The following is a 72,089-nucleotide window of genomic DNA, read 5'->3' on the forward strand; positions in this document are numbered from 1 at the left end:
TTCCTCTCTCTCCAATGGCCTTGAAGGCTTTCGAGAGAATTAAAGCTGATATTGGCAAAGCTGCACTCTCATCCTTTGACGAGGATGTCCCATTCCAAGTGGAAACTGATGCCTCAGATTGTGCCTTGGCAGGAACCCTTAATCAAATGGGCAGACCTGTGGCATTCTTCTCCCGCACGTTACGTGAACCTGAACTTAAACATCCTGTCATTGAAAAAGAAGCCCAGGCTATTATTGAAGCTGTTCGCTATTGGAGACACTTTCTAGCCTGCAGAAAATTTACTCTTGTCACTGATCAGAAATCTGTAGCCTACATGTTCAGTACTAAACACAAAAGTAAAATCAAGAACGATAACATGGCACGCTGGCAAATAGAACTCTCATCTTATAATTATGAGATCCAGTACAGACCGGGCAGGTTAAATGATCCCTCTGACACATTGTCATGATCTGCTGCTGGTGCTCAGGTGGAGGGGCTAAAAGAAATCCATAGCAGACTGTGCCACCCAGGAGTCACGAGATTCTTCCACTACATAAGGGCTAACAACCTTCCTTACTCTCTAGAAGAAGTCAGGAAACTGACTAAAAGCTGTCATGTTTGCGCAGAATGCAAACCGCAATGCTTCAAAGCTCCACAGGCCACTCTCATCAAGGCAACCCGACCTTTTGAGAAGATTAGCTTAGATTTTAAAGGGGCGTTACCTTCCAACAACAAAAATGTATATTTCCTTACTGGAATTGATGAATATTCCAGGTTTCCCATTGTGATACCCTGCCCTGACGTCTCATCAGTGTTTGTCATTAAATCACTTGACAGAATTTTTCAGCATTTTTGGTTTTCCCAATTACATTCATACCGTTAGAGGTTCAGCATTAATGAGCACTGAACTATGGCGAGCCCTGCTACAAAAAGGAATTGCCACCAGCCGTACCATGAGCTACAACCCGCAGGGCAATGGGCAGGTTGAAAGGGCTAATGCAACAGTCTGGAAGACTGTTAATCTTGCTTTAAAACACATGGTTACCCTGTAACCCAGTGGCAGGAGGTGCTGCTTGAGGCATTACATTCTATTCGGTCTTTATTGTGTACTGCAACAAATCAAACACCTCATGAATGTATGTTTGCCTTTCCTAGGAAATCAGGAACTATGATGGACTGGCCAGCCTGTTTATCTGAGCCTGGAACCGTGCTGCTGAAGAGCCACACTCGGGCGCGTAAAACAAACCAACTAGTCCAACCAGTTCAGCTACTACATTCTAACCCCAACTACACTCATGTTAGATTCCCAGATGGGAGTACTGACAACTGTACTCCTAAGAGATCTGGGCTTAACTGGTTTGCCCCTTCCTCGCATCTGCACTCAGAGTGAGCCTGAGAGGTTGGACTCACCCCCCACTCCCCAGCCTGTGACCCCTAGTCAGCTTTCAGATAGCCATGCTGAGGCTCCACTGCCTCACGCTGGCGATTCTGGAGCGGGTCCAGAAGTCAGTCCTTCCCACACTACAGACCCAGGACCTATACCAGTTCCCAAAGTTGTAAAGGAGCCACCTGTTTTGAGATGAAGCACCAGAATTCGTAAACAACCTGATAGGCTGACATATTCATAAAACATCTCATTATATTTGAATTGCTTGCTAGATACTGGTGTATTTTGGCTGTTAGAGCATCTCAAGGCCAAACATGGTATCCATGTATTGCTTGCTTCAGTCTTTCCTAGCAGCTGTCCTTTTGATTTTAACCCTTCTTCTGCCAGGCGGAGACTGTGGTGAATGACTGCCAAGCTGCCTGTCTCCCCCCCTCTGGCCTTGCTGTACTAACATTGGCTGTACATTATCTCTACTGTTAAGGACACTCCCCTTGGATATAACTGTATATGCACCCATTGTCTTTCATTATTGTACCATGAGTTTCTGCTAATAAAAGCCATGATTATTGTTTGACCATATCGTCTTTGTCTACTTTATCAACTGGCACCTCAATTTGGTCAAAGGCCTTTTGAAATTCTAACATAGTCCAGCCATATGGATGAACCAAGCTATTGGCTTGTGAAATTGCTCTTTGGCCATTCCTTGTCATTAAGTTTTAATTTCAAACCTGCTCTCGACTTTTCTTGTGGCTAATTATCATAGAAAAAAGGTTGTTCAGAATTTTTGCCATTATATTCCTACAGGGCTGGATGGGATATATCCAGGCTGCTACAGGAAGGGAAGGAAGAGATTGCTAGGTCATTGGCAATGATCTTTGTGTCAGCCTCGGCTACAGGGGTGGTACCGGAGGCTTGGAGGTTGGTAAATGTAGTCCCCTAGTTGAAGAAATATAACAGGGAAGGAGGTTCCTAGGAATTATAGCCCATTGTGTCTTACATCAGAGGTGGGCAGTTTATTGGAGAGCATTCTTCAGGACAGAATTGATAACAATTTGGAGAAGCATAGTCTTATTATGGATATCCATCATGGATCTGTGAGGGAAAAACTCATGAACCTAATTGAGTTTTTTGAGATGGTGAAAAAAACAAATTGAGGAATGTAGAACACCGAATGTAGTATTTTTGGATTTTAATAGGCACTTGACAAGGTCTCATATGGTAGGGTCATCCAGAAAGTCAAGAAGCATGGGATCTATTAAAAATACATAACGAAAATTTCAGGCTTGAGCCCTTTATCAATGTTTCAAAAAATATTGGCAAGCCCGAAATATTGGTCATGTATTTTTACCTTTGTATATAAAAGATACTGTTTGACCTGCTGAGTTGTGTTTTTAATGCATTATCGTCGATTGCAAGAGAAACTGAGTGCAAGGATTCAAGCGACTTGCTCTCATTATGCAGGAACTTGGTGAGATTGTATGTAGAATATTCTGTGCAGGCCTTGTCTTCCTATCCAAGGAAGAATGGGCATGAAATAGAGGAAGAGCTGCAAATGATCACCATTTTTTAGTTCCTGTGATAGTGTGTTTGTTAAATGTCGAGAGATCCTCCGAGTTTAGAAGAATGAGAGGTAATCTGATTGAAACATACAAAATTCTTATGAGGTTTGACAGAGACAATTTGGGGATGATATTTCCTTGGTTGGCTTGACAAACAATCAGGGTCGTGGTCTCAGTGGAAGAGATAAAACAAAATATGCTGGCCAAACTCTACAGGTTCGGCAGTATCTGTGGAAGGAGAAACAAAGTTAATGTTTCAGGTCAAAGACTCTGCATCTGAATTCTGATGAGATTCTTCAATCTGTCATGGTTAATGTTGATTATATTTCCAAAGATGCTACACATTGTTTGGAGAATTTTGTGATTTTTATTTTAGATCTACAGAATTTTTGTTGATTTTCAAAGTAAGAAATTAACCATTCAAGACAGAGATACGAAGAAATTATTTCACCCAGAGGAGAGTGGGTCTTGGTAATTCTTTATCTAAGGAAGGCTGTGAAAGTATATTCAGTGTACTGTGAATAGATTTTTCAAGATCAATGAAACAAAGGATTCAGGTTTATTGTGGGAAAATTATGCCCTTTTGAATGATATAATGGATCTAATGGTTTACTTCTGTTTCTTATGTTCCATAAATTGAATCAAAATCTGGAAGAAACCATGAATTGATACAGTTTCAGAGTTGTGCAACTTGGGAGAGTTTTTGGATCCTGCACTGAAAAATGTGTTCCCACTTGGCCTGAGAGATGAAAAATACGTTGTTGAAGCAGTTAAGCACAAAAAAAGCCCCTACTTTTGTTTTGGCTGGTTTAGTTGCAATTTCAATTCAAAAAAGAAGCCAACAAAACAAGGGAGTTTAGTCCTGTATCAACCAAAATAGTATCAGTAAACAACAGTCAAAGGACACCTCCCAGAAGTGAGGACAGCAACCTCTGATCACAAGTTTTGCGAGTCACTGTTATGGATGTGCTTCCAGTCATTCCCCGTTGAACAGTTCTTTTAAATACTATTCACTTCATTACAATGTAGAATAAAACACAACTCTGCAGACAAAATTAGAAAAGTTTTTTTTTAATTTAAAATCTAATTAAATTTATTAAAATCTAATCTAAAAATGGGGCAGTGTGGTGAGCGTAGCACAGTGTTGTTATAGTGCCAGTGACCTGGGTTCCGGCACTGTCTGTAAGGAGACTGTACGTTCACCACTTGTCTGGGTGAGTTTCCTCCGGGCGCTCCGGTTTCCTCCCACCCTTCAAAACATATGGGTATTGTAGGTCAATTGGATGTAATTGGGTGGCCGGAGTCGTGGGATGTAAGGGCCTGGTACTGTGCTAAGATTTTCTCCTGAGAAATTTCCACAGTATTTAAAATGATGCTCATGACACAGAATTAACTTTGTAAATATTTATAACAAGGCATAACTGTAAAATGAGTCAAAAGGTTTTAAGGTCACAGTCCTTGTTGACTGAAATCCAGCAAGTTTTTTTTTAATTTAAACTTAATTTTACTGGCTTCCAGTCAATAGGAATTGAGGGAATATGGTAGTAGACTGCTCCTTTGCAAGGAAGAGTTCATAGGGCAGATTCTTTATTTACTCCACAAGCTCATCCAATATTGAATTACCAATATAGAGTGAAAATCTTTGCTTCGTATGCAATCCAGGCATGTCAACCCTTACAGAGGTAGAGAAAGAATGCAACAATCAAACAAAAGTGGATGGTATAGTGTTAAATAGAAAAGTTCAGTTAAGCAATGCATCTGATATGAATGAGAGGTCCAATCAAGATAAAAGCAGCGGAAAAAAATGCAGATGCAAGTTTTCAAATTCACTATCATTTATCTAAAAGAGAAGGAGCAAAGAAAGTATGACCTGGATAGGGACATGTCCTTTAATACATTGCCTATTTTCTAGTGGAAGGTAGAGTTAATGTAAGGAAGATTGGATTGCATTCACAATTCTCTCCAGTTTCTTGCTGTCTTAGGCAGAGTCATTCCCATAACAAGTTGTGGGGCATTTTACACTGCATCCTCTAAGATTGCTCAAGGTTCTCTGAAGATGCAGAGATAAAGCTGGTCAGTGAGAGGATGGACATGAGACACATGAAAGACTGTAGATGCTGAAATGTGGAGCAAAATAGGGGAGCTCAATGGGTCAAGCAGCATCAGTGGGGGAAAAAAAATTGTCGACATTTCGAGTCAGAATCCTCCATCAAGACTAGTGAATGGCAGAGAGGGTAGACCATCGCAGACAAGGGTGCAAACTAAGTTTTACCACCATTGTATAATTGCAGACATTATCACATGACTAAGGATGTTTAAAATGGGAATATTGAACAGTAATTCAATAGGATTGCAGTTAACCACATGATGCATGTCATACACAGCTGAATTATTCTTATGAAGGCATTTGGCCAAGTATCTTTAAATGGAAAGATGCAACAAAACAACAGGATCTTTGGCCCATTGATCCCTTGCCAACATCGACCATTGCTTTACACCAATCCCACAATAATTTAATTGTCTTTCATTGTCCCCATATTCTAATAAACTCTTCCTGGATTTTATCATCACTTGCACACCAGAATCAATCTACACTGGCTCATTAACCTGCCAACATGGATGTGTTCAGACATATGAGGTAACCTGAGCACTTGGACGAAACCCATGCAGTCAACAAGGAGAAATCTTCAGACTGACAGTGGGATTGAACCCATGCCTCGGGTGCTGTGAAACAGTGGCTTGACTCGCTGTGCCACTGTGCTTGAGTGGGTGAACCTCCAGACTCAAGGGCAGTTTCTTTCCTACCATTATCAGAATCTTGAATGGATCTTATACTGGCTAAAGATGGTTTCTCCAATTTCCATGAACCCTCTCTCTGATTTATCTCTTTCTCTCACCCCTCTCTCTTCCTTCCTCCAACTCCCCAACCCCTTCCTTCCTTTTCTTATCATAGAACTATCTTTCTAAACCCTCTCCTCTCTCCCCATCACTTTTCATTTTCTTTTTCTTCTGTTCTCCCACCTGTATTCACCTTATACCTCTTACCTGTTTTCCTGTGCTCCTTTTCCTTCCCCTTCACCCCTACCAGCCCCCACCTTTTTATTCAGACACCTGCTTAATTTTCAATAATCCTGATGAAGGACAAAAGCCCAAAACATTTACTGCGTTTTACTTCCTAGGGATGCTTCATGGCCTGCTGAGTTTCGCCAACTGCATATAGATGACCTAATAGAGGTATACCCGATGATAATAGAAGTATACAAGATGGTCACAGGCTTTTCCCAGGGCTAAAATGGCTAACATGAAGTGGCATCATTTTAAGGTACATCTGAGTCAGCACTGGGGGATGTAAGAGGTACATTTTTCACACAGAGAGTGGTGGGTGCATGGAATGCAATCTGGGAATGGTGGAGGTGGGAGGAACAACTGAACCTTTGATGTGATTGCTACATAGAACTGAGAAAAATGGAAAGTTATGCAGTAGAAACATTCTAGATAGTTGTTAAGAGTCAGGTTTTAGGCTGGCACAACATTGTGGGCTGAAGGGCCAGTACTTTACCACAGATTTCTATGTTCTATCTTTTACAACTATAGTTTCCTCTACTCCTGTCACAGTTTTTTTTTCTATTTTCCACCATACCTTGGACCAATCAACTTCTGCACACTGTTTGTCCTATTAATTTGTTATTTATTCATTTGCTTATCTGTTAGGGCCTGTTTTATCAGTTTGATTCCCTGAATAGCAAGCAAAATAAGGTTCTTTCACTACATCGTGGTACGCATGACAGTAAAAACAATTCACTTCATGCTGCTCCTTTTCTATGCGGCTAAGCATTGATAAAGGGTTAAATGAAATGTCTCCAAGTGTACTTACTGACAGCAGAGCCAAGCAGTACTGCAAAGCATAGGAATGGCTAACTGAACCAATCCAACAAATTCAAGCCAATTTTTGTTAAAAGTGCTTTCCTTGTGCACATCAATGTGCTTTCAAAATCGATTGATGTCAAACATGTTGCTATTTGTACAACAGCTGATCGTACTGTCAAAGAACTCCGATGAATCTTTGCTATGTATGGAATTCCAGTAGAATTTGTACTCAACAATGGGCCATTTCATTTCAAACTGACTTGTGACTTTTATGCAATTTACATTGTCCAACACTTATTAATTCCCGTTTTATTCAGATATCTTTTGTGAGCAATCTTGGGTGCCTCGTTTAAGAAAAGATGTGCTGACTTTGGAGAGGGTTCAAAGGAGGTTCACTAGGATGATTCTGGAAATGAGGAGCATTTGACCTGTATTCTTTGGAATTTAGGAGAATGGGGTGGGGATCCTCGTGGAAACTGTTTGAATATTTAAAGATAAGGACAGAATAGCAGAATAGACGTATAAAGGTTGTTTCCCATGGTGGAAGTGTCCAGGACAAGAGGGCTCAACTTCAAGACTGAAGGAGATCGAGGAGTCACATGATGGAGTAGTGGCCGGTAGGAGAATACCAGCCTCTCCAGAAAAGAAGGAAAAAAGTAAAGAAAAAGGAAAGCCACAGACACACAAACCACAACAAATAAAAAATAAAGGTGTGAAGGAAATGGCACCAAAGAAAGAAAATCCAAAAACAACAGGAAGAAAAGAAGAAGGAAAGACGCTGGAAGAGAAAGGTGAAGGCCTTACCTGTACAAAAAAGCAGGGACCCACCGTGGAAAGAGGAGTCCACTCCCTGAGGTCAGTGAAAACCCCAAAGGGTCGCGACCCACCAAACGCAGGACTACAAGGGTGGCTCACGGAGCCAAACAGAGGTGCGCAACCGCGTATGCATGATGTGCACGACAAAGACAACACCGACGGGAGGGGTGGACCAGCTGTGGAGTGGAACTCTACAGCTTCAACAGCTGAGAAAGACCCAACAGCAGGGCTCCCAGCAGGAAGATACAGAAAATAATGGGAACGGGAGGGAGGAGAATGATAAAAGGAAATCAGAGTCACAGCAGATGACCAGCCCAGAGGAAGAGGACCAACATCAAGTCACCATTAAAAAAAATACCCAGCAAACTGAGATAAACAGCACAACAAGAAAGTCAGAAGAGACACAGATACAAGGAAGAGAGGTAGAGGACACAGGTCCTAGTGTTAGAAATTAAAGTACCTTTAAAGAAATTGCTCGAGACAAAAATTGAGAACAAAGAACATTTATTACTACAACAATGCAAAGTTGGGTGCTTCCCCTTACCCTGGGAATACACACACATACTGGGGCTCACCCAACTTTTATACAGTCAATTTCAGTATCAGAATGCCCTCCCCCTTACATTCTTCTGCCCCCTGGATGGGTTTGGCATAGGTAATCCTTCCTGCCTACGTGCAGTTTCAGTACACTTGGAGGACCAGGGGGTATCCTGTGGTTGCCCCATCATGTCATTGTCCTTATTCACACCTTCCTGATTCTCTGGGCTACAGTCTCTTGATATGCAGAGTTGACTCATTCTATCTAGGGTTGGCTAATTTCATATGTATAAATCTGTGTATGGTTAGCTAATTAGAAATGTATGACTTGGTACTTCTGTCCAGGGCTAGGAGACCCTTATCTGATCCAGACTACCTCAACTTCCTACATTCTATTGTACCTTACCATTCCTTATCTTAGTCCTATGGTCTTGTCACAAAGACTAGAAGATTCTTATGTTAATCGTGCTGACTCTGCTTTCCTGCATCCTAAGCCCCAAGCTTATCCTGTTTGAACTGGTTACAGCCATTTTACTGATGAACTTTAGTTTCTTCCATGTTCATAATTTTAGATCAATTTTCCCATCTCTCACACTAGAGTGGACACAGGAGAAGAGGAGGGAGAACATAGAAGATAAAGGGAATGGACTGTACATAGATAGAAAATTTTTTGAAGAAAAATATATGGAAGCAGTAAAAGAATGGCAGACTTGAGAATTTAATGAAATAAAAAGAAGAATAAAAGGTACAGAAGAAAAAGTGAGTAGATTAGAGATGGTCATGACAGAAATTGGGAAATGAGTAGACAAGGTGGAAGAATGAGAAACAGCCATAGAAATGGAAGTGGACAACTTAAAAAGGAAATTGGAAGAATCTGATTAAAAAAAGTTAAAGAAACACAGGAGATGTTAGCTCAGAAAATGGATATAATGGAAAACTATAATAGGAGAAACAATATAAAGATAGTGGGCCTTAAGGAAGATGAAGAAGGCAAAGATATGAAAGAATTTATAAAAGAATGGATCCCCAGGGTGTTAGGAATGCCAGAAATACAGGAAGGAATGGAAATAGAAAGGGCACACAGAACATTAGGCCCAAAACTACAGCCACAACAAAAACCAAGATCCATTCTAGTAAAATTCCTGAGATCTATGACAAGAGAAAATATATTGGAGAAGGCAATGAAAAAAATGAGAGAAAACAAAAAGCCACTGGAATACAAAGGGCAAAAAAAAAATTTCTACCCAGGCATAAGTTTTGAGCTCCTGAAGAAGAGGAAGGTGTTTAATGCAGCAAAATCGATCCTATGGAAGAAAGGATATAAATTTATGTTAAGATATCCAGCGGTACTTAAAATAGTTATCCCGGGGCAACAAAGCAGACTGTTCTCGGATCCGGAAAAGGCATGAGAATTTGCAGAACGCCTGCAGAACAGACAGAGAGATGAAGAGATGTAACAAGAACAAGAATGACGACAAACTTCATATAAAGAAGAAAAATAATGTATAAGTAAGAACTAAGAAGGAGAAGAAAGGAAAGAAAGGAAATAAGGGGGGAATTAAGAGGGTGAGCTTTGTTATATGTGAAGATAAAAGTCTTTTCTGGAGGGGGCTGGATGGGAGAGAATAACAGTCACTGCGAAATCAGTTGACGCTTGGGAGCGGGTTCGCAATTCAAATGGAGAGGGGAGTTGTGGTTGCCCGGCAAGGGACAAGGGGCAACTCAGAGAGGGGGGGGGGCATTTGGTGTTAAGGGAATTTGAGATGTGGGAATAGTGGAAATATTTTATGTTTTAGAAGTGTTGTCATACAGTGCGTTCAAAAAAAGAAAACAGAAATGGATAAGGAGGAAAGGTGGTGATGAGGAAGCGGAAATATGATGTAAGCAAAGTATGAAATGGCCATGTTGAACTATATGACTATAAATATTAACGGAATACATAACCAAATCAAAAGGAAGAGGCTGTTAAATTTACTGAAGAAAGAAAAAATTGATGCAACATTTGTGCAGGAAACACACCTAACGGAAGTGGAACATAATAAATTAAGGAGAGACTGGGTCGGGCACGTAACGGCAGCATCATATAATTCAAAAGCCAGAGGAGTAGCTATATTAATCAATAAAAATGTACCAATCAAAATAGAGGAGGAAATAATAGATCCAGCAAGGAGGTATGTAATGATAAAGTGTCAGATATATTCAGAATTTTGGAATTTGGTCAATGTATATGCACCTAATGAAGAGGATCAAAAATTTATGCAATCTTTTTGAAGATTGCAGATACGCAGGGGAATATACTGATAGGAGGGGACTTTAACCTTAATTTGGAGTCAAAGATGGATAAAACTGAAAAAAAGACTAGCAAAAAGAACAAAGTAACCAAATTTATGGTTAAATCAATGCAGGAAATGCAACTTTTGGAAATATGGAGGAGACAACACCCAAAGGAGAAGGAATACACATATTATTCGGGTAGACATAAAACATACTCAAGGATAGACCTGTTCCTGTTGTCAGCCCACATCCAAGGGAGAGTTAGAAAAACAGAATATAAAGCTAGATTGTTATCGGATCACTCACCCCTGTTATTAGCAATAGAGCTGGAGGACATCCCACCGAGAACGTATAGATGGAGGTTAAACTCCATGCTACTTAAAAGACAGGATTTTAGAGAATTCATTGAGCGACAAATTAAAATGTACTTTGAAATAAATACAGAATCAATGAATGATAAATTTATACTATGGGATGCACTGAAAGCATTCATCAGAGGGCAGATAATAAGTTATGTAACTAAGATGAAGAAGGACTACAATCGGGAAATAGAACAGCTGGAAAGGGAAATAGCAAGTACAGAAAAAGAATTAGCAATAAGGGAAGATACAATAAAAAGAAGAGAATTGGTGGACAAAAAATAAAATATGAAACACTACAAACATGCAAGGTGGAGAAGAACATAATGAAGACAAAACAGAAGTATTATGAGCTAGGGAAAAAAAACGCACAAAATACTAGCTTGGCAGCTTAAGACAGAACAAACTAAAAGAACGATATTGGCATCAAGGAAAAAGGGCAAACAAATTACATATAGCCCAACGGAGATCAATGAAAACTTCAAGGAATTCTATGAGCAACTATATCAAACTGAGAACTAAGGGAAAGAAGACAAAATAGATGAGTTTCTAGCTAAAACTGAACTACTGAAATTGCAAGAAGAGGAGCCAAATAAATTAATAAATTGAAATAGAGGAAATACAGAATATATTAAAAAAACTGGACTCCCAACAGAATTCTATAAAACATTTAAAGATTTATTAATTCCTCCTCTCCTGGAAGTAATGAACCAAATTGAAGAAACACAAAACATGCCAGATTCATGCAAAACAGCAATAATTAAAGATGGGGAAAGATCCACCAACACCAGCATCATATAGACCAATATCTCTACTTAACACAGATTATAAGATAATAGATAAACTATTAGAAAACAGATTGGCCGACTTTTTATCAAAAATAGTAAAACTAGATCAAACTGGATTTATTAAGAAAAGAGGAACAATGGACAATATCTGTAAGTTCATTAACTTAATCCATGCAGTACAAGGAAATAAGACGCCAACAGTGGCAGTTGCCTTAGACACAGAGAAAGCCTTTGACAGAGTAGAATGGAATTATTTATTCAAAGTACTACAGAGGTTCAACCTACCAGAGAAATATATTAATTGGATTAAAGCATTATATAAGAGACCATTGGCGAAGGTGACAGTAAATGGATATATATCAAGCCAATTTAAATTAAGCATAACTCACCGTACAATGTTTGCATACCACCAACTGAAAACCTACTTGAAGGTCAATTTCGGAAGCAGACTGAGGTTACCAGAAGGAAGCAATTTTGAATATGTGATTACAGACACAATTAAAAGATTTATTACAAACATGGACATTAAACTGCAAGAGAAAGAGAACGAGGAAACAAGCTGTAAACCCAAACAAAAATGGGAACAAGATCTAAACATAAAGATAAAGAATGAAACATGGGAAAAGCTATGCTCTGGAACTATGAGAAATACAATAAACATGAGGTTACGCATGATACAATATAATTGGCTATACAGGCAATACACCATGCCCCAAAAGTTAAATAAATGGGACCCAACAGTATCAGACAGATGTTTTTGTTGTAAGAAGGAAACGGGAACAACAGTACATGCAATTTGGGCATGTGAGAAAGTGGAAAAGTTTTGGGAAGATCTAAACCAGGTATTAAATAAAATCACAAAAAGCAACATACCAAAAAATCCAGAGATCTTTCTTGTAAGTAATATAAGAAGTAAAGAACTTGGACTTGATTTGGATGGAGCACAAAAAAGATTTATTATGATAGGCTTAGCTGTAGCAAAAAAATGTATTATGTCAACCTGGAAATGAGAAGATAGCCTGAGAATACAGCAATGGCACATAGAAATGAATAAATGTATTCCATTGGAAAATATAACATATAATTTAAGAAATAACATCACAGTATTCGAACAAATTTTGGAACTGTACGTGGAACACAACAGAGAAGTCCTACTGTGGACCTCCACCCCCTAAAATGACAGAAGGTGAAGAAGACGAAATGAACTGACCCAGTATGTAAAAGTAGAAGACACAAATTTCTTGTTTATTTTCATTGTGTGATGACATTGTTTAATGGATTTAATGTATCGTATAGGTTGAACGTTGAGTGGGTGGGGAGGGGGGGTGAAGGAGGGAGGGAAGGGAGGGGGGGAAAGGGGAGAAAATGACACTGTGTATATTCAAGAGGGAAATGTTTGTGTGTATTTTGGTTAGTATGGTTCATAGTGTGAAAATAAACATTTTTTAAAAAAAGATTGAAGGAGATCAGCTTAGAACAAAGTTGTGTAGGAATTTCTTCAGCCAGGGGTAAATCTGTGGAATTTGTTGCCACAGGTGGATGTAGAGTCCAAGTCACTGGGTGCATTTAAGACAGAGATTTATGGAGTTTTGATTAGCCAGGGTATCAAAAGTTCTGGGGAGAAGGCCAGGCAGTAGGGCTAAGTAGAGAAACAGATCAGCTCATGATTAAATGGCAGGGCAGACTAGATGGGCTGAATAGACTATTACTGCTGCTACGTTTTATGGTCTTATCTATATGTATGTTAAAAGAAGTCTAGAAGGGTCAAGTGCTCCAAGATTACTCAAAACCCGTTTAAATATTGTGAGACGCCACGCTTCTTCGATGGTTTTACTCTGGCAGACCAGATCATGCATTGTTGCCTTTGCGTGTGATCGAGCTTGATGCCAGGGCAGCAACTGGTGTGGATTAAGAGGAAGAGAAAAATGAATTTGAATGGGTGATAGAGCTGTCACCAAAGCCATAAGCAAGCATAAGGCTTAGAACTGGGACAACATGAAGTATTCCAAGTCTGTGGTTCAAAAAGATGTCTAATTTGCCTCACAAATCATGTCAAGTGAGTGTGTAAAGCAGATGATTTAGTAGAATACAAACCTGAAGGCATTGAAGTATACAATAGTACAATGTTGAATCTATTCCTGACATGAATATGGAGTCAACTACTGTACAAGGATCACAGAACAGCAGTGAGTGGTCAAAAGTTTGTAGCATTCTCGCTTTCAGGAACGAGGTTGATATCACAGGCAAGTATCGAAATGAGAAGGTCAAATGGACAAAGGTATCTATAACAGTAAAAAAAAATAACCATATAACCATGTAACAATTACAGTACGGAAACAGGCCATTACAGCCCCTCTAGTCCGCACTGATTTAAGTGAACTCCACTAGTCCCACCTACCTGCTCCCTCTCCATAACCCACCAGTCCCCTCACAGCCAACCCTCTCTTAAATGACAAAATTGATCTTGCTGCAACCATGTCTTCCAGAAGGTCATTCCACTCAGCTACCACTCTCTGAGTGAAGAAGCTTCCTCTTATGTTACTTCTAAAGTTTTGCCCCTTAACCCTTAACTTATGACCCCTCATTTCAATCTTTCCTACCCTCAAGGGGAAGAGCTACTTTATCTACTTTATCTATCCCCCTCATATTTTTAAATACCTCTATAAAAATCTCCCTGAACCTTCTACGCTCCAATGAATAAAGACCCAGTCTACTCAGTCTTTCTTTGTATTCTAAATATTGCAATTCAGGCAACATTTTAGTAAATCTTCTCTGCACCCTCTCTACCTTATTGATATCCTTCCTATAATTTGGGGACCAGAACTGAACACAATATTCCAAATTTGGCCTCACCAATGCCTTGAGCAGTCTTCAAAAGTGAAGGGTAGTGTGTGTTTGAAGTCATGTAAGAAAATATTCAGAAGGCAGTGATCACCAGTATACCTGGTGTTTCTATTATATGAAAAAAATCTTGATTTTTTTTATATCTGATCAGAACCGGATTGCAAAAGGATGCAGGAGGCGTCCCAATTGTGTCAGAAGTGTGAATCTGGAGCTAGGGTTGCTAACGGTGTGGACTATGTGGGGTTGTACGGGCTTTCGGTGCTCTAGAGATGAAGGCATGGACATTCAATGATCCCGGGGCATCCCTCTCTTCCTTGTCTTTCCTTAGCTGTAAGGGGCGCAAGAGGTTTCCTGTAAAATAACATTTTCTGTTCTATTACATGACAATAAAATAACCTTGAACCTTTATGATGTAGCGAGGTTGGTTGGTGATGGGTGGAAACAGAAGAAAGAAAAAGAAAAAGAAATCTTTCAACACCAGTTACAAAGATCCCTGTGAACTTTCAAAATAACAACATTTAGGATCATAACAACATCTGGAAGAAATGAACAAGCAAGTAATTGTGAAATAATACAGGTGGGGACAAATGGCCCTGAGATTCTCCTTGCTACTGGTGATGTGTTTCCTTTGTGCTCTCATAGGATGTGGAGAGCTCTGACAGGGGCAGCTTTCACTCTTCACTTGTCATTGTCCTTTGGAATTCCATTTCCAATTGCACTTTAGATCAACTGCAGTGATGTGATTCTGAAGTCACATACAGGCTAGACCAGGTCAGGGTGACAGATTTCCTGTCCTGGGAGTTTGTTAGAACAAATAGAACACAGAACAGTTTGGCAATGTGTCCATGCTGAACATGAAACCTAAAATCTATCTGAAACCCTGCACTTTAAATAAAGTATCCATCCCTCCACTTCATATTGTTATCATTAATGCTAGTCTTTAATTTAAACAATTCATTAACTCTATAATAATTCATGCTTCCTGATCAATAGACCTGGCCTCCAATTTTAAGTCTGGTAAAGTAACCACAATGCCACCTATGCTTTGACAGTGAGAAGAGGTCTAGTAGATTGGAGGCCAATCCACAGGACTATAAAAGAGGATCACTGGAATTTCCCTACCCCACCCCCACTCTCTCCCCCCATCAATGATGGGACCTATCAGCTTTGTTGTCTTAAGACGGCACGTGAAATCATTGCGGTCCTTTTCCACCCCACACACGGCATCTTTCAGCTGTTCCTATCAGGAAAGAGATAGGGGAGTATCAGAGCCAGAACCACCAAGCTGAGGAACAGCTTCTTCCCTCAGGCAGTGAGAATGCTGAACAATCAAAGGAACTGCTCACACTAACCATCCAAGATTGTCATATTCCCGAAACAATATATTTTATTTATTTGTATATTTTGCGACAGAGTATATAGATATGTTTTTGGGAGATAAATTGGGAAAGGTTTGTTAGGTCACATACAAACACTTTAAAACAGATCTTATTTGAAATACTGGAGCTCTGCTAATGCTAGACATATCGGCCCCACAGCCTTTGCAAGAGCTTTGCAGAGTACCCCAGTGACTTCACTAATGGATTGTTGTTTACAAAAAGGCAACTGGTGAAAGAGCTGGGTGGAGCTGCAGATTGTCTGGAGCTGTTCTAAGAGGGTCATGTGATTCTACAAGCAGAGAGAGACAAACAGGCTTTCTCTCAGAGAGAGACAGCTATCACTTCTACAGTGTCACAGCCAGTAACAGCAGTGGTGACTGGAATAGGACAAGCTGGAAAGCTTGTGGAAAACCTCATTTGGAAGACAGGTTCTTATTTCAGCCTGGGTCAAAGCCCTTGTGGTTCATGCAAGAGGAGAGGACTGACTAATATTTCACTTAGAATTAAGAGAAACAAAAAAAGAACTCTGTGGTAACCTGAAATAAAGAGCATCATCTGGAGAACCCTGAGGGATCAAGTTATATGAGCAAGACACTGGAGTGGCTGATTAAAAAGGAATCAGCTGTGGATGTCATCGTACAACAAATCTCTCTCTGAAAACTGACAAGAACCTTCCTAACCATTTACCTTTCAAGCACCAAAGCCTGGTGAACTTTATAAATGTTAAATTCTGTGCACAGTCTAAGAATTGCCTGCAACCAGTGAACTTGGAGGAATGAGAAGTGAGATTGGACTGAGAACCAAATAACTTTTCTGAACTTACACACATATTACATACACATGCGCTTAGAATTAGTAGGGGGTTAAATTAAGTTAGTTAAGTTAATAGCGATAAGTTAACGGGTGATTCTATTTTCATGTTTAAAGATAATTAAAAACAACCTTTGTTTAAGTACCCATTTGTATTGGTGAATATCTATTGCTACTGGGTTTTGGGGTCCTCTGGGCTTGTAACAATATGGATCCTTTTCCTGCATATGTATTGTTTGTCTGTATGTATGTCATCTCTGGTTCTGTGTCTCCATGTTTTGCACTGAAGAAAGGAGAATGATATTTTGTTGGGTTGTACTTGTTCAATCAGGTGATAATAAACTTGATGACTTAAGGGAGAGGATTAGCTGTAGCTTTTGAGCTCCAAAGTGGCACTACTGACATCAAATCAAAATGTCAAGATCTGTCTGCTCTGAGTACTTCCTGCTGGCACACACAGCAAGTGTAAACACACTAACCAACATGATTGAGCTCACAGCTGCCTGTGCTTCATTTTGAAGCTTTAATGACCTTGTCAAAATGCAAATGTTCACCATCTAATTTCTCACCAACATTGTCTCATTCAAGAACACAGAATGTTTTGTGTTCATGCAATCTGCTATTTATCTCAGCCCCAATAGTATCAGGGATTTTAGCCTTATTCATTATGTTCTGACACATTCGATCCGGAGTCCATGGACAGGTGTAGGAAACTATCGTTTCCAAAAGAAGATTCAATTCAACCATCTGTTTGATGAATTGCAAAGGACTGTCCATGACACCGATAATGCCAAACAATGTTCTATTGCACATTGGAATAGAGTGTAAATCTAAGATTTACTATGACCTATCTGTTGATGTAGTTGATGGTGCAAGATAATTTCCTCAAAGCGAATTCTGTAAAAACCCCAGTATCTGGGAGCTACAGGGATGGCTAGATGCAGATATACAAATTTTCCGGTTGCTTGAGACTCACTCTTACAATGCCCAGCATTAAAAATAACAGTATAAAAACACAAAGGACAGTGCAAAATGTAAAATAACTTAGAAAAAAAAATTCGTTGTTATAGTCCTTAATTACCTAAAGTTCACTTTAATTAGGTAATTCCTGTTTCTTACAAAATTTACATTTAAATTCAAACCACGGTTACTGGCATTGAGAGGGGATCTCATAAAGACATGTAAAATTCAGGCAGGACTGGACAGAATTGATGTGTGTGATAGTACAGATCTATCACCAATGTACATAGTGTATATAGTTACTGTATCTAGACTGTGCTTACAGCGATTGGCTGAGAGTTAAGCCACGCCTGGGCCTTAAAGGGTCTTAAATGGTTGTGTCCCTAGCCAGGTCGGATCATTCCGGACTGGTCGGCCACCTGTGAAGAGCTCCTGTCTTTTGCTAATAAAAGCCTTGGTTTGGATCAACAAGTTTTTGGTTCTTTCGACGAGCTCTACAATTTTATTAGCAAAAATAATTTTTTTTTGAAAGGGATGGAGCGTTTAACTCGGCCAGAAAAACTTGATATTGACCCACAGTCAGCTACAGCCTTCAAAGCATTTAAGTTCTGGCTGCTGAACTTTGAAAACTTCCTGAGATTCGTTGAGGGGCCCCAATGTTGCTGGGATTAGACTTTCAGTGTCAGTTTCGAATGGTGTCCCTACACTTTGGGGAACCCCACGCCCCCCTCTCGGTCTGCCATCGCCCCACCCCCGAAGCACCCGAGCAACCCGCCCCCATGCCCCGGGGCCAATCCTGCGGCCTTTCCACACTCCGGATTGCCCCGCCAGCACTCTTCGCAAACCTCATCCCTGGCTGGAAGCCTGTGGCCACCAAAGGTCGGCAATATAGTTATGAAAACAGGCAATTCATTAGGAGTGAGGTGCGTAGATTGCTGGATGAGGGGATCATCGAACCCAGTTCAAGCCCCTGGAGAGCCCAGGTGGTGGTTGTCAAGAACGGGGAAAAACTACGGATGGTGGTCGACTATAGCCAGACCATTAACCGCTTCACGCTGCTGGATGCGTACCCCCTGCCACGCATCATGGATGTGGTGAACCAGATCGCCTAATACCGCATATTCTCCACCATTGACCTATGTTCGGCCTACCACCAGCTCCCGATCCGCTGCGAGGACCGACCATTCACGGCCTTTAAAGCGAATGGGCGGCTATATCAATTTCTTAGGGTACCATTCGGGGTCACGAATGGTGTCGCGGTCTTCCAGCGGGAAATGGACCAGATGGAGGACCAGAACGGGCTAACCACTACCTTCTCATATCTGGACAATATCACCATCTGCGGCCACGACACGCAGGACCACGACGGCAACCTAGACAAATTTCTTCAAACTGCCCTTACAATTTGGACAAGTGTGTCTTCCGGACCACACGACTCGCTATTCTAGGTTGCGTGGTGGAGATCCTGACTGCATGCATCCCCTAATGGACACCCCCCACCCCCATACCCAGAAAGCTCTCAAACGCAGCCTGGGCCTTTTCTCGTATTACGCCCAATGGGTTCAACACTACGCCGACAAGGTGCGTCCTCTTATCAAGACCACCTCCTTTCCCCTCTCGACCGAAGCCAGAGCAGCTTTCGATCGAATCAAATCTGACATCGCTGCTGCGACGCTGCACGCGATCGATGAGTCTGTCCCGTTTCAAGTCGAGAGCGATGCATCCGACTTCGCCCTGGCAGCCACCTTAAACCAGGCCGGTCGGCCTGTAGCCTTTTTCTCCAGAACCCTCCAGGTCCGGAGAGTAGACACTCCTCGATCGAGAAGGAGGCCCAGGCCATAGTTGAAGCGGTGCGTCGTTGGAGACATTACCTCGCTGGGAGGCGCTTTACACTGTTGACTGATCAACGCGCGGTCTCCTTCATGTTCAGCAACACCCAGCGTGGTAAGATAAAAAAATCGCCAGATGGAGAATTGAATTCTCCACCAACGACCCGCCTGACGCGCTCTCCAGGGGGACATGCGCCAGCATACAGATGGACAGGCTACAGAAACTCCATGAGGTGCTCTGTCTTCCAGGGGTCACTAGGTTTGTCCACTTTGTGAAGGCGTGCAACCTACCCTACACAGTTGAGGAGATCCGCTCCATGACCCGAGCCTGTTCGGTGTGAGTTGAATGCAAGCCCCACTTCTTCCGTCCGGAGAACTCCCACGTTATCAAAGCCACTCGCCCCTTTGAGCGTCTTAGCGTAGACTTTAAGGGGCCCCTACCGTCGACCAACCGTAATACCTACATCCTTACGGCCATCGACGAGTACTTCCGCTTCCCGTTCGCTGTGCCCTGCCCAGACACCATTGCCACCTCAGTGATACAGGCCCTTCACAGTATTTTTGCCATCTTCGGATACCCCAATTCCATCCACAGTGATAGGGGGTCCTCATTCATGAGCACAGAGCTGCAACAGTACCTTCTGGAGTGTGGTATCGCTTCAAGCAGGACCATGTGCTATAACCCACGCGGTAATGGCCAGGTCGAGAGGGAGAATGCCACCATATGGAGAGCAGATACACTGGCTCTCTGGTCTAAAGGTCTCCCCACCTCTCACTGGCAGGAGATTCTCACTAGTGCCTTACACTCCAACCGCTCCCTCCTATGTACTGCAACAAATGCCAACCGCCACGAAAGGATGTTCCTTTTCCCGAGGAAATCCGAATCAGGAACCACTGTACCGGCATGGCTCACTGTCACTGGCCCCGTCCTTTTGCGACGCCATGTCCAGCACTCAAAGAACGACCCCTTGGTCGACCGAGTGACTCTACTCCACGCGAACCCACATTACGCCTACGTTGAGTTCCCAGACGGGCGGGAGGACACTGTTTCGGTGCAGGACCTAGCTCAGGACGCGGTAGACCCAGCAAACCCCCCAACCCAACCTTTCCCAACTCCCCAGGCCCCGTGCCACAACAGAAGGACAAACAGCACCCCAACGACAACACGACTGGGGAATTGAGCGACGGAGCAGTCGCACCCGACGAGCCCGCTGGCGACACCACGCCAGCGACCCCAATCCCAGCACCACGCCAGTCACGCCGGATGGTCAGACCCCCTGACTGCTACAGTCCTTTACCTACCCCTTCCTTTCATTCTCTCCCTCATTTTTTTTTCCAGGGTCAGTTCTCCAAGAAGTGGTGAATGTGATAGTACAGATCTATCACCAATGTACATAGTGTATATAGTTATTGTATCTAGACTGTGCTTACAGCGATTAGGTGAGAGCTAAGCCACACCTATTGTCTGGGCCTTAAAGGGTTGTGTCCCTAGTGTTAGGTCTGCTTTGTTCGAGAATGAGTAAGTCAGACACCAGACTGAGTCGAAATCAAGGTTCTTTATTACCGGATTGTAACACTTGCAACTAACAGTGTTAGTTGGAGAAAGCGCATTCTCCCGATATCAGCAAGTGGTGTTTTTTTTATACCTCAGGACACGCACTTAGTAAATTATCATACCATTACATTGTCCAATGAATAAGCTGTTGCTACCCTTCTCTGTTAGTCTGCTGCACATCATCTTGTTATTGCCACACTTATCTTGAGCGTACAAGGTCACACCTGCATCCTGTTACTCCTTAGTACTGGGTGACTCCTTCTACGGTCCCAACTCATGATGTTTTTACCTTACAATCCCTCCTTTGTCCACTTTAGAGGACAATCTTGCCCTGATTATGCTACCACCGCGTTACATTAGTTCGCCTATTATTGCCAAGCTCTATACGGGCTCTGTCACGGGGTTTTTTGGCTGGTGGGCGAGGGCTCCCCCCAACCCTTTTTAGCGTATACCCCCATCCGTTTCCCCAATCCCATTGCCCGTTTACAAGTTTCCTCCCCATTTGCCCCCAAGCAAATAACTGGCTATCCCTTCTAAGCATTTGTAATTAGTTAAGATAAAAGTTAACATTTGTGCTACAATCTATTTTATAATATTTGTTCTACAATCTATTTTATAATCCCTCCTCCCTGTCGCATTCTCCATCTGACTCCGGATCGATCTCAGCATTTTTTGACGCCTCCTGTGACGTGAGATAGTCCCGCTCCGTAGCTTGTAGAGCTTGATATTTTGGAGGCAGCTCATTGCGGTTGGCAAAGGCTCTCTCAATGGTCCTCGTGACCAGCGTTTGAATGCATGGAATACAACAACAGCCACAAGTGATAAAAATGGATACAGAAATGAACAATCCTAGGAAAAGTTGTCCCAACATTGTGCCCCATTTCCCAACACTCCATTTAACCAGGACAAAACAGGGTTAGTGACTCCAGATTGGGCTTTTAATTCCTTCGCCAATGCCTTAAGTTTTGTCAGCCCCTTAGTGAGTGACCCATCTGGCCCTGCGTTATTAGAGATAGAAGTGCAGCATAGATCTCCAAACATGGCACACACTTCGCCTTTTTCCGCCAGGACCATATCAATCGCTATCCTATTCTGAAGCGTCATAAGGGAAGTTTCTGACAGTTGTTGGTGTACTGCCTCAACAACGTCCCTGGTCAAATTTGTAAGGCGCTGGACATTATAGTGAATTAGGTTGATCCTATTTACGTTTTTATTTGCTGTGATGGGAAAGATTGCACTAAATATAGGAAAGTTTTCAAACCCAGCTGCAAGCTCATCAGCTAGTTTAAATTCGTCCGGTATATTCCGGGCTTGGCCAATTGCATCAATCCACACCCAGTCAGGGTTCCTTCCTTCTGGCCCCAGGAGTCCAACACTCCTTCTTCTTCTCCACCTCCAACCCCCTGTGTGGTGTAGATCTAGGGCATCCTCGTCCCCCTCCTGCCTTTCCACAATCAGGACTGGCGCATTAAGCGTTACTAAAGCACACCGACCATTCCATTTAGAGGGGAGTCAGTTATACAGCACTCTACCTCCACAAATCCACCAAATATCTGCCCTAGCCTGGGTCAATCGGGTAGCATTTCTGCTGCCCGTGAGATCAACATGAGTCTTGCACGAGTCACTGGGTAGCCAACCCATGTAGAAAGCGTGTGCCGCTGTGTTGTTATTGGCGAAGCAAGTAACATTACTTAAGCCCGTGGATCTAAAGATAGGGGGGGTCACATTAGCCGGAGCTATGGGAAACACCTGTTCCCATGTCAGACACCTATTCAGTGGGTTAGACTCTGACATTAGGTTCAAGGCGCAGTCCATAGCATCTGTCTCCTCAAAAATCGATCTGCTCATCCGTAACGTTGGCCTTCCTCGGGCACAGATCCAGCAGTTTCCATACCTTGCCTGATCCGCATATTTACCCATCTGTTCTATCCAGGAATTTGTCTCATCTATACCTGTCTCAATTGCTATCTTCTCTCCCCTGGACAGCTTCTTACTATCAAATTTTCGCACTACCTCCTCTGTAGAAGTGGGTTTGGGTATGTCCTTTGTGTAGGTTTGTAAGTCAAACCTCACTACTCCTCAAGGGTCTTTTCCACTTACAGACACTCCAATCATTAGGTAGAGGAGATCTTCGACTCCAGGTTCTCTCCCTGTGCCCCCCTCGCATGTCTTAGAGCTCCATCCCTTCATATTCCACGGGTTGTTCTTTTACTGCCAAAATCAAAGGATTTTTGCCTTTCATAGTATGGGTGACGGCACCACATATCAGGGAGACCTTAGTGAAAAAATTATAAAGGGGTCTGCTGAACCCTTTGTTAAGGGGATTTCTTATCCATCTAGTGTCAGGTCCTGTCCACCACCAAACCTCACCCCAGGACGGTCATACATGTAGGCCCCACTCCGGATATCCTCTCTGAAAGTTACACATGTAAACATCATATCCTCTCCAGGACGCCTCATTCCTACCACACGCTATTACACTGCATAGATCGAACTGGAAGGTGCTATTCTTGTCTTTATCTATCTTCAGAATAACTTTGGCCCCGCATGGATCCGAACTACTCTGTTGGCTTGTCTGGCAACCCATCAGCAGGAATGCCCATAGGGCCCTTGGCATTGTCCACATGAGTCTCATCATATTTTCCAATACTCGCTACTTGTTGTTTTGCCTTGGAGCAAAAGGCAAAATGATGCCAATTATTATCCCCTGGTTTGTCAATTCTTACCGACCTATCTGTCACGGTGGTAACAGTGTATGGTCCAGTCCATCTAATTTCAGTCCAATGTACCTTCCCTGGTTTACGGATATACACCAGGTCTCCCTCTTTCACTGGAACTCCTTCAGTGTCCGGGTTCTCCTTATTTGCATTCGCCACCTGTTGTGAAACTAAAGCAACCATATTACCCAGCATCTGCATATAATGGTCCAGTTCCACTTCCCTTTCTTCCCAATTCTTTACCCAGGCTGGATCAGTCTTTGGACCGGGCATGGGTCGACCCGTTAGAATCTCGTGTGGTGACATGAAGGTATCTTTGGCCTTCTCTTGTTGCATAGACATCAGTACTAATGGCAATGCCTCGACCCAATTCAACCTGGTCCCACCAAAAACCTTTCCTAATTTGGATTTTATCGTCCTGTTTGCCCTTTCTACTAGCCCCTGGCTCTCAGGCCTATAGACACTACTGAAACGGTGTTTGATCCCTAAGTATTCTTCAACCTGTCGGATCAGCTCATTCTTAAAGTGGGACCCATTATCAGAGCATATTCTGCCTGTGACCCCGTAGCGGGGTATCAACTCTCGCGTCAGCCAGCCTATTACACTATCCGCATCCTCCCTCTTCGTTGGGACAGCCACCACCCACCGTGAGAACCTATCTACCGCCACTAAGAGATATCGGTATCCTTTCTTTGTCCTAAGGTCAGTACCCATATCTGTATAGTCAATATGGATCTCTTTCCATGGGGCTGTCGGTACTGGAAATCGTAAAAGCGGGTGGGGTAAGGTGATCCTTTGGTTATGCCCATTGCAGATAGTACATTCAGCTCTAAAGTTGTCAATGTGCTCGCGTAAGTGGGGATTCCACCAATGTTGTTTAAGCGTATTATAAGTTTTGGTGGCGCTAATGTGAGTCGGCCCATGTGCTTCTTCAAATAATAATGGAAATAATTGGCGGGGGAAACTATTGTACCTATTGGGGAGCGCCAGACATGCACTGTCCGATTGTCATAGATGATCTCCTGTCGTGTGGCACCGCGTTTCATCCATTCCTCTTTCTCACTTGGGCTAGCTTTTTCCTGTATTTCTATCAGGTGTTCAATATTTGGTGGGGGTCCCTCTCCCTCCTTCTCTTTTTGGTCACTCAACTTACTACTATTTTCTCTTCTCTCTAATTCCTCTTTTTTGCCATGGGACCTCAGAATCATCTCCTGTATAGGTTCTTGATATCCAGTAACCTGTTTGGCTGCTCTGTCAGCCGCCATGTTTCCTTTCCCTTCCATTGTGTTTTGTAGGGAATGGCCTGCCACCTTAATTAGGCTTAGAGCCTGGGGAAGCATGACTGCCCTGACAAGCCTCCGCAAAACCAGATCATGTCGAACGTTTTGTCCGGCTGCAGTCCGAAAGTCCCTTCTTATCCAGCCTGGTGCTTCAATATGGACTGCACTCCAAACATACGCAGAGTCAGTATAAATGTTAACCAATTTACCTTCACTCAGCTCCAATCCTCTTATGAGCCCTATCACTTCTGCCAATTGTCCTGATGCCGGTTGGGGGATGATAGAGGGCTCTACTAGATAGGGTGCATCATCCACCCATCCTACCACTGCATATCCCGCCACATTACCTTCTGAACTTCTATGGCAACTTCCATCTGTAAATAACTCCCAATCCACCTCCTCCATGGGTTCCTCAAATAGCTTCTCCCTCAGCTTGGAATCTATCTTGACTCTTGCTACACAGTCATGCGTCTCCATAAATCCCGAGTTCAGTCCTCTAGCCATGTTGGAATAGTTGTCCCTTGGCGACCTAAAGGTGATGTGAGGACCCTTAAGGGCGTCCTCCATCTTAATAGATCCGTTGACCGAGAAGCTGAAGGCACTAGACATTAAAAGGGCTGAGACATTGTGGTCTGTATTAATAACCAGGGGATGACAGAGGACAATATGTGCATTTTTTTTGTATCGTTCTAGCTACTGCTGCGAGATATTGGCGACATGGGGCCTTTCCTCTTTCTACATTGTCTAGTCTGCAACTATAGTAACTCAATACCTTCCTTCGTCCTCTATCCTTCTGATACAGAACTGAGCTAACAATGCCCCCAGTTTCAGCCACGTCCAAGTGGAATTCTTTACTATAATCCGGATTAGTCAGGCTGATCGTTTTCCCCAGTTCCTGTTTAACACGCAGGAAAACCCCCTCGCATTCTACATTCCACCTGACTGGTTCCTTAAGCCTTCGGTGACCTATTTCCGTGACCATTTCCCTCAAACCCTGGGTCAAACTCACATATCCTGGGACATAAGTTCGACTGTATCCACAGAGCCCTAAAAATGCTAAAATGTCTTGTACTGTTGTCGGTTTTCGATAACCTAGTATCGTTTCCCGATGTGTCTCAGACATGGCCGTACCATTTTTACCGACGAGTCTTCCTAGGAAAGTTACCACCCTCCTTCCGATCTGACATTTCGACCTCTTTACTTTAAACCCTGCCTCACCTAGGCCCCTGAGTAAAATTGCTGTCCCCATTAGGCACCCATGTGCCGTTCTTCCTGCTAATAGCAGGTCATCTACATACTGAATCAGCGTAACATCTTCTGGGAGCTTCAATTTCACTAGGATTTCACTAAGAGCCTGATTGAACAGTCCTGGACTGTCCTTATAACCCTGAGGTAATCTAGTATATGTGTACCTATTCTCTTGGTAAGTGAAAGCGAACCAGTCTTGGCATTCCTCGGCTAATTTTAAGCAAAAGAATGCGTTTGCTAGATCAATGACAGTATTCGTAATCTGGACTCAGAGCCCTAAGTGCAACGTATGGGTCTGGGACTGGTCTCCCGATGGTCTTGGTAGCAGAGTTAATTTCCCGGAGGTCGTGTACCATCCTCCAGTCTTTTCTACCTGGTTTGGGGACAGGCATGATGGGCGTGTTCCACATGCTGTCTGGTGCCGCCCTTAAAACCCCCGTCTCCATTAACCCTCCTATCGTTCCCCTAATACCCTCCTCCTGGCTGGGCGACAAACAGTATTGTTTTTTCCATATCGGTTTCTGCCTGGGGTTGGCTAATTCCAGAAATACCTCCCCTTTTATTGCTCCCACATCGTAAGGCCCCATTGTCCATATCTGTGGGCTCAGATCAGAAAGATATTTGTCTGAGTCCCCGTGATCAATATTTTCTCCTTTTATGGGTCGGTCTCTTTCTACTTTCTCATTTACTACCCGGTCCCATGCTTCAATATTCAGTCTGACAAATTTCCCTCCCTCCGTGGTGGAATATCCCCGGGACTTCCGTCTGCCTGTATTCACACCCCATTGCCTCCTTCACCATCGGTCCCAACTGTCGGGCGTGGTGATCTTTAGTCATTCCCAAGGTTACATGCGATACACTTTCTACTCCTAAGTGGAACCACTCCATTTGTTCTTCCGACAAGATAACCATAGCAGCTATTCCCTCCTTTCCCACAAAGATAAATGGACAATGTATCATTTCTGTCTTCCCTTCTTTTAGAGAGTCCCACCTCTCCTCATACTCCAGGTCCGGGTGGATGGTATAGTTTAATGTTACATGCATGGGATCCAGTGGGTATTGGTACTCCCCATACTGGGGAATACTGGCCCTCCACTCAAAAAACTGTTTAATCAGACCTGGGCCTGGTTCGTCATACAGTAGTCGACTCCAGAAAATAATAACCTCCACAGAGTCTTCTGAAGCATTGGTTGGGGTCATTAGTACAAACTGTCCTTCCCTCTGTATTGTGTCCCCTGGGCATGTTAACTGAAGGCCCTTCTCAGAACATTGTACGGTTATCCCCAGTTTAGTAAGAACGTCCCTTACCAATAAATTAATGGGGCAGCTTGGCACAACTAGGACAGGTGCTCTGACCCTTTGTCGTCCAAATGTCATGTCGATGTTATCGGTATAGGGCTGTGTTTCCCTTATCCGGGAGAATCCTATTGTAGATAGTGTTTTGCCCGAATATGTGCTCCCTGGGGGTTGTTTAATTATGGTCGTTACTGCTGCCCCTGTGTCAATCATAAATTCAATTTTTTTCTCCATTAACCGTCCCCCAAATTTTCGGTGGCTCCCAGGGAGGCGTGATTTTTGATTCTCCAGGGCCCCGTCAATAATCTAATTCAGCACCTTCCCAAATATCATCGTCATACTGGGGTGCCTGTACTTGTTGATCACTCTGCCATCCCCCAATTTTCTGGGGCCGATCGATGTGTCCACCCCTATCCCTTGCTTGTCCTCTTAAATTTCCTCCTCTTCCTCTATTACCTCTAATAGAGGGTAATCCTATGCCCCTTCCTCTCCCAGCCTCTGGACAGTCCCGCTGGTAGTGTCCAGGATTGTGGCAGTGCCAGCATAGGGTATGTTCTCCTCTATACATGGTACTTAGTGGTCTTTCCCAACCATTCCTTTCTTGGGGTCCCGGATTTATCACTGGCCCCATGGCCTGTGGGACTATCTGTTGGGCTGCTAGTTTTATCCCTATTTGTTCTATGACTTTCATCAATTTATCGGTTGTCTTGTCCACTCCCTTCTGGGATGCACTTTCTGACTTAGCCTGTTCTGATTGACGATGTCGTTTGAGTGCATGTGTCAGATGTCTTTTCCACAAGTCCTCTGGCATCGTCTCTAACCCCACAATGTCCCTTAATTTTGCTTGAACTGGACGAGGTAGTCCGTTTATTGTCCCATTTCGAAAATGAGCATTTCCTAGGGGGAATTGTCTGGTCTTTCTCCAGTCCCAGTTTCCCATAAGTCCCACGCTCGAGAGAGGTACTCATGCGCACCTTCCCCTTCTTTTAGTTGGAGGGTTACCAAGGTGTCCAGACTATAGGGTGTAAGGAATGCTTCTCTAAGTGCTTCCCAAAATCTATTTCAAAGTGGGTCAAATTCTATTTCATCCCCCAATTTTCCGCTTTTGAGTGTTCTCTCTATTTGCTTCAGAGCTCCTTCTGCCTTCATTTTTATCATGATAGTTCTGACATCTGCAAGTGCTAATTGTTCCTGACAGGTTTCTCGCTCGAAACAAGAAATCCATGGACCAGCTCCATTACTTAATGGAAGAAGTCTTTTCATTAGACTCTCTAAGTCCATTCGTGACCAGGGTACATACTTTTGATTTCCCCGCCCCGTGATCAGCAATGGGCATTGATATCTCAATTTTGGGGATTTCTGTTCCATCTATTTTGTCCTCCCTGTTCAGACACCTCTTCATCACTACTGTCACTGTCCCCGTCAGGTCCTGATGTCTCAGAGTCAGAGGTATATCGTTCACGCTTGTCTCTAAGATAATTTCTTCGGTCATTGTCTAGTGGTTTCACGTCTTTCTCTTTCATCCTAACTATATCCAGGCGGGCATGTCTACTCTTCTCCTTCCCGAGTTCTCTTGTGCGACTTCCCTCCCATGGTGGGCCATATCTCGTTTCCTCATCTGTACTACACTTTTCGTCCTTTGCTCCTATTACTGTTCCTCCTGTTTGGAGTTCTGCTGACAGTGTTGTAGTTATCTTTTCCATTTTTCGCAATACATCTACCATTAATTCTTTTTGTTCCTTACTTATCTGCCCCAGCACAATCACATCTTTGTTTAAGTTTTCAACGTTATCCTGAACCTTTTTCATGTTCCTTTTCTGTGTCTCTAAGTCTTCTTCTATTTTCTTGGATCCTGCGGGGGTCTCGATGTCTATTAATCCCCCTTTTATTTTAAGTAAAGGGGCCTGTATCTTGACTGACATGTCCCCATTCCCGATGGTCCCGTCATGTCCCAGTGTTTCAATATCTGGATATAAGGGACGTGACTCCTGGGTCCCATCTGGGGTGTCAGGGTAGATCCAGCGATCTACACATTTTCGGAGAATTCTTTGTTTCTCCAATGCCTCTTTACTGGTATTTCACTTCTCTAATTCCTGATTAATTTCCCTAATAACTTGGTCAAAGGTCTTAGCAGGCAACTGTGCAGCCATTGCTGCGGGGTCGCTTCCTAATGTCTCTCTTAATTTAGGTTCTTGTCCGTTTAGAGGATCTATGTTAACAAAAATCGCCTTTAAAAATGTCTCCTTGCAGGCCGGATGACAAAAGTTTTTTAGTGAAACAGTCTCCAAGTCCGGTGGACCTCAGACTGTCCTGTATACTCTGATTGCTCGTCTTCCACTCTCTGTTTTCCCAAAGAGGTCTGAAAGTTAGGTTACAACTAGGAAACCAAGTTTTTGGGCTATATTTTTGTCCAGTTTCCCTGTACCAATCTATGAATTTACGTAACTTTATCTCCTTGGTGATGCTGGGAATACCTTCATTTAACTTGTCAAAAATATTTCGAATAAACCGTGTGTCTCTTAAGATTCTGTCAACTTTTTCATTGATATCTCCTACCTGATCCGGACACAGCTTTTGCAGTCTTTGGTCATCGCCCTTGTTCACCAGGCAGGCATCTCTAAGTACTCTTTTTGTCGTCTCAAGGTCTCTAATGTCCACTGTGGTATTCCACCACGGCGAATTTGGGAAATAAATTCTTAAGTTTTCAAGTGTACAGACATTATCATACCTACCGAACATTTATAAGCGAGTCTTATACAATGGAGACCAATAAGCCTGAACCTTCATTTTCTTTCAAAGCCCAACTTTCACGTGGGAGATTTCTCCTCTTAATAACCGGTTTAGGGCAGAAAACTCAGGTCCCCAATTGTTCTTAGACCACCTTCTCACTCTATTGGACTTTGCAACGTCATAATAAAGACTTTTTAAACTCTAGTAGTTTGTCGGCGAAGCACTTATCAAATGTCACTAAAACACCTTAAGGACTTTTATAGCTTTGTCTGTAAACACTTACGTGTTACAATCCTGGCAGGTGATGACCTTCAATTATGATCGTCTAATTTGTCCGATCTTCAGTTCTTACTGACAAACATAAAGATTTTAAGAAAGAGAGAATTTTGTTAAAACAGGCTTCTCTGGACCTTTTTGTCAGCCGGCTGAGATGATTGTCAAGAAAAACAGAAACCGTCGTCTAGTGTCCACTCACCCATCACGTCGGGGTCACCAAATTGTTAGGTCTGCTTTGTTCGAGAATGAGTGAGTCAGACACCAGACTGAGTCGAAATCAAGGTTCTTTATTACGGATTGTAACACTTGCAACTAACAGTGTTAGCTGGAGAAGGCGCATTCTCCCGATATCAGCAAGTGGTGTTTTTTTTTATACCTCAGGACACGCACTTAGTAAATTATCATACCATTACATTGTCCATTGAATAAGCTGTTGCTACCCTTCTCTGTTAGTCTGCTGCACATCATCTTGTTATTGCTACACTTATCTTGAGCGTACAAGGTCACACCTGCATCCTGTTACTCCTTAGTACTGGGTGACTCCTTCTCCGGTCCCAACTCATGATGTTTTTACCTTACACTAGCCAGGTCGGATCATTCCGGACTGGTCGGCCACCTGTGAAGAGCTCCTGTCTTTTGCTAATAAAAGCCTTGGTTTGGATCAACAAGTCTTTGGTTCTTTCGACGAGCTTTACAATGTGGAAGGGATGTTTCTGATGGTGGGGGAGTCCAGAATCTGGGGCCATGGTTCGAGGATAATAGGCAAACCATTTAGAACCGAGATGAGGAGGAATTTCTTTATCCAGAGGGTGGTGAATCTGTGGAATTCATTGCCACAGAGAGCAGTAGAGGCAGGTTCATTGAATATATTTAAGAGGGAATTAGATATATTTCTTCAGTATAAGGGAATTAGGGGTTACGGAGAGAAGACGGGGATGGGGTACTGAACTTTAAGATCAGCCATGATCTCGTTGAATGGTGGAGCAGGCTCGAAGGGCCGAATGACCTACTCCTGCTCCTATCTTCTATGTTTCTATTGTGCTAACCATGACACTAACTGTGCCACCATCATAATGAACTCCCTCACCCCTAAATTTACAGATAAAATCTTACTAATATACTTCATAACACCAAATACTCGAAGTTACTAGACTTTTATTATCATAAACAGAAGGCACATCTCATGTTGCTGACCCGAGACCCGAGCTTATTCTGGGGGAGACGTTATTGCGTTGCCACCTTTATTAGAGGGATCAAGGGGGAGGAGCCACAGGTACAATCAGCAAGGGGTGGGTTAGCCATACCACATACAAACAGTATACACAGTGGTCTCAACACAATTCTATTTAAGATAAAGATTCTTACTCGACAGAGATGGGGAGACACTTGGGGAGATTCACCCCAGCGGCAAGCAGCATGGGTCAGCCCTTTATCCTGGGCGACGCCATTTTATTCAAATACGACTTTATTCGAACAGCTGCTGCAGGCAGGGCATGACCTGAGCGCTCCAATGGCTGAATGTTTGCCCATCTTCACCAAAGGTTTGTGTATTGCTTTGGAGAATGTTTACTTACACAATTTAAAACTGTAATTTTTTAAAAATCTTATTTTTTTAATTTATTTCCTCTTTGGATTTTTTGTTGTCAGTTGCTTGATAATGAAGATTTTACTGTATCAACTGTATCACTTTAGGCCAGATGACCGTTTGTGTTGATTTGTTCTTCAATATTCAGTTTCCTTAACTATAATATTCATTTTTATACATTCAATATATATTTTTCCTGATGAAAAGCACCATTAATAAATAATAATATGAAAATAAAGTAAAATTCCTTCATCAACCCTTTTTCAGCATGAAGGGGACTGCCAAAAAATATTTTTTTTTAATGTTCTGGAGCATTTGAATAAACTTTTCCATTTTTGCAGAGTTCATTTCAGATTAAGAACATTGTGACCCTTAAAAGGTTTGGATTATTTAATTATATTTCAAATATCACTTCTGCCAACATTTTGAAGCTTTTACAACCTGGCCTATCACATAGAATATATTGCAGTTTATGATTAGAAAATAAATTGCTCATTGTTTACATGTAAAAAAGTGGCATTTAAGCTTTATTAAGTTTAACTTACAGCAGTCAGATCTATTGGTTCAGGGTGTAACAGCTCCCACAGAGATCTCAAATGAAACGGGATTTGGCAACAGTTCAGGAAACAGGTCAGACCATATTATGGGCATAATACTGACAAGTCTGCTTAGGTATGATATTATTATAATATCTACTACTTGCAGAGACGTTTTGACCCCCTGAGGGGATCTGGCTTTTTCCCATACAGATTTATTCCAATAAAAACATCAACAAGCGGCTGTTTCTCATGGAAACTGCAGAACAAATGTAGCCCATAGATATCATAAGCAAAAATCACAGCTGCACTGTTTGGAAGGTCAGGAACAACTTCTATCTGTCCAGCTTATGGCTGTAGAAATGTTTTGCTCTGACACCAATTAAATATCCAAGGATCGCACTTAGAAATGTAATTCCTCTGAGAATTATCATCTTCCAGTTATATACACAATTCAGCCTTAAGAGTTATTTTAAGCTCAAAAGTCACATGTGGAAAAATGCATGCTTGTGTACAGCACGGGACATCTTAATATGTAGTAGGATTTACTTTATTTAGAAAAATGTGGAAATGTTCAACCAGAATAAACTGAGCATAAATATTCTGTGCTCTCATGCCTGCTTAATGATTCAAATAAGATGAGAGTTCCATGGACGGGGAGAAGTGTGGGAGATCATATTGCATCATTTAGAAGTGTAGAGGACAAAGAGTGCATTTGAATTGTTTATTGTCCTGTGTACCAAGATGCAATGTTAAGCTCTTTTACCCCGGTAACCAGGCAAGTCAACCTATGCAGTTTGCAGAATCAAAACAAAAGTATAGGGGATAGTGTTACAATAAAATAAAAGTGTCAAATAAAACCAAAATGCAGGTGTTTAGACATGCAACACAGCAAAAGGCCATTCCAGCCCACAAGCCCATGCCCCCCCCATGCACCAATAACCTGCATAGCCCATACATTTTAATGGATGGGAGGAAACTGGAGCATTCAGAAGAAACCCGCAGACATGGGGAGAATGTACAAACTCATCACAGACAGTGCCAGATACGAATGCGATCTCTGGCACTTTTATAGCATTTTGCCAATGGGAATGCTTACTGTGTCGCCCAAGGCAGTGAGAGTGTTAAGGAGAAAAATAGTTAAATAATGTAAGACATAATCTTTAACTAATGGGATGCTCACTCAAGAGACTGATAACAGCAGGAGAAAAAAAAACAATCGTCGTTGAATCTCGAGGTTTTTAAACTCTATCACTGATTTTTAAAATCAAATTGGATCCATGCCCATTAATTGTTTTGTTTGTTTTTTTCTCAAAAAGAGGAAATATCATTAATTTCAACTCAAAAGCAAATTTTAGTTTATACCTCATTGATAGCTAGATGAGCAATTTTGATGAAATGGAAAGACAGCGCTCCACCTATTCATACTCAATGGGTACATGATATCATTTCTTATCTAAGTTTAGAACAAAAACAGATATAGCATTAAAAATGTAAAGTTTAATTTTCATAAGATGTGGAGTCCATTTACGAATTACTATCATATTTTAAAGATTTAAGGTGTTTGGATGCTCGGAAATCCAATGTCTGATTTCTGGAGGTTGATATTCAATTCTTATGTTTATTATTTATATCAGTTAACCTTGTTTAGAGGGAGGAGTTTGGGATTTTTCATTTTCTTCTCTTTTTTTTCTTTTATAAGAAATTGGATAAAGATGTGTTTAACTGAGAATTGTAATCATAGATCATATTAAACAAGATGAAAAAAATTTTTTTATTTCTGAGAAGTATAAATTTCTTTTTTTTAATAAGGGAATTTTATTTATAATTTACTTGAAAAGAAATGTATTTTTGACTCTGAAAAATCTGTAAATTGATAATTTAATCCAATCCTAGATTCAATGTTTCAGATAAGATTAAGTTAGGAAAAAAATTTTGGATATGTTTTTGATTGTATTTTATATTTTATGAATAAGATATGGTTCACGTCATTTATTAGATAATTAAACTCAATAAAAATATTTTAAAAAGAAAGAAAATTATCTTGAGGTGCATGTTTTCATGTATCTATTGGCTGACAAGAGGGGTGGGGGTGTGGAGAAGATAGGATGTCCTCCTTAATGTGTTGGCTGCTTTCTCAAGGCAGTGGGAGATGGTTGCCTGAGCTTTGTTCATAATTCTCTATAAGTGAGAGGAAGGGGTACAAGGAAGACATTGACAAGAAGGAGGTAAACAAGAAGGAAATGTAGAGGAGTGAGGTCCACATCCAGAAGCTGCATCAGGATAGAACAAAGACATGAAAACATTTAACAAATGGAGGAGGTACAAAGAAAATAGTTTGCACAGAGCATCATTTCTTTAAACCTTGCAGACTGATGAAGACATAGTTTGTACTGAAGTGAAGATCATATTATTTGAGTTTTTGTCATGACCTCTGCAGAGCTCAGAGATATGATCTACCAAAGACCTTGGGGTTCCTGCCCTCAACTAATAGAGACAGGGGGAAGCGCCAGATGTTAGCTGCCACCACTGCCTAAAGTTAGATCTTGTTGGTACAGTTGCCTGAATTAACTGGTTATCCCATCCCACTGTTAAATAGGGTCTTTACTCAGGATTTCCAAAGCACCCACAGCAAACCTCTCAGGACTGCATTTGGAATATACGCCTGTGTGCGTATGATGTCACCACGTATGATTTCATCATCGAGTATATATTATGTGCTGCGGGGAACCATTTTTAGCTTAGTAATAAATAAAGAATGAACGAAATATCACATCTCTGTGTGCTTGAGTATTTGTATACTTAGAGTACACAATAGATTGGTGACAAGGATCAAAACAAACTTGCTCTATGCTCCAAACATCAGGTTGAAGATTTATAAAGGAAATGCAAGGCTACCACAGAAGGGAGCCCCACAGGCTTAAACACACAGAACAAAAGAAAAAGAGGTGGGAAAATTGATTTAATATGGCAGAGGGACAGTTTAGAAAATACTTAAGAGCCAGAAGAAGATAGGAGTCACATGATGGAGTAGTGGCTGGTCGAGTTGAACCAACTCTCTTCAGGGAAAAGAAAAAAAAAGTTTGAAAAAACAGAGCTCAATAAACATAAAATAGAGGAAGAGAAAGAGAAAGTTACAGAGAAGTGACAGAAGATGGCATCCAAAAGAGAGAAAGTAAGAATAACAGAGAAAAGGGAAGAAGGATAATCACTGGAGAAGAAATAAGAAGGCCTTACCTGCACGTCGGAGCAGAGAGCCACCGTGGAATGGAGCAGTTGATCCCCAATGTTGGTGAGTCCGCAGAGAAGCGGTGTCCTCCCGACCGGCAGACTTCAAAAATGGCTCTCAGAGCCAAGAAGAGGGGCGCAACTGCGCATGCACAAAGAGTTGCACGTGCGCACTGTACAAGTAAAAGTAAAGGATAACGCCAGCGGGAGGGGGACTCAGCTGAGGAGCAGCCAATTGAGAGATGCCCAGTATCGGGGCATTCGGCTGGGGGAAGCAAACAAGAAAGAAGAAAAGAAGAGTGATGAGAAAGAGAATAAAGGGCGGGAAGAGGATGAGCGGCAACGGGGCGACCGGCAGGGGGACAACCTGCGGCAGGAGGCCCAACAACAGGTCGACCTGCAGCAGGAGACACAACAGCAAGGATACAGAAGCAGCTCACGAGAGAAGGATGAAGAGAAGAAAGCGACACAGACATAGGTACAGACACAGAAGAAGAGAAGGAAGAAGACCAAGAATTTCAAAGGAAAGAAGAAGGTAAAATAGAAGGACAAAGTTTAGATAAAGCCTTTTTTGAAGAACAAATGAGGTCATTAAAAGAATGGGTATCATTAGAATTTAGTTCAATCAAAAGAAAAATTAAAAGAGCTGAAGACAGAATGCAAAGCTTAGAAATGGACATGTCTTAAATAGGGAAAAGAGTAGAAAATGTGTAGGGGAATGATAAGCTGCTGTAGAAATGGAGATAAATGATAAATGGAAGAGAGCGAAAAAAAATTTTAAGAGACAGATTTATTGTGACAAAAAACTGACATATTGGAAAACTACAGTAGGCGAAACAACATAAGAATAGTGGGCCTGAAAGAAGGCAAAGAAGGGTCAGATATGAATTAATTTATAAAAGGATGGATCCCAAGGTGTTGGGAATGACAGATTCACATGAAGAAATAGAAATCTAAAGGGCGCATAGAGCACTAGTACTGACACCGCCACCACATCAAAAACCAAGATCCATATTGGTAAAATTTCTAGGATATATGACAAGAGAGAACATACTGGAGCAGGCAAGAAAGAAGGTTAGAGAAGACAATAAGCCGTTGGAATATAAGGGACAATTTTTTTTTTAACCCGGACATAAGCTTCGAACTTAAAGAAGAGGAAGGAATTCAACACAGAGAAAACAATCTTATAGAAGAAAGGTTATAACTTTATATTAAGACATCCAGCAGTATAGTATAGGAACAGAGACGCCCTTCTGCAGTTATACAGGGCACTGGTGAGACTCCACCTGGAGTATTGCGTCCAGTTCTGGTCTCCAAACTTGAGGAAGGACATACTAGCTATAGAGGGTATGCAGCGCAGATTTACAAGGTTAGTTCCAGGGATGGCAGAGTTGTCATATGCAGCAAGGCTAGAAAAACTGGACTTGTATCCATTGGAGTTTAGAAGGATGAGGGGGGACATGATTGAGGTATACAAAATCATCAGGGGGATAGACAAGGTGAAGTCTGATTACTTGTTCCCAATGATGGGGGAGACGAGGACTAGAGGGCATAGTTTAAGAATACAGGGTAGGCCCTTTAGGACGGAGATGAGAAAGCATTTTTTTACCCAGAGAAGTGTGAATCTGTGGAATGCTCTGCCACAGAGGGTGGTAGAGGCGGATTCGCTGACTATGTTCAAAAGAGAGTTAGATAAGACTCTTGTGGGTAACGGAGTTAAGGGTTATGGGGATAAGGCTGGAAAGGGTTACTGATGGTAATGATCAGCCATGATCTAAAATGGCGGTGCTGGCCCGACGGGCCGAAGGGCCTACTCCAGCTCCTATTGTCTATTTTCTACTCAAAGTATTTATTCCTGGGGAATAGAATAGACTGTTTTCGGACCCAAAGAAAGCCCAAGAATTTGCTGAACATTTGCAGGACAGGAGAAGAGAGGAGGAGGAGTGACAAGAAGGAAGACCAGCAAGAAAATATACAAAAATGTTAAAATATAAAGTAAAGATATGTATATATAAAGATTTAAAGATCGATAAGAGAAGGGGAAGAAGGGGAAAAAAGAGAGAAGGCTTTGTTATATGTATAAGAAAATAGTGTTCTCTGGGGGGGACTTGTGGGGGGGAGAATAATGGTCACTGCAAAATCGGTTGATGCTTGCGAGTAAGTTCACAAACCGAATGGAAAGGGGAGTTGTGGTTGTCGTCAAGGGACAATGGGCAATCCAAGGAGGGGAGGTTCATTTGGGGTTAAAGGGTTATTGCTTCTGGGGATTGTTAGGGTATTTCTTGTCTTAAGAACGTTGTCATATATTGAGATTAAAAAGGAAAACTTAAAAAACAGTAATGGAAAAAAGGGGATGGAGGTGGTGAAGAGGCAGAAAAGAAGTGAAAATAAAGATATAAGATGGCCATGTTGGACTATATCACTATAAACATTAATGGAATATATAACCAAGTTTAAGAGTATCCCATTGGGAAAAAAAAATCACATATAGTTTAAAAGACAAAGTTACAATGTTTGAAAAAAACCTGGGAACCATATATGGAACATAACAGAAAGAGCAGGCCTCGGACCACCACCACCTAAAATGATAAGAAGATAAACACAATCAGATTTAATGTGTATAAGTAGATGATATGTCTTTTATGTTTGTATTCCTTTTGTATAAAGATATTGTTTTATTGTATTTTATATGTTCAATATTTACTGTTTTTGGAGGGGGGTGGGAAGGGGAAGGGAGGGATGGGGGAAAAAGATAAAATGTCACTGTAAATATTTAAAGAAATGCATCTGTAAATATATTGGTTGATACAGTTCATAGCCCGATAAATAAAGAATTACAACAAAATAGTGTCAGAAGAGACTGGTAATGACTAGGTAGAGAGATTTGATGAATATTGTCTTGCTCATAATATTAGAGACACACCAGTTTTGAACCAAAAGCGAGCACTGTTTCTGAGCCAAGTGGGAACAAAGACATTTAAACTAATGAAATCTCTGTTAGCACCTGAAAGACCAAATACAAAAACATACTGAGTTGTGTGCTGTAATTGGAGCACACCTAAGCCCCAAACCACAGAAAGACAATAAAATTATTTCAGAAAGCAGAAAACAAGCTAATCTGTAAGCAAATGTTTGGCTGAATTGTGTGGACTGTCAGAAAACTCTGAGTTTGGTGCATTCTTGAGGCCACTTAGTAATGGGTTTAGCAGATTTCAGTGCCAGACAGCAATTACTAAGTGAAAAGAAGTAACCCTTAAGTTGGTGTATGACACAGCCTTTAGTTTCAAGATGGCCAATAACAATTTGGACATTGGTAAAGGCGAACCACAGGTGATAGGGAAATTTTCCTACCAAGAATGCTTGCGCTGTGGAAAAACCAACCACAGACTGGATAATTGTTATTTCAGAAAATCTAGAAGCCACCGCTAGTGGGCTGATATCACCTCAAACCGTGCATCTTGGCGCCTCACAGTTTGGCGGGCAGCAACCTCCTTTGAAGAAGACCGCAGAGCCCACCTCACTGACAAAAGGCAAAGGAGGAAAAACCCAACACCCAACCCCAACCAACCAATTTTCCCCTGCAGCCGCTGCAACCGTGTCTGCCTGTCCCGCATCGGACTTGTCAGCCACAAACGAGCCTGCAGCTGACGTGGACTTTTACCCCCTCCATAAATCTTCGTCCGCGAAGCTAAGCCAAAGAAAAAAAAGATGCCATCTATATGATAAAGAGGGGAACATCAGAGCCAAATGTCCAAGAAAGAAAGAAGGGGACACCAAGGGAAATAAAGGATGAAAAATGAAGACTAGATATGGAAAACAGTCTTGTGCAGTAAAATCCATGGAGGAGAAGGACGAAGATCAAAGAGATGAAACTAATAACTTGGAGAAAGACAAGGCACGGGAAGTAATGTATATTCACTTTTGTTTACTTTGCATTTTCCAAATACCTTGACTTTCTCCCCTGTGACACTTTTTCACACAATGGCAGACTTTTTAATGGTGAGTGAGGTAACAGTCATATTTTTAACTTTAGTGGCAATAATGACACTGCTGCCTCTGTATCCAACTCCAGTTTGAAGAGCTTCATTGTTGGTTTTAACATGGACGTAGATTTCTGATTTCTTATCCTTCAAGGATGAAAAGGTTACCCCTCTACATCATTGACCCCAAGAGACCGGTGTTGTTTGGAAGAAATTGGTTATTGGACATTCAACTAGATTGGATGGAAATTGGATTCATAATGAACACATTCCTGGAGGATGAGGCCAAGCCAAGAATGGATCAAATGCTCAAGAAATATCAGATGATTTTCTAGAAAAGGTCTGGGGAAAATGCAAGCGAAATTACCCTTGAAATCAGGTCTTGAACCCAAGTTCTATAAGCTCAGAATGGCACTGTTTGCAATAAATGGAAAGACTGAATCAGAGCTTAATCATTTGGAAAATGAAGGAATCCTGGAAATAATTCAATAATACAATGATTGGGCAGCTCCTATCGTGCCAGTGCGAAAAACTAATGGAAAAATCTGAATTTGTGGTGAATACAAAGTCACCGTTAATTAGGGTCTACAAATACCTGAACATCCTATGCCCAAAACAGAGAAATTATTCCAAGCCCTGAACTGAGGAAAGGAATTCACAAAGCTGGACTTATCCCAAGCATATCTGCAAGTAGAATTGGTTGAGGCCTCAAAGAAATACGTGGCAATCAATAATTATTTGGGGTCATTCACCTATACCCAAATGCCATGTAAAATATCAGAAGCCCAGGCAATATTTCAACCAGTCATAGAAAAATTATTGCATGGTATAAATGTAGGATGCTACTTCAATGACATCATAATTACATGTCGAGATGACTCAGAGCACCTATCTAACTTAGAAAGGGTCCTAACCCGAATGCAACAAGTGAACGTCCGTCTGCGCCAGGTCAAGTGTTTATGGTACCTTCCGTAACATATTTGGGCTTCACAATTAAAAGTGAAGGGGTTCGAATGGATACCGCTGGTAGCAAAGCTGTCCGCTGAGCACCCTACCCAACAAATCAAGGCAAATTGGAGTCATTCCAGAGTTTTATTAACCATTATTGAAAGCACATTCCAAATATGTCAATGCTATTTAGCACTCTGAACCAGTTGCTAAGAAAAGAATGGAAATGTGCTGGAATGAAGAAAGAAGTAATGTGGTTAATCATTTGAAAGAACTACGAACATCACTCGACAATGTTCTTGTCCACTAAGACCCAGAAAAGGAAATTACCCTTGAAGAGGATGCATCACCAGTGGGGTTAAGAGCGGTATTGTCACAGGTGATGGATAAAGGGGAACAATGGTAGCTTATGCCTCCCTATCTTTGATAGCTTGTGAACGTAATTATGCACAATTGGAAAAAGACGGTCTTGTCATAATATTTGGTGTCCCACCAATATTTACATGGTAGAACGTTTAGCTTAGCAACAGACAACAAAACCCGAATTTGATTCTAGGCCCTAGAAAGGGGATACCAGTGTTAGCTGCTTCAAGAATTCAAAGGTGGGCCAAGCTGTTCACCGCATGTGATTACGAATTGAAACATAAACCAGCAAACAGAAAACAGACATGGTGATGCCCTATCTCACTTACCTCTTCCTGAAACTGAAAAGAAGGATGAGATAATTAAATTGACAGCTATTAATCTGGGACAACTTCATTCCTCATCAATTACAGCCAAGACTTTAAGCAAAGTATGGAAAGAAGCTACACTGTCAAGTCTTATATTTCATATTGAATGGATGGCCTGAGGCCAAAGCCATCTCTTCAAACCTGAAGCTTTATTTTATATGATGTAATGAAATATAAATTGAAGAAGGTTGTTTATTCTGGGGGACCAGGACAATTGTTCCTACAAAATGACAGACTGCCACATTATTAGAGCTACACAACAACCACCCAGGAATGGTTCGGATGAAAGCTTTGGCACATATGCACGTCTCATGGATATCAATGGATATCGAACAAATGGTAAGAAGATTTTACACACGTCAGGAGATGCAACCGGAAGCACCACAAGTGGAAGCTAACCCATAGAAATGGCCATCACAACCATGGCACAGGATTCATGCAGATTTCAATGGTCCTTTTATGGGAGAAAACTTCCTTACTGTAGTCGATGCACACTTTAAATGGCCAGTCATGTCACACATGAAAACAACAACAACAGACCAAACAATTGAAAGACTATGAAATATTTTGCACTATATAGATCACCTACAGAACTAGTGTCTGATAATGGAATGCGGTTTATGTCTGATGCCTTTAAGGTGTTCCTATGCAATAGCAGTATAGAACACCCTATCAGCGCCCTACCACCCAAGCATGAATGGGGAAGCAGACTTTGAAAAGGGCCATAAAGATGAAGAAATCCCTAAATTTTTCATGGAATCACAAGCTCACAGATTTTCTAATAGCATATATTACCAAACAAACATCAGCAGAATTGATATTTAGACGAGATTGAAGACAAGACTTTCCACGGTGCACCCAGACATTGGCCTTTGCATGGAACAAGCCATGTCTCAATCCACATTTCCAAGTAAACCTACCAGATTTCTAGAAGTAGGAGAGCAAATACTGGTACATGATTACCGAGTCAATTGGAAGTCCCTGTTCTTACACAATACTGGTGGGAACTAAGTCTTCTGACGGATTCTACCTTACCAAGAAGATCAAGAAGTGAAAGATACCCTCCAGAATGCATAAAAGACTATGTACAGTGACTTGGCTTCTTAACACTTGCATTGTAGTGCAATGGTAATTTACACCATTAGTCCATTGGTACCACGTAGTTATTGTAGTTAGTATAAGTGGTGGCTATAAGTTATTTTCATAAAGTTTTTATTTTGTTGGGGGGGGGAAAGAGTATTGGGAATATACGCCTGCTTGTGTATAACATCACCACATATGATGTCATTGGATATAATTTCATCTTGTATTTATATATATATGTGTGTGTGAGTATTAGTGTGCTGCAGAGGAAACATCTTAGTTATTAGTAATAAAGAATGAATGAAGCATCACATCTCAGTGTACTGGAGTATTTCTATGCATAGACTACACAACAGATTGCAATTACTTTGATCGGAACAGATTTTTCTCATAACCCTACATGCCGGTTAACCCACGGTACAAAGCAGCAACCCATCGAGGACTTGGAACAATGGGGATATCGGCCAAGCGCCCATCTTTTGATCACATTTTTTTAAAATCGAGATCTCATAACCACAGGGAATTTGACTATATAAGTGAGCTCCTGACGTTACAAACAAGATGTTGTTAGGTTCTATGCCCTGCCTCCATACACAGAGCTCTGCTGACAGCAAATGTAAATAGCCATTAACAACAACTTAACATTAAATGTTTGCGTTGATATGTTTCCTCCATTATATACTGTTTTTGTTGACTGCTGTATATATGGAGCTGGCCCGCAAACTGATGACTCAAACCCTATGACTCCTTCCCCGTGGTCTTGAGCTATAAAGGTCGAGCCATCTCTCCCTTCCCTCCATTCCTATACCTGGATCCGGGCCAGCAAGGTTCTTCTGTATATTAAAGCCTATTGTTCCCTCAGCCTAGCCTTTGTGGTTACTGGTAGTGGACTACCATGGTCATACAGTCATAGAGTTTTATGACCAAGTCTTTCTCAAGTTATTCCAGTCACCTATGTTTGGCACAGAGCACTGCAAACATTTTTTTTCACCTACCTGTCTAACTGCTGTTTCAAATGATTGATTGTAATTTGGAGTATATTAACTGCAGTTACCCAATGGACAAATTTTACTTACCTAGTTTACCCTGAACCTTTGCCACTGTGGAAGCCATTGATGAGATTCTTTGGTGAAGTTGTACACATTAACTTGCCATTGAAGATTTGGACTGGATAATTTGCAGAACCATGAGGAACTGGTGAATATAAATATAAATGCCACATCCAATTAAGTTTGGGCCAGTGAAAGTGAGAAATAGTCATGGCCAGAGTTGGAAGCTGTGGAAGAGTAAACAATTGTTCCTTTTTGGAAATGGGAGAGCGCAAAGGGGGCTGCCAAACGAGGATCCCTCTCCACTGACTCTAGGCAAACTGGAGGTAAGCTGGCTGTCCCATCCATGTGCACAACTCGGTTTTCTCAACAGTTGCTGCAAAATAACTGTCCCTTTAATTTGGATGAATTACACTAAATTTACTTGCCTTCTCATTTTCAGTAATGCATATGATTGACATTCACATGTCTCAAACACCACTCCTCACTGTACAGAAAAACAGAGGCATTCAAATTAATAATTCCTCAGTGTGGAAACTCTTCCAATTCATACATTAAAGGATTGTCTGGCAAGATTTTCTCAGCTCCGTTAGATCAAGACTTTTAGAGATATTCAGAAAAAAAATATTATTCTACCCTCTCGTCGTCAAGTCATCATTTCCTACCATTCGATCTTTATGATTACTTTTCTTAATGAGGAAACTGCATCTGAGTAATTCCTATCATGGGATGAGGTTGAAGTAATGAGCAATGAATTAATTGCTGGAGGGACTGCTCAATCAAACTCTTTCCGAGTGGTCTCTACCTCTACATATCTCTCCACCACTCACACGATCTGTCCTATATCCTTTTAGCCCTTGCGCCTCTCTCGCACTTTCTTTCCCGCTTGATGTCCCTTTGGTCTTGACAAATGGTTCACACCCAAAATGTTGACTGACCATTTCTAATGAAGGGCCCATAGAAATTCTGTGTCTGCTCAAGTTTGAATCATCTGCAACTTCTATGTTTTTCATTTGGTCAAACTAATAGCATGCATCAAGATACTAACACAGTATCTTGCTTTCTTTGTGTTAATTAGTAATAGAACATCGAACAGAACAACGCAGTGCAGCCCTTCACCCCTTGAAGTTGCGCTGGCCTAGATAAACCTATTCCACATCCATCTAACGTTTTCATCCCTCATAGCCCAATACGTTCAATTTTTCTGACATCCATGTGCCTTTCTATGAATATTCTAAATATTGTGCCAGCCTTTACCACCACCCCAGGCAAGTCTCTTCTCGTCCTCCTTCATTTCAAAGAGAAAAGTTCTAGCTCACTCAACCTTTTCACATAAGATAAGTTGTTTTTTTTCAATCCAGGCAGCATCCTGATAAATATACTCTGCACTTTTCCTAAGAGATCAATAAATTCCAGGTGCTTCTTCATTAATTTTTTTTTTACAAAGAGAGTTATGGATGACTGATATGCCTTGCCAGGGGTAGTGGTGGAAGCTGGAACAATAGGTGCATTTAAGAGACTCTTAGACATTGACATGGATGAAAGAAAAATAGAGGGCTTCATTTTTTTTTTGTAAGTGTATATTGGTTGGTACAACATCGTGGGCCATAGGGCCTGCACTGTGCTGTAGTGTTTTATGTTCTATGTAACTTTTATAAACGATGAGTACCGGAGTAGATCAGATGTGATCTTATTGAATGGTAGGGCATGCTTGAAGGTCTAAGTGACCTACTCATGCTCTCATTTTGCTTCATATGCTGACAACTAGGTTTCAATTATCAATCAGTGGAAAATGTAGTCCTTTCTTCTATATAACCATGTAACAATTACAGCAGGGAAACAGGCCAATTTGGCTCTTCTAGTCCGCACTTATCCAAGTACCCTCCTCTAATCCCACTTACCAGCACTCTGCCCATATCCCTCCATCCCCCTCCCATCCATATACTTATCCAACTCTTTCTTAAATGAAAAAAATGACCCTGCCTCCACCACCTTTCCCGGAAGCCCATTCCACACAGTAACCACTCTCTGAGTAAAGAAGTTCCCCTCATGTTACTCCTAAACCTTTTCCTGTCAACTCTCAACCCATGACCTCTTGTATCTCAACCCATGATCTCTCCTACTCTCAATGGGAAAAGCCTTTCCAGATCAACTCTATCTCTCCTTCTCATTATCTTAAACACCTATGAATAAATCTGGAATTATTTACTGTGAAACTATTTATCACAGCCTCTGATTTAAATTTGATGGACAGTTAACTGAGAGAGAAATAAATTACATCAGGCATGATGTTGATTCATTTTCAGATCATGGCACTACTGAATCATGTACAAATTAATGATGAGAATAGTAAACAAAACTTAAAAAAAAAAGATTTTCAAAGCAGTCCCAGGGTGAAGATGTCTAAGACCAGAAGGTACAACTTTAGGGTGAGAAGGAGAAAAATTAAAGGAGATTTACGAGCCAAGTTTTTTGCATAGAGAGTGGTAGGTTTTATAACATATGAGCATGTAAGAAAGGGCAATGTGCTCACAAAAGTGATTAATTTGCCATTCTTTCTTTGGCTTGGCTTCGCAGACGAAGATTTATGGAGGGGGTAAAAAGTCCATGTCAGCTGCAGGCTCGTTTGTGGCTGACCAGTCCGATGCGGGACAGGCAGACACGATTGCAGCGGTTGCAAGGGAAAATTGGTTGGTTGGGGTTGGGTGTTGGGTTTTTCCTCCTTTGCCTTTTGTCAGTGAGGTGGGCTCTGCGGTCTTCTTCAAAGGAGGCTGCTGCCCGCCAAACTGTGAGGCGCCAAGATGCACGGTTTGAGGCGTTATCAGCCCACTGGCGGTGGTCAATGTGGCAGGCACCAAGAGATTTCTTTAGGCAGTCCTTGTACCTTTTCTTTGGTGCACCTCTGTCACGGTGGCCAGTGGAGAGCTCGCCATATAATACGATCTTGGGAAGGCGATGGTCCTCCATTCTGGAGACGTGACCCATCCAGCGCAGCTGGATCTTCAGCAGCGTGGACTCGATGCTGTCGACCTCTGCCATCTCGAGTACCTCGACGTTAGGGGTGTGAGCGCTCCAATGGATGTTGAGGATGGAGCGGAGACAACGCTGGTGGAAGCGTTCTAGGAGCCGTAGGTGGTGCCGGTAGAGGACCCATGATTCGGAGCCGAACAGGAGTGTGGGTATGACAACGGCTCTGTATACGCTTATCTTTGTGAGGTTTTTCAGTTGGTTGTTTTTCCAGACTCTTTTGTGTAGTCTTCCAAAGGCGCTATTTGCCTTGGCGAGTCTGTTGTCTATCTCATTGTCGATCCTTGCATCTGATGAAATGGTGCAGCCGAGATAGGTAAACTGGTTGACCGTTTTGAGTTTTGTGTGCCCGATGGAGATGTGGGGGGGCTGGTAGTCATGGTGGGGAGCTGGCTGATGGAGGACCTCAGTTTTCTTCAGGCTGACTTCCAGGCCAAACATTTTGGCAGTTTCCGCAAAGCAGGACGTCAAGCGCTGAAGAGCTGGCTCTGAATGGGCAACTAAAGCGGCATCCTCTGCAAAGAGTAGTTCACGGACAAGTTTCTCTTGTGTCTTGGTGTGAGCTTGCAGGCGCCTCAGATTGAAGAGACTGCCATCCGTGCGGTACCGGATGTAAACAGCGTCTTCATTGTTGGGGTCTTTCATGGCTTGGTTCAGCATCATGCTGAAGAAGATTGAAAAGAGGGTTGGTGCGAGAACACAGCCTTGCTTCACGCCATTGTTAATGGAGAAGGGTTCAGAGAGCTCATTGCTGTATCTGACCCGACCTTGTTGGTTTTCGTGCAGTTGGATAATCATGTTGAGGAACTTTGGGGGACATCCGATGCGCTCTAGTATTTGCCAAAGCCCTTTCCTGCTCACGGTGTCGAAGGCTTTGGTGAGGTCAACAAAGGTGATGTAGAGTCCTTTGTTTTGTTCTCTGCACTTTTCTTGGAGCTGTCTGAGGGCAAAGACCATGTCAGTGGTTCCTCTGTTTGCGCGAAAGCCGCACTGTGATTCTGGGAGAATATTCTCAGCGACACTAGGTATTATTCTATTTAGTAGAATCCTAGCGAAGATTTTGCCTGCAATGGAGAGCAACGTGATTCCCCTGTAGTTTGAGCAGTCTGATTTCTCGCCTTTGTTTTTGTACAGGGTGATGATGGTGGCATCACGAAGATCCTGAGGCAGTTTACCTTGGTCCCAACAAAGCTTGAAAAACTCATGCAGTTTGGCATGCAGAGTTTTGCCACCAGCCTTCCAGACTTCTGGGGGGATTCCATAGACAGCAAATATATTATGGGCTGAAACCAGGAAACCCAGAAATTCATGCAGACACAGGGACAACATACAAACTCTTTTCAGACAGTGCTGGATTCGAACCCCGGTTGTTGGTGCTGTAATAGCATAATGCTAACCTATATGCTTGCTGTGACTCCTGAGCTGCTATAGTACCTTGTCCATCCCCCTTCTTAACTTTGTATGTCATCACCAGATCACCCGCGTTCTAGCTGATGCAAATCCAGCTTGTTTAGCTTTTCCTTCTAATTAGTCCAATCAAGGCAACGTTACAGTGAATCTCCCCTGAACATCCTTGCTATGTATTTCCCTTTACCTCCATAACCTGTGGGTCTGCCAGGTTTCCCCCTTGTCTGAAATTTCAGATATCCGAAAGAGGTAGGCTGCACAGTCTGAAAAATACAAGAGACAAAACCAAAATCGCCTCCTCCCCTGAATTTTATCTGCAGTTCATTTCATTAATTACAGGAAGAACCATAACAGAAAAGTTTAGAAGGCAGTAAATAATATTGACAAGTTAAATTAAGAACAGCATTTCCCTGAAGACAGAACATGAAGAATGTTTCAAATTGGCCAGAGGTATTTTAGCTATTGCCGTGAATCTATTTTTTTTCCTCCGCTCAAGAGGGAGATATTTTGATATTTTGACACCAACCATCAAATCGGAACGATTTCATTACTCACCAACTAGAATGTGTAGTCTGTGCTTTAAAATAAACCAGAAAATTCTGGAAATACATGACAGATTCATCTGCAATATGAAGAAAAAAAAAGTAGGTGAACATTTTAAGTAGAAGATCCTCGACAGAAATAAAAAAAAACAACCAAGAAATAATAATAACTAAAAATGTGCATATTCAGCAAAGAGTCTGGGAGAGCTTGCAGAACTTGGGTTGAATCGTGCATAACATTTTAAATATACATACATAATTCCACAGAAAACTTACACGCATTGTTTTCATAGTAAAGGTAGATTCAACAAGAATTTATTTTCTTTCATTTCATATAGGCATAATGAGGAAAATATTTCTTTGTTTGCCAGTTCCCGCGTGACCTTCACTATCTTAATGTACAATATTAAGGTGGTTCCCATCTCCAACTTATCACTAGGCAAATAATTGAATTACAGTTATAGTCATTATTTTTCGTTTGGATGAGCAATGCATAATGTCATTCGACTTTCTTTTTATTTCATATGGTTAGGGCATCATATTCCTATGTTTTAAGATTCTTAATTACCATTTTTACAGGTTTTCTTTTTGAGAAATGGCACAGCTTCTTGTTCTGAGTTTTAATTTAAAATGTAACAAGTGTTCCCACCAGAAACTATATTTTCCTCTGATTGATATTTAACCACATAACTGTTTACGGAGTGGAAGCAGGCCATGTCGTCCCTTCGAGTCGAACAACTGCACTAGCTCAACCCTCCCACTCTCCCCCCATAACCCTCCAACCCCTCACCTCCATGTACACATCCAACCTTCTCTTAAATGACAGAAGGGACCCTGATGCAACTATCTCATTCGGAAGATCGTTTCCATTTTTCCACCACTCGCTGAGTGAAAAAGCATCCTCTATTATTTCTCCTAAAGTTTTGCTTCCTTACCCTTAACTCATGGCCTCTTGTTCCAACCTCCCCAGCCCTCAGGGGAAAGAGTTTGTTTATGTCTAGACAATCTATTCCTTTCATAATTTTAAATACCTCTATCAAGTCCCCGCTCAGTCATCTACCTTCCAATGAATAAAGTCCCAGTCTCCTTAATTTGTCCCTGTAATCCAGATGCTGTAAGTCAGGCAACATACTTGTAAACCTTCTCTGCACCTTCTCCACCTTATCTATATCCTTTCTCTAATTTGGAGACCAGAACTGAGCACAGTACTCCAAACCAGGCCTCATCAATGCCTTAAACAGCTCAGCTCCTATACTCTATACTATGATTTATTAAGGTAAGCATACCATATGCCTTCTTAACCACCCTGTCTACATGGGAATCCACCTTCAGTCAACTCTGTACCATACCCCCAGGTCCCTCTGCTCTTCTGCATGCCTCAATGCCCTCCCCTTAACTGCACATGTCCTATTCTAGTTGTTTTTACCAAAATGCAGCACCTCGCACTTGTCTACATTGAATTCCATCTGCCACCTTTCACCCCACTCTTCCCAACAAACCAAATCCTTCTGTAATCCAAGAAAACCTACCTCACTATCCACCACTCCTCTTATTTTTGTATCAAGTTGTAAGCAAAAACCAAACAAAACTTAGGAGCAAGAGTAGGCCACTCAGACCATTACTTCTGCCCTGCCATTTAATCTGATCACATCTGATCTGCTCTAGCACTCATCTAGTTTGAGAGAGCTTCCTGAAGAAGAATCTGGCATTCATTAATCTATTAAGGAGGGTGAAGAAGAGATTTACCAGGACGCCGCCTGGATTGAAGAACGTCATATGAGGAAAGGGTGGGTGAGCTAGGGTAGAGTTAGCACTAACTGCTTGTTGAGAATGGATGTGATCACTGAATTTGCCAATACAAACTCCAGAGGATTATTCTTAATACACAAAAGTGCTGGAGAAACTCAGCAGTCATGTTGTATCCATCAGGAGCAAAGAGATGTAATAAATGTGTCAGGCCTGAGTTCTTCATCAAGGAATGAGTAAAAAGACAGGCAAGTGTAAGGAACAGAGATTGAGCTTGATTTGGACATCATGCTGGTTGTGGAGATTGGGGGCGAAGGGCCTGTGCCTGTGCTGCAATTGTATATGTTCTAATATCATATTGAATGCTGGAGCAGGCACAAGAAACCTAGGTTCTTACTCCCTGTGTGAGCTCATATGTATAGTCATGATTTTTACCCACACTGCATCAGGATGTGTTTTGTCTCCAGAGCTGGAGGATGACAGATGAACATAGTTCCAATGCTTAGGCTTGTAAGAAAAGCAGTATTTCTTGCTGCTTTTTTTAAATTATTGATGCATAATCCATTGTAATATACCAGATAATTGGCATTGACAATGAAGGTTTGAAAAACTGAAGGCTGCAGCGCATTAAAAATCCTTCAAATGCTAATTAGCACGAGAAGCTGGATAGGGTGGGGCTTTACTCCATGGGGCTCTGGAGGTCGAGGGAGGACCACAGAGAGGTTTATAAATCTTGAGAGGCATAATGTACGTAAATAGTCAGGGTTTTTTTCCCTCCAGAATTATAGAATCTAAAATTGCAGGGCATAGTATTCAGGTAAGAAGAGAAAGATTTATAAGGGGTACATGAGCATCTTCAGACTAAGTATTAGAGGCAGGGATAATTGTAAGCTTGAAATGACATTCAGACAGGTACTTGGATAAGAAAGCTTGAGACATATAGGATGAGTGGAGAGAAATGGGACGAGGTTGGTCAGTACGGACAAGTTGGGCCAAGCAGCCCATTTCTGTGCTGTAGAACTATGGCTCTGACCTATAGCTCAGAAGGAAAGTCAGCACTTATCAAACGAGTGGCAGTAACTTGGAGGATTGATAGCCATCCCAGGAGCTACAGGCCAGAAACTTAGCAGCCATAAGCAGCGTGATAGCAGTAACAGGGTTGGGATGGTGAGAATGTACAAATAACCTTGATATGTAAAAGAGCACCCACTTTGAGTAAGCATCAGAAAATTATGGCCACAGTGAAGAATAGCAGCAAAACTGTGAACAGCAGAAGACATGAGCTCCGTTGAATCCTTTTTGTGGAGAATTTTAGTCATGTACTGTGCAACAAGGGGGATGACTTCAGGTGGGATAGATCTGTGGAACTTCAGCAGAGAGAATCACTCTAGAGAAAAAAAAAACCTGCAAAAGTTGGATGCTGTGACCATAAGGTGATGCAAGGTTATGCACATAGGTGATATCATTAGTTTAAGTAGAAATAAAATGCTTAGAAGGCATGATGACTAATTCAACTTAAATTAAGAGCCTAGGTGCTTTCACAAAGATTTACTTTTCTGCTTAATATACTGAACACATGAGATTATGTTTTAAGGTTGATAAGGTCACAGAAATAGATGAAAATGCAAAGAAAGCAGAATTACTTACCAGATCATGTGAGAGAGATGGAAGTAATAGTCCACATTAAAACATTCACCACTATTGACCAATTCACGTACACCTGAAAAAACAATCACAGAAGTGAAAAAGAAATTCAAGGATTGCTTAAATTGATAACTACAAGTTGAGTCCATTAGTGATGAATTTCTCAGAACATTGCAACTCCGAGCAGTTTTTTTTTTAAACAGAGCTCCGAGAGATTGGCTGCTTTGTGGACTGGCAGATGAGAAGTTTGTCCAAGGTACTCGGGGCAGCGTGTTTAGCGTAGTGGTTAGCGTGACTCTGTTAGTGCCAGCGATCGGAACGGGGATTTGGATCCCGCGCACTCTGAAAGGAGTTTGTATGTCAGCATGGGTTTTCCCTGTGTGTGTGTGGTGGGGGGGGGGCGTGGTCTGGTGTCCTCCCACCCTTCACAAAACATATTGGGGGTTGGTAGGTCAAATGGCATGGGCTCATGGGCTGAAAGGGCCTGTTACCATGCTATGTGTTTAAATTTTTAAAAATAAATAAATACTCAGTGTGCCTGAGAAACCCCTTGAATAGTAACATCCATGGAGATGGAAACAAGAAATAAATAGAGCTTCTTCATCCATCATAAATGGTCACCACTGTACATTGTCATAAGACTATTGTGCAAATACAATGAAACATGCAGACTGAAAGAAATAAGTCTACATAAATTAGTTATGGGAGATCCTATGGCAATTATCCAATGTAAATGCAAAAGACCCAAGTATTATAATTGCCAAGTAAAAGGTCTGATTACAGCCATTTATAAGCCAAAGACCACAATGAAGACAAAGCCAAGGGTTCACATCAAAATTCATTGTGAGGAAGCAGACAAGAGTGATGAAAACAAAATTGAGCACATTGTATGAATTTTGTCATTAGTCTCAAGAGTAGAAATAAGATTTTAAGACATAACCACTGATTGATAGAAAACTCATCAAGATGAAACCTATTAACCAAGACACTTACAGAATTTCAACAGAACACTATCTGAGAAAACGACCGTCCAATTGAACAGTCCAATATTCTAACATTCTCCCCACAACTTAACAAAGGGCTCAGGCCTGAAATGTTGGTTACCTTTTGTTTCAGATAGACGCTCTGTGACGTGCTTCATTTTTCCCGCATATTTGTGTATCAAACTTCTTCTTTTCTTTGGCTTGGCTTCGCGGACGAAGATTTATGGAGAGGTAATGTCCACGTCAGCTGCAGGCTCGTTTGTGGCTGACAAGTCCGATGTGGGACAGGCAGATACGGTTGCAGCGGTTGCAAGGGAAAATTGGTTGGTTGGGGTTGGGTGTTGGGTTTTTCCTCCTTTGTCTTTTGTCAGTGAGGTGGGCTCTGCGGTCTTCTTCAAAGGAGGTTGCTGCCCGCCGAACTGTGAGGCACCAAGATACATGGTTGGAGGCGATATCAGCCCACTGGCGGTGGTCAATGTGGCAAGCACCAAGCGCTTTCTTTAGGCAGTCCTTGTACCTGTTCTTTGGTGCACCTCTGTCTCGGTGGCCAGTGGAGAGCTCGCCATATAACATGATCTCCATTCTGGAGACGTGACCTACCCAGTGCAGTTGGATCTTCAGCTATATCACACTATACTCTTAGTATCAGCCGACCTTCCTGTTTAAGCCCAGTTGAAGAGATGCCTGGAAGAAATTCTTCAGCCTTTCGGCCTTTGGGACAAATGCCATGTTGGTGAAATATATAGTTGCCAGTGCTTGATGCTACTTATTGGAGTGGGTAATTATTGTAACAGATCAAACCTGATGGGTCAGGATTGGATGTTACCTGTAAATAAATTAGAAAAAGTGCTCAGCTCACCAAAGTTACATCTGAGCACAATACACAAAAGGGCTGGAGAAATTTTGCAGGTGACACATAAGCACAAAAGGCAACCAATGTTTGGGGCCTGAGCTCTTCAGCAGGAATCAGGAAAAGGCACTTGAATAAAAAGGTGGGTGATAGAAAAAAGGAAAGGAGAAGAGAAACGAAGGGAAGGGGGCAGCACAAGCTAACATGTGATAATAGGTGGATTCAGGTAGAAGATCAAGAGGCTGAGAAGTGATGGGGAAAGAGGTCAGAGGGCCTAATAAGAAGGATAGATCTCTGAAAGGAGAAGAAAATAGGTGGGGAGCTGGAGAAAAGGAGAAAGAGGGATCGGAAAAGAGAGAGACTGAGGGAGGGGACTAATGAAAATTGGAAAAGTCGATATTAATGCTGTCTGGTTGGAGATTACCAAGATGGAATGTAAGGTTTTTTTTCCTCCATTTTGCAGATTATCACAATTTGGCAGCGCATGAGACCACAGAGAGACCTGTCAGTGTAGCAAAGGTGTATGGAATTCAAATAGTGGGCCATTGAGAGGTTCTTGCTGTTGCATCAGACCAAGCGAAGGTGCTTAACAAAACAATCTCCTGATCTGCTCCCAGACTCCCGATGTAGAAGACGCTGCATTGAGAGTACTGGATACAGAGTCTATTCTGAAACCAATGCCACAAATTATATTAAATCTCAAATAACAACTTTCCAAGCCCCTATAGAAAGAATGTAAAATGGATAGACCTCTATGTCTGTAACCAGAATAATATCTTGATTATTATGCACTTTGAGCAAGAAAATCTTCAAGTTGAGTGCCAGAGTGACACAGTGTGAGATTAAAGAGAAGTAAATGTTCTTTCCCACAGCATGAAGCCCTTTATTTACACTGGGAATCTACATGGATCTGCCTTTGGGAGAGGAAGTATGAGATGTGGGACATGAGCATATGTCTAAATTGAGTTTATTCTTCAGAGAAATGAGACAATTCTCAAGTTTCTGATCAGATTTGGCAATGGTTATCTAACCACTTTGTTACTGATTGGCTATGGGATAAAGAGTAAGTGCATGCCTTTGATATGTGTCATCCATAACCAGGTGTTACAAGATCAAACCAGCAACCACAAAGAAGACATATCACACAGGGGTAAAGATGAACAATTACTTCATTAACAAAAAATTCACCTTCAAACTTTAATTCAAAATCCCCCCTTTTATAACAATGCCCACTGGTTACTATGCAAATCTCTATAACAGTGTAAAACTAATAAATTCCCCAGCCTAAATATAACATACGTAATCAAAGTCTAAGTTATTTTTCCAACCAGCCCACAGAAAAACTAGACACAAAACCAACACAAAACACACAAGGCTCACAAAACTTCAATCTCAACGGAAGCAAAGATCATGAACAAAGTTCAGTTTGTTTATTAAACTGAAGCCAAAAGATCTTTGAGAGAGAGAGCACAAAATTCGGAGTTGTCTTCTTGTGTTGCTTGGTCCGCATCCTTCTGGCTGCCTTCGGAATGTTCATCCCTTTTAAAATGCCCAACATTCTAAACTGCGTCCCAGACAATGACTCTGCTTGGGCCTCCTTCCACTTCTCAGCCACACCCAGTGGTGGGTTGTCTTCCAAGTCCAGAAATTTCTAGATCATTTTATGCACATGCTCAGTCTGTCTTCCACTCTCTCAGCAGTCCACCTTCACCTTGGCTCTTAAAGGCAAACCTTCACTTTCCAACACAAAACCACACAACATGTAGGCCAATGCACAACACAGAACTCTGTAACACAGGAAGTAAAGCTCTCCTTGTCCACTATAGCACAACCATCATTTGAGGTTAAAATGTGACGCTCAAACTATGGCAACCTACCAGCTGTCATGTGAGACACAATGGGCAAGAGAAACCTATTGTTCTATTCTCTCACTAAAAGTGAATAAAATACTACACAAACAGAAGGAATCTCTTGCTCCTGTGTTCAACATTAATAAGTTTTATCAATTTTTTTCTTCAAAGGCATTTTACTTGGGTAACAGATCACAAAGTCTTTCTGAATGTTGGATCTATGGCAGTATCACAAATATAAACATGGGCAATTATTCTATTTAAGTTTAACAAAACCATAAAACAGACAATTGTGTCTAGACCACCTCAGGAAATGTGAGATTACCATCTATAAAATTAATAACAATAATGAGTTTATTGTCATATATACAAGTACAATATCAATTTGCACCCAAATTCTTGCTTGCTGCAGCCAAAGTGCCACTTTGTAAATAAAACATCTGCAACAGAATGTGTCAAATTACTGCATGAAACAAATTATAAATATGAAGATAGACTATAAGTATTCACAGTTATATTAGTGTAAGAAAAACATAGTTGTAGTTCTGGTGTCGTTTATGATTATAATTATAAGGGAAGGTTTAAGGGCCTGATAGACATTGGTTAAAAATGGTTCTTTAACCTGGAGATACTGTTCTTCGGGCTTCTGTACCTTGTTCTTGAAGGTGGCAGTGAGAAATGTTTGTAACCAAGGTGATGGGGGATGTTTATGATGTTGGCTGCCTTTATGATGCCGAGCCTTGAATAGATTTCTTCAGTGGATAGGAGATCAGAGCTTCTGGTGAACTTAGCCATGTTTTCTTTTTGCAATCTTCTGCCTTCCTGGGCACCCATATTACCAAACCACACTGTATCTCCCAAAGAACAGTTGAGTATTCAAATATCCTAAAAAGTAGAGGCATTTGTTTGCTTTCTTCACAGTTATTTCAAGGTGCCAGCTCCAGGAGAGATTCTCCAATATATGGACTCAGAGAACTTGAAATAACTAACTCCCATCGATGCAGATAGATGTACCACTTTGAAAAACCAACAAGGATCTCCTTGACCTTGTTGACTCTGAGAACATGAAGATAGTTCTTATTCCCCCTTCATAAGGCTAAAAAGATTGTAAAATGTAAGGGGAGACATCGGCCATTCGGCCTAACTGCCATTCCATCAAGAGCCGATCCATTCACCCACTCAGCCCCACTCTCCTGTCTTCTTCCCATAACCTTTGATATCTTGACTCTTCAGATGCCCATCAATCTTTGCCTCAAATATGCCAAACGAACTGACCTCCACAGCTGCCCATGGTAGCAAATTCCAATGCTTCACCATTCTCTGGTAAAAGAACCTTGACTATCTCTGTTTTAAATAGGCACCCTTCAATCCTGGTGATGTGCCCTCTTGTCCTTGATTCTTCTATCATGGGAAACAACTTTGCCATATGTATTTTGTCCAGGCTTTTCAACATTCAAAATGCTTCTATGAACTCCCCTCTCCCAACACTTATTCTTGTGAACTTCAAGGAGTACAGTCCAAGAGCCTTTAAAAGTTCCCCATATGCTAATCCCTTCATTCCAGGAATAATTCTTGTGAATATTTTCTGAGCCATCTCCAATGCCAGCACATCCTTTCTTAAAAACACACACGTAAAAATGTGTTCCTTACTCCGATTGAGGCCAATCAGTGCTCCTGCTCTTACATCCTCTTCCTTTAGATATGAATGTCAACATTGCAATCACCTTCTTCACCACCAACTCAACCTGGAGGTTAAACCTTAGCATGTCCTGCATGAGGACTCGCAAGTCCATTTGCACCTCCAAATGCTGAATTGTCTTCTTATCCAAATAATAGAATGTCTTTTCATTCTTCGACCAAAGATCATGACCATACACTTTCCAGCATTGTATTTGCATTTCCCATTTCTTTGGCTATTCTTCTCATTTAACTCTTTCTGCAGCCTTTCCATTTCCTTATCACTAGTTGCCCCCTGCACCAATCTTAGTATCATCTGAAAGCTTAGCCATGAAGTCATTTATTCCACAATCCAAACGTAAAAAGAAATTGCCACAACACTGACTCTTGCAGGACACAATTGGTGGTTGGTAGCCAAACAGAATAGGATCCTTTTATTCCCACTCTCTGCTTCCTGCTGACAAGCCAATGCTCTACCCATTTCTCCAGTAGTTCCATGGGCTCTCATCTTGTTAAGCAGCCTCATGTGTGGCACCTTGTCAAAAGGCCTCTTGAAAGTCTAAACATTCAACATCCATTACATCTCCTTTGTCTAGCCAGCTTGTGGTTTCCTCAGTGTATTGCAATAGGTTTGTCAAACAAGGTTTTCCCTTAAGAAAACCATGTTGTCTTTGGACTATCTTGTCATGCACCTCGAGGTACTCCATAATTTCATCCTTGACAATGGACTCTAACTACTTCCCAACTACTGATGTAAGGCTAACACATCTTTAATGTCCTTTCTGTTGACCTCTCCCTTTTTAATTAGTGGAATTACCTTTGCATTTTTCCAACCCTCCAGAACCATGCAAGAATCAATTGACCTAACCAAGTTCTTGATCTCTATCCTGTATTCTGGCTCATCATTTTCCATTATTTGGCCAACTTTGGTGATGTTGTCAATTTATAGATTGTGTTGGAGCCAAACTTGTTTCGCAGCCATGAGTGTATAGGAATAATACAGAGCGTGTGATCAGTGTTGAATGTCAGCATGGAGGAGGTCATGCCAATTCATATCATTGGGGTCTGCCAATGAGGAATTTGAGGATCCAATTGGAGAGGGGTGAACAGAGCCTCAGATCCCTCCGTTTGGTCTAAGATTTAGCTGGTATGAAGGTGTTGAGCACCGAGGTGTAATCAATGAGCAACTACCTGACATAGTATTCTTGTGGTCTAGGTGATTGAATTCAGAGTTCAATGCTTTGAGAATAAAAATAATTTATAAACAGGAGTGCGCGCACACACACACACACACACACACACACACACACACACACACACACACACACACACACACACACACACACACACACACACACACACACACACACACACACACACACACACACCTTAATAATCACATTTATAAATTTAGACATAGAGCATGGTAACAGGCCATTTCAGACCACAAGTCCATACCACCCAATCCACATGCCTGGTACATTTCAAATGGTGAGAGGAAACCAGAGTCCCCGTGGAAAACCCATGTAGACATGAGGAGACCCACGTAGACATGAGGAGACAGCGAGGAATTCGAACCTCAGTCCCAATTGCTGGCTCTGTAAAAGTGTTGCATTAACTGCTACACCAACTGTGCCACCTGTTCATAAAGATATTACTTCTTGACCCGAACAACTGCTTCATCAATGATCTTCCTTCAATCAGCCTCTCCACCTCTGATCCCCCAATGACCTCCGGTTTTCCCTCCCTGAAGTCAACAATTAGCTCCTTGGTTTTGGTGTCCATGGAGTCCGAAATATTCAATGGGTTAGATAGCATCTATGGAGAAAGAAATAAATTAATGAATGTTCACCAGATGAGATTGCTTCAGGATTTTCTGCAGTTTAGCCCTTGAATTCTGAACAAATTTAATTTACATGGGAGCAGGAAGAGGGAAGGAACCATGAATGGAGAGGGAGAAGCAGTCAACACTTCTCTTTACACAGATGCCATGGTTTTTACAGCAGCTACAGATTTTTAAAAAAATTTTTAACAATCAGCAAAGTGGAAGGTTGCAACTGTGTTTGAACAGAAATGATCGGTATGATAATGTGGATATTTGTTGCCATGTTCACCTCAGCATCTTGTATGATCTGAGATTATTATTCTCAATGAATCAATTTCTATTTCAAGAAGTAGTCATGAGGAATAAACTATTAAAGAAACTGAAGACAATGGGTCGTTACTTTGGTAATTCTGCTCCTACATTTGTGGTCAAAACCATGCTATCCAAAACCCAGGTGACACAGAACATAGAACACTTCAGTGCAGGAACAAGCCTTTTAGTAAACTCTGCGCTGAAAACAATGCCAAAATTAAACTAAATCTCCTGATCATGTATATGATCCATATCCCTCCAATCATTGAATATTCATGTGTCTGTCTAAAAGCCTCTGTCATTTGTGTTTCCACCAGCACCCCTGGCAGCCCATTCCAGACACCGACCACTGTATGTCTAAAGAACCTGTCCCCGCACATCCCCTTTAAACTTACCCCTCTCACCTTAAGTGCATTTCCTGTGGTATGTGACAATTTTACTTGTCATCTTTGACTTTGATTTGTGCTTTGAGCAAAATTCATTTTCTGCATCTGAAAGCTGCTGACAAGGTCAGTATTTCTTATCCTTCTTTGTTTGCCCTTGGGACAATAGTGTTGTTCTTTCTCCTTGAGCTGCTGCAGTCCTCCTGCTGGGTATGGTTATCTCGTGAAGAAAGCTGGGGAGATCCAGGATTCGGATGTGGTGTTGATAAAGGGCTGTCAGTGTATTTCTGGGTTGGGATGGCGTGCGGCTATGGCTGGTGGTGGTTTTCCGATTCGCCTACTGCTCTTGTCTCCCTTGAGGTTGGAGATGTTGTTGAAGGGATGGCAGTGCAATGTAATATGTGGGTGATGCATACTGTAACTGTGTTGCTCCTGTGATGGACAGGAAATTGCTGTTTTCTCTCACAGAGTTGGTTTGTTCTGGATTGTGTCGAGGTTCCGGAGGATTGTTGTTGCTGTCCTCATGCTGGAAAAAGTAAAGCGTGTTACATCAAGCTACTGTCTTGGCATCAGTGATGGTGGGAGAGAACTAGAGAACAGAGTGGGAGGATCGAAAGTGAGTTGCTTGATGTGGGATACCCAGCCTCTGACATGTCATTATCTCTGCAATATAGCCTGAATGTTCCCCTAAGCTCAACTTCTGCTGAAATCTTTATCAATGACATTACTACCTCAGACCTGACTATTCCTCCATATCCTTGGCCTTGTTCTCCATTATGCAAGTTTGCGATCATCCGAACTTCTACTGCCCTTGACACAACCTTCTCTGTACCTTCCATCTTTCATCTGTTTTCTTGCTGACATCCCCTTGCAATACCTGTCCTGCTACAGTTCATTTGCCTGGTACTTTGGTGTTAATGAAGCCTCCATTATTTGCAATGCAAAGCTACTTTACTGGGAGCTAAGAGGAGGGATATGGATCATGTGTATGCAAAGGATGTTCAGTTTAATTTGGCATGTGTCTGGCATAGAATTTACTGAAGAGCCTGTTCCTGTGCTGAACTGTTCTTTGCTCTGTGACACCTGCGATATGAATAGCCTGGTTTAGACCACAAAACTTGGGAGCCAAATTGTCGATGTGAAGACCCATTGTCTGGTCTTCTCTAAATCAGGGAGACTGGGTGCCGACTGGGAGATTGCTTTGTCCACCACAATAGCATGGACCTCCCAGTGGCCACCCATTTTAATTACCCATCCAGTTTCCTTGCTGACATGTCTTTCCCTAGTCTCATGCACTGCTAGACTGAGACCACCCACAAATTGGAGGAACAACACTGCATCTTCAGTCTGAACACTCTCCAACCAGATGGCATTAACATTGACTTCTCCAGTTTCCATTAAAACCTCCTCTTCCTTCTTCATTGTAATGACTTTTCCCCAGATCCTCAGCCCTGACTCTCTCCCTCTCTCTCTCTTTCTCTCTCTCTCCCTCTCTCTCTCTCTTTCTTTCTCACCCCTTTCCTTCTGTCTCCTTTCACAGAGCCAAAATCAAATCTCACCTTTCTTATCAGATCCAATTAACACCTTTTGTTGGTCTGGACTCATTCGCTGCCAGATTAATCTTTGTTCTGATGCCTTTCTGTTCTTTGCTTATTCCTTGAAGAAGGTCTCAGGTCCGAAACATCAGTAATATATCTTTATCTCCTATGGACGCTAAGAGACCAGTTGAGTTCCACCAGTATTTCTGTGTGTTTTTGCTAAGAGAAGAATAATTGGCTATTTATTTAAATTTCTCTTGATTGGATGAAAGTTTCTTTCCCCGAATCTTTTGCATTTACAAATGTAGAAGATTGAGGGCATGCATAGGGTGGAGAGCTAATACCTTTTTCCCAGGGAGGCAGTGACCAATATCAGAGGACATTTGTTTAAGGTGAGTGGAGGAAAGTTTAAGGGAGATGCCAGAGCTAATTGTTTTGCACAGAGTGGTCAGTGCCTGTAATGCATTGCCAGTGGTGGAGGAGGGGGATTTAAAATACCTTTAGATGTAATAAAATGGGACTGGAGTGAGGGAAGGGTTAGATCAGTGGTCTTCAAACTGCCCCCCAAACTGACATTCCACCTTAAGCAATCCCTATGCCATAAGTGCTCTGTGATTGGTAAGGGATTGCTTAAGGGGTATACGAGTGGGAAGGGAAGGTTGAGAACCACTGCTCTGGACCCAATCATTACTGAAATATTTTGCTTGAGATTGGCCCATTTCCTTTGGAGTTATGAAACCGTGCACATAACGAGTCGCTGAGGTACGATTAAACAGCGGTTTTCAACCTTTTTCTTCCTACTTAAGGTGGAATGTAAGTTGAGGGGGGGGGGGTGGAGTTTGAAAACCACTGGGTTAGATCAATGTTTTCTATACCATAAGACAACACAATATTGTGGGCCAAAGGGCCTGTCCTGTTCTGTTTTGTTCCTTGTGCATTACCTCAAGAGCTGACAGATTGTTCTCTCTGAATATGTAGAATTGACATTATTCTTTATGATGATGTCAACCAGCGACATTGTGCAGATGAGGTTGCTCAGGATGAATCCCTGGAGGACAGCAGAAGTGACATTCTGGCTGCAGTAAGAATCATTTATGCTGCTTAAGAGAAGAAATCAATTGCACAGCTATTAACTTCATACCTGCAATTAAACATAAATAAAGTTTTCAACAAAAAAACCCTGCAATTCAACCTTATCAACAACACAGTTTGAGGATGTCATTTATCGGATGTCATTGTATTTGAGATATGTTTAACTAGGGCAATGTACACATGAAGTGGACCTTGGATACCACTGAAATATTGAAACGCTCAACTCATAACAGCTGCAGGATACATGAGATTTGAACAAAGCTGTTTGTGCGAACAAATATCATAAAATGAAGAGGTAAGCCACTTAGTAACTCAAGCCTGTTCCAAAGTCTCAGAAGATAACAAACAAAACACAACACACAAGAATGAAGAAACACTAACTGGAGTAGGTCATCTGGCTCGTAGGCCCTGCTCCACCATTTAATGACATCATGGCTGAACTAGCCATGGGCTCAGCTCCACGTTTCTGCTTGCTCATGATAACTATCAATTCCCCTGTTATTCAAACATCTGTCCCTCTGTATCTTAAATATATTTAATGAGGAAGTCTCTCCTGGTTCATTGAGTAGAGAGTTCCAGAGATTCACTACTTTCTGGAAGAAGCAGTTTGTGATGGTACACCACTGGCCTACTGCAGGGGGCAACCTCTGTACCTGCAGGTGTGTAAGGGGACAGGACAACCCCTGGCCGGCTGTCAATCAGTCAGCCTGAATGGATCAAGCCCCACCCGGTCGGGTGTCAATCACCCTCTGGGATATAAGCCTGCGCCGGCCTCCCGAGGCCTCATTCAGAGTTGCTGCAACCACAGCCAGCCTGGCTCTGTGGAAGTCTTTGTGGATTAAAGCCTGTTGTACAGTCTTTACCTTGTGTGTGTCTGATTCTGGCTAACAGCGCACCACACAGTTCCTCCTCATCTCCATCTTAAACCTATTCACCATCTCTCAGAAGCAGAATCAGGATTTTATTGCCATGAACATGTTTTGCAGCAACATTAATGTGCACTACAGCTACAAAACTGCTAGAAGTTACATCTCCGTATATACAGAATCAGAATTTATTGTAATGAACATGTGACAAAATTTCTTGTTTTGCAGAAGCATCACACAGTGCAAACATTTATACAAACCAAATAAATAAAAATAGCACAAGAAAAAGACAAATTAAGATAGGGTCTATGGTTCATTGTTCATTCAGGACTCTGATGGCAGCAGGGAAGAAACTGTCCTTATACTGCTGAGGAATCGTCTTCAGACTCCTGTACCTTTTTTCCCGAAGGTACCAGAGTGAAGAGAGAATGGCCTGGGTGGTGGGGGCCCTTGAGCATAGAGGCTGCTTTTTTAAGACACCGCCTCGTGTAGATATCTTCGATGGAGTGAAGGCTGGTGGCTGGGTTAACAGCCCTCTAAAGTTTTTCTTGTCTATTTGACAAATAAATAAATTAGTGCATAAGAAGAGAATAAGTGAGGTCATGTTTGCGGTTCATTGTCCATTCAGAAATCTGACAGTGGAGGGGGAAAAGCTATTTTTTTCCCCTATTTCTTGTCTCCTTTACCAGTGGAAACAACATCCCTGCCTCCATCTTATCTTTTCCTTTCAGCATTTCATTTGTCTCAAGATTCCCCCTTCATCATTCTGAACTCCAAATAGTATCCTCTCAGGCTACCCAATCTCTCCTCAAAAGCCAGCTCCCTCATTCCCAGAATCAATCCAGAGAACCTCATCTTCACCATTTCCGAAGCCTGTGTATCTTTTCTCAAGTAAGGAGTCCAGAACTGCACACAATACTCCAAGTGCAGCCTCACCAGTGTCCTGTACAGCTACAGCAGAACCACCCTGCTCTTAAATTCAATCCCCGTGGCAATGAATACCCAACATATTCCATTTGCCTTTTTCATTATCAACTTCACATGTGAACTAACGTGTTTCGATTAATTTACAATTACTCCCAAGTCCCTCTGCGCAGCCTTTCATCATTCGAATAAATAGTCATAATAGTCTGATGAAATAGTTTTTTTCACATTTACTCCATCTGCCAGACCCTTTCCTATTCACTTAACCTATTGACATCTCTTATCAGATTCTTTGTCCTCTGTACAATTAGGTTTTCTACTCGATTTTGATGTGCAAACTTAGATATGCAACACTTGGTCACCTCCTCTAAGTTATTTATATATGTTGTGAACAATGTAGGTCCAGCCCCAATCCCTGAAGTACTTTACTAATCACTGATTTCAAGAAACATCCATGTATCCTTTCTCGGCCTTCTATTGGATAACCAATCCTCTGTTCATGCTGATACACTATCACCAACTCTGTGCATTCTTACTTTATGTAGAAATCTTTAATAGGTTTTCCTCTGGTTAGTCCCATTAAAGATAATATCTTTTTCAGCCGTCTCTGCTGGACGTCAGTTTCAAGGAATGGCATAGATTAGTTATCCAAAGTTATAAGGATCTTTTTATTTGAGATAACTTGGTCTCTTTTGAACAATTATCAGCCAAATTTAATCTTTCTAACAGACAATTCTTAGATATTTAGAATTTAGACATTTTGTTCAGTCCAAGCTTTCCGATTTTCCTCGCATCTCAAATTCTTGGTTCATTTTTAACTTGTGCTTTTTTTTTCACAGCGGACTAATATCATATTGAGTTATTGGATTTAAGATCAGCCTCAATGGCTGGGATTAAGAACAATTGGGAATACATAGAACACATTTGTCCAAACTTAAATTATCTAATTTCTATGCAAATATTGATCCACAATGTGAGAAGTGCAACATTTTTGAAGCTTCACTGATCTATATGTTTTGGGAGTACCCAAATTTAGAGAGATGTTAGAAAGATACTTTCCAAACTTTATCAATGATTTTTAAAATCAAAATAGAACCATGTCCATGTTTGATTTGTTTGATTTTTCACATGAGCTAGATATTCCTCTGTCTGCATCGCAGGAGAAAGTTTTAGCTTTTATCACGTTGATAGTCAGTCAAGAAATGTTATTGAAATGGAAAAATGACTCATCACCTACTCATACACAGCGGTTACATGACATAATGTCCTATTTAAGCTTGGATACAACTTTAAAGAGAGAAAGTAAAGATGTGGAGCCCATTCATAGAATACAGTACTATCACGTTTGGAAGAATTAAGAATTTTGAATGTTCCAGAGATTCTCTGTCTGATGTCTGGAGATCACTATCAGATCTACAATTTTCCTTTTCTTTTACAAAGGTAACCTTGATTAGAGGGAGGAGGTAGATTAGATATAATTTTTAGGTTTCAATTCATTTGTTTTCTTTTTTATCAATTATTTTATTTGGATTAACATAGTTATCATAGAGTAATTCAATAACATGATTCACAAGTAGATTAATGTAGTTCCATCCATTTTTTTGTACTTGTATATGAGATAACATGTTATGTGTTTTCCTTAAAATTCTGTATGTACGTTTTGCATGTTCAATTCAATAAAAATATTTTAAAAGGAAAGAAAACCTTTGTGCATCACTTTATTGAACACCTGCTAGAAATTTAAACATATGGCACCCCCTTGCATCCCTCTATCTACTCCATTAATTATATCCTCAAAGGATTCCAGTAAATGAGTTAAACATGTCCTGCCCTTTCTGAATCCATGCTGCATCTGCCTGATGGAAAAATTTATATCCAGATGCCTCATTACTTTTTCCTGAACGGTAGCAATGAAGGAAAACTGCATCACCATCTACTGACCTTTCACCTTCTTAATATCAATCTAACTCTTCCTTAAAAACATTTAATGACTTTGTTTCAATAAAGTGTTCCAAAGGCTCACAGAGAGAAAAAAAAACAAAATTTCTATATTTCGGTGTTTATTTAATAGGCAAGCCTTTTTTTCTTAAACAATGAATCCTGATTTTAAAATATTCACAACTGAAAACATCAACTCTACATTCAGGCTATCAATGCCTCAGGACCTTGGATGTCCCAGGACCTTGGATGTCCCAATCGAATCACTTCCTACTCTTCTAGACTCTAGTCTATACAAACCAATCCTGTTCAAACTTTTTATATCAAATAACCCCATCCTTTCTAGCTATTAGTCCAATAACCATTTTATGGGTTGTTTTAAATACAGAGGACAATACTAAGCACAAAGCCATACAAAACGTATTGGATACAGCCCAGGATATCACATGCAAAACCCCTCCCCACCATTGACAACTCCGACAGGGAATGCTGCCTTCAGAGAAAGAGCCACACCTCCCAGCACACACTCTGTTCTCCTGCTGACATCAGGAAAGAGGTATAGGTGACACAAAACTCACACCACCAGGTTCAGAAACAACTGCTACCCCTCCACCATCAGACTCTTCAATAATAAACTCAATCAGGGACATATTTAAGGACTCTTACTTTGTATTTTATTGATTTTTTTCCCCTCTTTTCAATTTTATTTATTTATTTGTTTACAGGTGTACATTGACTACAGTTATTTTTGCACTACCAATAAGTGGTGAATCTGCCTCAACCATGGGTAAAATAATCTCAGGGTTGTATGTGATGTTATGTATGTACTCTGTCAATAAAATCTAAATCAAAATTTCTGATCTAATTCATATTTGCAAATGGGTGTAATAGCATTTAGATTAAGTTGCAGGACTAGTGGCCAGATGTCTCATCTGTTGATATAAGAACATGAGTTAAAATCCCACCACCGAAGCTGGGAATTTTACCACATATAACCCTGATATATTTAAAAAAGCTGGTTTAACTAACAATAATCATGAAACTTCTGAATTGTAACATTCCAGCTGGTTCATGTACATCCTTCTGGGAAGCATATCAGTCATCCTTATACAGTCTGGTTTATATATGAATCCAAATCCAGAAATTTCATTGAATTGTCCAAGGACAATTAAAGATGGTCAATAAATGCCTGTGATGTCCACACTCTGTGGATGTACAAATAATCTCCAACAAAATGTCAATTTGAACAATATGCAGCATGGGTATTTGATTACAAGGAATATTGGAACTAAAGGCATTTACCATATATTTTGGCATATAAACAGACTGGCAGATAGGTCAACCCCCTTTTTTTAGCCTCATTTTAATGGTTTTATGTCATACTTGACGTATAAGTCAAGCCCCATTTTTCAGACGGTCCAGTCCTCCCTAGAATAACCTAAAAGCTTTTAAAACATGCCAATCGCAAGTAACAAAGCTGTAAATTAAGTGAAAAAAAAAACTTTGGCCTACCGGGCAGGAGCAGCGATGGCCAATGGATCTGATCAGTGACATCGTGCTCCGGCCAGTACCAGAAACCTCAACCTACCAGGCACCAGCGGCAGCGGCCTACAGAGCTGGAGCAGCGATATCATGCTCCTGGTGGGAGCAGGAACCCAGGTTTACCAGGAAGGAGTGGCGACGGCAACATCAGGGTCCAGGTAGTAGCAGTTATGGTGGCGCCCAGCGGTGGGGAAGTGTCGGGAGCGGTGGCGCTAGTGGTGGGGAGATGCTTCCAACATCAATTTATATGCTGAATTGATGTCAATCTGGGTTTTTTTTGGTGAATGTAAGGTCTCAAAAATATACCTGATCCCCCTTTTTGTGAATTTATTTAGGTTTTCATGACTTTTATAGCGAAGTGTACAGTATGCCTTCATTGGAAAAGAAATATAATAAGGAAGGAAAATGCAACAGATGGCAGCAACATCACTTACTTGGTCCATCACGAGTCACATATAATCGACATATGGAAATGTATTTCTTTGTCTTCATTGTTGTGGGTTTAAATACTTAAATTGTCTTGTTGGCATCACCATTATCATACTACGGCAGAGTGACCATGAGAAGGAAGTTGATCACGATTTTGTCAAGAGTAATTAGGGATAAGCAATAAAAATTGGATTTGCTGACATCTTACAAATGGATAAAAATTAGTAGGTGATGGATATGCTCTTCCAACTGGGCCGGTGATCAAGTCAGGGAACTCTGGCTTCACAGAAGGATTATCAAACAAGATCTGGCATTGAGCCATGATCTCAGTGATCTTGGTGGACTAGATCTTGGTGAGAGAGGCCTGATATGTTAACACAGTGGTTAAATTACCAGACTAACATGCAGAAGCATGGCCTGTTGACCTGGAAACATGAATTTAAAAGCCACCACAGCAGCTCCTGGTGGGAGCAGGAACCCAGGTTTACCAGGAAGGAGTGGCGACGGCGACATCAGGGTCCCAGGTAGTAGCAGTTATGGTGGCGCCCAGCGATTATAAATGAAATTTATAATCAAAACTCTGAACATTTATAACTTTAAAAATTCTGGATTATTACAGAAACTCAAAATGTTTACTGAAGTCCTTCAGGAAAGGAAATCTTCCAACTTTAACTGCTGAGGATTTCTGGGGGTGCTTTAATTTCTGTCTTAAATGTCTTGATGGTCCAGGTAACTACTAAGATTAGAGTGAAACATGAATGTCTGCAGATGTTGTTATTGTAGTTAAAAACACACAGAAATGCTGGAGGAACTCAACTGGTTTTGCAGTGTCCATAGGAGGTAAAGATATTTTACTGATGTTTTGGGCCTGAGCCCTTCTTAAATGTAAAAGCAAAAAAAAACAGGCAGCCATCCAATAAAGACTGAGAGAGAAAGGTGGAAAAATGGGAGGGCGAGGAGTCAGGACCAACAAACAAAAGGTGTCAATTGGATATGATAAGAGGAAAGATGAGAATTGATTTAGATTGATTTAGCATTGTAGAGAGAGAGAACTAGAGGATAGGAGACAGAGGGACGAAGATGGGTGTGGGGGTTGAAATCATTAACATCACTCTTTAAGCATAATAAATGCTGGGCTTTTCAATGATCTGAATACCCAGTGATTGAATTAGATAAATTTTAAATACCTTAAAAGCAAAACAAAGGTGAGGAAATTTTGCAGATGATGGTGTTACTGTTACTTTCTATCCTCTAATGTGCAAAATTATTGTGCATACAAAATAAAACGGTTCTATTCTCTGTCAGCAACATGGAGGAAACCACCAGATCTTTGTCCTTGAATTTCAGGTGACTATGGCTTGCTCAGAATGAGACTGGTTAGTCCACTCCGATTATGCTGTTGTGTGCAAGTTCTGGTCTCCCAATTTCTGGAAAGGTATGAAGTATTGGGAAAGAGTCCATTTGACAGTAATCAGCATGCTACATTGACGAGAGGTTGTGAGCTACAAAGAGGATGGACACACTTGGACTGTATTCTCTGGAGTGTTGAAAACTGAGGCTGGAACTAGGAGACAAAGCCTTATATTCAGGGGAGTTGATTTGGTATGGAAGTGAGGAGGAACTACTTTTCCTAGAGAGAGAAGTGAATCTGTAGAATTCTTTGCCCAAGGCTGCCTCATTAAATATATTTAAGGGACAGTTAGATGGATAGTAAGATATTTAAGGATTGTGGGGAAAAGGCAGGAAGGTGGAGCTGAGCCTGTGGCCAGATCACACATGATCTTATTAAATGGCGATGCAGACTCAACAGGCCACATGGCCTGCTCTAATGCAGGGATGGCCCAGCTATGGTGCATGCGCCAAAAATGGAGCATTGGATTATTAGAGGTGGCGCATTGCACCCCAGTGATAATAATAAAGAGATAAACCTACTCATGCAAAAAGTGTTAACCAAAAACCAATTTGTAGAAAATAAAACCTATAACAGGGATTCAAGTAGCTTAGAGCTAGAAATGGGCTTTACTGAGAATAAATCTAAAACTTAACAATTATTTTTAGCAATTTTATTATTTCATGCACATTAATCTGTTATCAATTTTTAAATAAAATTTCAATGAATCAATCTAGGAAAGAAGTACTTTTGATCTGCAGTCATTTCAGACCTTCAATACTTTACACGCCTCTGAACTCGTGCATGAAACAATTGACGCGTGGGATAGAAACATAGAAGATAGGAGCAGGAGTAGGTCATACGGCCCTTCGAGCCTGCTCCGCCATTCAACGAGATCATGGTTGATCTTAAAGTTCAGTACCCTTAAAGTTCTCTCCGTAACCTTTAATTCCCTTATACTGAAGAAATATATCTAATTCCCTTTTAAATATATTTAATGAACCTGCCTCCACTGCCCTCTGTTTCAATGAATTCCACAGATTCACCACCCTCTGGGTAAAGAAATTCCTCCTCATCTCGGTCCTAAAGGGTTTGCCTATTATCCTCAAACCATGACCCCGGGTTCTGGATTTTCCCATCATTGGAAACATCACATCTGCATCCATTCTGTCCAGTCCTGCCAGAATTTTATATGTCTCTATGAGATCCCCTCTCAATCTTCTAAACTCCAGCGAGTACAATCCCAATTTGTGCAATCTTTCCTCATAAGTCATTCCTGCCATTCCAGGTATCAGCCTGATGAATTGCCTCTGCACTCCCTCCATTGCAAGAACATCCTTCCTTAGATAAGGCGACCAAAACTGCACACAATACTCCAGGTGTGGTCTCACCAAGGCTCTGTATAGTTGCAGTAAGGTATCCTTATTCCTATACTCAAACCCTCTTGATATGAAGGCCAACATATACCATTTGCCTTTTTAACCGCCTGCTGTACCTGCATGCTCGCCTTCAGAGACTGGTGTACAAGTACCCCTAGGTCCCTCTGCACTTCCCAATCTCCCAATCTATTGCCATTCAAATAGTAATCTGCCCTCCGGTTTGTATTACCAAAGTGGATAATCTCACATTTACCCACATTGTCGTGCATTTGCCATGTATCTGCCCAGTCCCCCAATTTATCCAAATCACACTGGATCTTCCAGACCCCCTCTTCCATCCACACAACCCCTCCTAGCTTAGTGTCATCTGCAAATTTGGAGATATTACATCCAATCCCCTCATCTAGATCATTAATGTAAATTGTGAACAGCTGGGATCCCAGTACAGATCCCTGTGGCACCCCACTGGTCACCGCCTGCCACTCAGAAAACAAGCTGTTTATCCCAACACTCTGTCTTATATCTGCCAGCCAGTTCTCAATCCACATCAATACCTTACCCCTAATCCCATGAGCCTTGATTTTGCATGCCAGTAATTTATGTGGGACCTTATCGAAGGACTTTTGGAAGTCCAGGTACACCACATCCACTGGCACTCCCCCATCTAATTTACCTGTCACCATCTCAAAGAATTCCAATATATTTGTCAAGCATGATTTACCTTTTGTAAATCCATGTTGACTCTGTCCGATCCCTTCTCTGCCAGTCATATGCTCCGCTATTACATCCTTAATAATGGATTCCATCATTTTTCCCACTACTGATGTAAGGCTCACCGGCCAATAATTCCCCGCTTTTTCTCTACCCCCCATTTTTAAATAGTGGGGTAACATTAGCTACCCTCCAATCCATGGGTACTGATCCTGAGTCTATCGAGTTCTGGAAAATAATTCTTAAAGCATCTGCTATCTGAATGTCCACTTCCTTAAGTACCCTAGGATGTAGATTATCAGACCCTTGGGATTTATTGGCCTTCAATCCCTTCAATTTCCCCAAGACCATGTCCTTAGAGATACTGATTTCTTTTAGCTCCTCCCTGGCATTAGTCTCTACG

The sequence above is a fragment of the Narcine bancroftii genome, chromosome 1 (genome assembly GCF_036971445.1).
Source record: "Narcine bancroftii isolate sNarBan1 chromosome 1, sNarBan1.hap1, whole genome shotgun sequence".
NCBI classification, from domain to species: domain Eukaryota; kingdom Metazoa; phylum Chordata; class Chondrichthyes; order Torpediniformes; family Narcinidae; genus Narcine; species Narcine bancroftii.